At 47.7% G+C, this 72,089-nt stretch overlaps 1 protein-coding gene across 1 annotated transcript; it reads right to left on the bottom strand.

Moving 5' to 3' along the window:
- Nucleotides 1-27,365: 27,365 nt before the first annotated feature.
- On the bottom strand, nt 27,366-62,933 carry LOC134909036 (uncharacterized). Its single transcript, XM_063915425.1, has 3 exons — nt 62,095-62,933; nt 40,647-40,696; nt 27,366-28,856 (listed from the first exon to the last, which is right to left on the bottom strand). The coding sequence occupies exons 1-3, from the start codon at nt 62,563-62,565 to the stop codon at nt 28,715-28,717; spliced, it is 663 nt and encodes a 220-aa protein (XP_063771495.1). The 5' UTR covers nt 62,566-62,933; the 3' UTR covers nt 27,366-28,714.
- Nucleotides 62,934-72,089: the final 9,156 nt, after the last annotated feature.

The raw sequence follows: 72,089 nt of genomic DNA, 5'->3' as shown, positions 1-72,089 counted from the left end.
TCCAGCATTGGCAAGTGTGTACTGTGTGTACTTGCTGTATGCCAGTTCCCGTTAGTGCCGATGTCGGGTTGGGCACACATTGCTAAATGTGTACCCAGCTTCTGTTATCAGCTGTATCTGTGATAACCATTGAAGCAGCAGGTGCATTACACATGGGCCCCTGAGGACAAAGGGAGCCCCCCACAGACCATTTTGTGTAATGTCAGATAAAAGACCCAGTGCAGAGAGCAGGGTGGGACCCACTGTCTGAGGGACCTGCCCCTTACCTTAGGCATACCCATACTCACCTACCTTTTAAGTCTCCTCACCTGGTAAAGCCAAAGAGGAGACGAAGCAGGCATCTTCCTGGGGCGGGAACCAACTGTGATTACGCCCCACCCAAGTGAAGGAAATGCCTGCAATTTGCTGGTCAGCGGACAAGGCTATATGACGCAATTAGCCAGCCACTTCAGACGGCTGCTGATAGCGTATTCATTTTATCCTTATCCGGCCCGCTTCCCTAGTAAGCGGGCGGGATTATACGGGATGCGGGAGAATCACCTACCCTTCCAGGGCTGCGGGGGACTACCTGAAAAAACGGGAGCCTCCTGCAGCTTCGAGGAGGGGTGGTAAGTATGAGCATATCTCCCAACTGTTTGATTTTCTGATTTTTGCAGGACAGTCCCATTTTTTTGGGACTGTCCCACCTGCGGGCTGCAGTGTCCCGCGGTGGTGGGAGGCAGATTTGGAAGGCTCATGTCACTCGCTGCTCTGCTCTGCTTGGCACGGTAGCAGTGAATAGATGTTGTGTGCATCAGTGGCGTGCGGTGAGGTTAGTGGCTGGTGAGGCACTACAGCCATAATGCCCACCGAATCCTGCCGATGACCCCTACCGCCACCGAGCCAATAGCTGCTACTGCCCCTGAGCCGATGCCCGCTGCCACCGCCAATGGCTTATAAATTTGCCCACAATCAACTGACCCAGCCCTCTGCCACTAATTTGCATCTCAGTCCGATGCCGCCAATGCCCGCTGCCTACCTGCTCATCATACTTGAGATATATTGTACATTTTTATAGAAATTTTTTTTTGTGTTTGGGAAGGGAGTGGGAGGAGAACATAAATGCAATTTTGTTGTCCAGGGCTTCCATTAACTTAATGGAGAAGGGGCTGAATGGGTTAAAAAATGTAAAAAAAAATTGTGTGAGGTCCCCCCTCCTAAGTATAACCAGCCTCGGGCTCTTTGAGCCAGTCCTGGTTGTTTAAATACTGGGAAAAAAATTGGACAGGGGTTCCCCGTATTTAGACAACCAGCACCGGGCTCTTAGTCCGGTCCTGGTTCCAAAAATACGGGGGACAAAAGACATAGGGGTCCCCCGTATTTTTAAAACCAGCACCGGGCTCCACTAGCCAGGGACATAATGCCACAGCCGGGGGACACATTTATGTAGGTCCCTGCGGCCGTGGCATTACCCCCCCAACTAGTCACCCCTGGCCGGGGTTCCCTGGAGGAGTGGGGACCCCTTAGATGAAGGGGTCCCCCCCTCCAAGCACCCAAGGGCCAGGGGTGTAGCCCGAGGCTGTCCCCCCCATCCGTGGGCGGTGGATGGGAGGCTGATAGCTATAAGAGTGTTAAAAAAAGAATATTGTTGTTTGTTGTGGAACTACAAGGCCCAGCAAGCCCCCCCTGCTTGCTGGTACTTGGAGAACCTCAAGTACCAGCATGCAGGGAAATAATGGGCCCGCTGGTACCTGTAGTTCTACAACAAAATACCCAAATAAAAACACAACACACACACCGTGACAGTAAAAATTTATTACATCACGCTTACACACACACATACTTACCTACATCCCACGCCGGTCATGTCCACTTGTCCAGTAGAATCCAATAGGGCCGATACCTGTAAAAATGAGAGACAGATTACTTACCTATATCCCACGCCGGTCACGTCCACTTGTCCAGTAGAATCCAATAAGGCCGGTACCTGTAAAAAAATTAACATTAAACTTCAATCCACAGGAGGGGGGGGAAAGAGGAGAGAGAGAGAGGAGAGAGAGAGAGAAGAGAGAGAGAGAGAGAGACTCTCTGACTAACCTGCTGCTGGCTGTGAGTGGGAGGAGGTTGGGGGTGAGCCGCAAACCACTGCTGACAGCGGGAGGGCGGAGGAGGACGGGGTGGATGGAGGAGGACGAAGGGAGAGACGGGGGGAGGACGGGCGGATGGAGCCAGCCGGAGCCAATGGAGAAGGACGGGGGGAGAACCGTACACCGCTGCTGTCAGCGGGAGGAGGTCGGGGGAGAGCCGCAAACCGCTACTGACAGCGGGAGGGCGGAGGAGGATGAAGGGAGAGATGGGGGGAGGACGGGGCGGATGGAGCCAACAGAGAGAGAACCGCACACCGCTGCTGTCAGCGGGAGGAGGTCGGGGGAGAGCCGCAAACCGCACTGACAGCGGGAGGGCGGTAGAGGACGGGGCGGACGGAGGAGGAGGAAGGGAGAGATGGGCCGGACGGAGCCAGCCGAGGAGGACGGGGGGAGAGCCGCACACCGCTGCTGTCAGCGGGAGGAGGACGGGGAGAGCCGCACACACTCACTGATGGGACCCGCCGCGTCTGGGTGATTGGACAAGCGGATCCAGCACTGGATCCACTGTCCAATCACAGGTGCCTCGCTGACATGGGGGTGGTGTCCCTGTCAGCGAGGCACTTTTTTCAGTGCCGCTTTTACGCTTTTTTTGAATGGGCTTTTAAAGCCCAGTGCTTGGCCCCGCCCCCCGCTCTGTCCCGTCTTCATTGTGTTTGGGAGGCACTGCTATCAGTGCCTCCCAAACACATATAAGCACAGAAAATTATTAGAATTAAATAAAGAACATACTTATGACACAGAATATGTGTTATAAGTATCTTCTTTATATTATTTTAATAATTAATCACAGGGGAGGCACTGCCTCCCCTGCCTCCCCTGACTGCACGTCCCTGGTGTGCATGTGCAGAGCGTCTATTCACGAGACACAGAAGAACTGGGGGCATGCCAGCAGCTCACAGTCCGCTGGGCATACCCCCTCACTGAGGGGCCCTCAGTGATGAAAATGGGGGCGTTGCTTGCGATTGCTGCACTCACATGAAGCCACACCCCATTTTCCATAGGTCACTCCCCTTTTTCGGCCACGTGATAGGGTCCCGCTTTGCCTCCTAAAGATGTTGGGAGGTATGCCTTATGTAGGCAGGGCAGACCTTGTGTGTGCCAGACTGATAGAAGAGCTGATGATCAGTGCTGATGATCACAGCCACATACTGCCTCTAATTAACAGACAGCTAGATGTACATTATTTCTGATTCACTGATGTGAATTAAAGGCAGCTCACACCCAGTGTAACTGGCACTGTCAGAGTCTACCTGACCAAGTGCCAAACGGAAGAAAGCACAAGGGATGGGGGCCCCTGTCACAGACAGAGCAGAGGCTGCTGTGTTCCTGATACCACCTAGGCACATGCCCCTTGTTCTCTGCACCGTGCAGGACATCGTGCTTGTACTCCTGTCACCCACTGTTTCACCCTGTCACCCTCCCCTTGTCACCCTCTGCCTCCCCCTGCCTTCCGCTTTCATGCTCTGCCACTGCCGTGTGGCATATTGTGAACTTGTGTTGGGGTGGAGGAAAGGAGCCCAAATGATGTTTTTGCACAGGGGCCCCTCACTCACAAGTTCAACCACTGTTTTAGAGGCAATCACGTGAAAAATTATATGTTTTTATTGTCCATATTTTCATTTTTTTTTTAAACTCTAAATACATTATTATTCATTGGGAGGGTCGTCCCATGGTTATTGCACTGTTTCTGGTCCAAAAATCCGATGGGTTCTTTCGACCAATCCTCAACCTGAAGTCACTCAACAGGTTCATGAAGGCTCCCAGGTTTCGCATGGAAACACACTGCTCCATTGTTTTGGCTTTGGAGCCTAGAGACTTTATGGTTTCCCTGGATGTCCAGGATGCATGCCTGCATGTGCCTATTACTCACAACCATCTGTGTTTGCTGTCAATCAGTAATTCTTTCAGTTCAGGGCTCTGCCATTTGGACTTTACATGGCCCCTCTAGTTTTTATCAAGATTATGGCAGTTATGGCCGCACATCTCAGGTGTCAGGGAATTTGTATCCTTCCCTACCTAGACTACCTGCTGATTCTAGCACAGTCACCAGAGAAGTTACAGCAACATCACGGTTTGACCATTGCCCTTCAGGGACACGGCTGAATTCTGAACTGGAAAAAGTCCTTCCTGTCTCCCTCTCAGAGGATGTTACTACTAGGAGCCATCCTAGATTCACAGGTAAAGAGGATTTTCCTTCCACCAAGCAAGATATCAACCCTTCACACACGTTTGCGCAGCCCTTTTCAGTGAAGATGAGTGTCCATCCACTCGGCCATGCAGATCTTGGGGTCCATGGACTCCACCTTCGACATGGCGGAATATGCCCAGTTCCAATCCAGGCCTCTTCAGCGCTTGATCTTGCTACCACCAGCTCATCAGGACGCAGATCGTGGTGCTATCACAGGGGTACTGGCTTTCCATGTTATGTTGGCTACACATGTCCCATTTATACAAGGGGCGTCCCCTTTGAGTCTCGGAATGGGTGCTCCTCACCACGGACACCAGTCTTCATGGATAGGGAACAGTAACTTATCATCAGTATTTTCAGGGACGATGGACAATACAGGACAGCCATCTGCCCATCAATATTCTGGAGATTCGGGCAGTGTACAAAGCACTCCTTCAGACACAGGATGTTCTTCACCGCTGACCTGTTCAGGTACAGTCCGATAATGCAACCACGATAGCCTACATAAATCATCTAGGAGGTACTTGCAGTCAGGCTTCCATGAAGGAAGTATCCTGCATTCTCACTTGGGCAGAGCATCACTTTCTGACTATCTTGGCGGTGTTCATTCCAGGAGTTCTCAATTGGGAAGGAGACTTCCTAAGACACTAGGATGTATACTCCGGAGAGTGGTCTCTGCAACGGGAAATATTTAAAATATTGACCGACAAATGGGGCCTTCCCCATACCTCCCAACATGACCCTCTCCAGGAGGGACAGAATGCTCTGCTTCTGCACTTCCCTCTTAATGTATGATTGCCCTCACCTGTGGGGAGACACCTTTCTTATCCATTAACCTGTTCAACACAGGTGCCGGCAATCATAAATTGAGTGGGAAGTCCAGGAGCAGAGCATTCTGTCCCTCCTGGAGAGGGTCATGTTGGGAGGTATGCTTCCCAGATGTGAATCTCATGGCATCACAACACATTTGCAAGGTACCGAGGTATGGGTCCAGAACCAGAGATCCCAGCACAGCTTTTGTGGATGATCAGGCAGTAAATTGGAATTTCAATATGACTTACATCTTTCCTCTTTTGTCTCCAGGTATCACTCCTTCCGAGGGTACTTCGCAAGTTCAAACAGGAAGGAGGCACTGTGATCCTCATAGCTCCACATTGGCTGAGACTTCCTTGGTTTACAGACATTCAGGGTCTCTCAGTAGACAATCCTCTGAGACTTCCTATATGGTCAGATCTGTTGATTTAGGGACCATGTCTACTCCCAAACCTGGCTCGTCTGTCTTTGACGACGTGGCTCTTAAGACATCCCTCTTGAGATCGAGGGGTTTATCACACGCCAGGCAGGGCCGTTTCTTTAGCCGACCGCATAGAATACCAATAGAATGTCCCACACAAAATGGCCACCACCATAGAGGAGACAGATACTAGAGGTCCTACTGGACCTCTAGCATCTGTCAGAGACGAGGACACCAAGACAGAAGTACAGGGAGCCGCATCCACCTGTCTGGGATCCGCTGGGAGATGCTGCAGTACTGCGAGTGCCAAATGGGATGCAGCTCATGGCGTGAAACCCCTAGACAACGAGCACAAAGGTATCCATTATTGGGCAGACCAGGGCATAACTGGGGCCTAATAAATTATAATGTCGCAGTGCTGTGTGGGGCATAATAAATTGTCAGGGGCATTACTGTTTATCATACACAGTAATGCCCCTGACACTTTATTATGCCCCACACAGTACTGCCCAGGACAACATTTTATGCCCCACAGTGTACAGATAATTATGGTGCAGGGGGCATTACTGTGTGGGGCATATTATTGTGCAGGGGGCATTATTGTGTGGGGCATATTATGGTACGGGGGCATTACTGTGTGTGGCATATTATGGTGCAGGGGGCATTATTGTGTGGGACATATTATGGTGCAGGGGGCATTTTTGTGTGGAGCATATAATGGTACAGGGGGAATTACTGTGTGGGACATATTATGGTGCAGGGGACATTACTGTGGGGCATAATTTGGGTATTTTTTTTTATTTCCTGCAAGACCACATCCAGTATAGTGAGACCACACCCACTTTAACGAGGCCCTGCCTCCTCTCTATGGGGCGCGCGCAAAAATATACTTTTTAGAGTGTGTGTATTTGCATATTAAATATGCCTAACTTTTTGACATTTCTGACTCTCTTAACCTTATTATTATTTGATGTGTTTTTGATCCCATGAGCGCTGCTATTCTATATATTTTTTCTTTTTCAAAACCTTTAGGGTGACTAGAGTCCTGGCCTTTATACAAGTAGGATTGGATCTGGGTCTTTGCTTGGCAACTCTTAAAATGCAAGTTCCGTCCCTTTCATATGGTTCCTACGTAAGATTGCTCTTATACCTGATGTCCAGACCTTCCTTCAGGGAGTTCTCAGGACACACCCTCCCTTTACTGTTTGAACCCTTGGACTCTATGGCTCTGAAATGGCTCACGTGGAAGACTCTCTTCCTTCTTGCAATTGCAACAGCACGCAGGGTGTCTGACCTAGGAGCGTTATCATGTCGCTCCCCCTCTTTGGTTTTTCACCAGGATAGGGCTTTCCTCAGAACTAGGTCTGGCTACCTCCTTAATGTTGTCTCCAGATTTCATATCAATCAGAAGAGTGTTGTGCCAGCTTTTCAATACTCCACCATCACGGAAGCCTTGCTGGATGTTATTCGTGCACTTCGAATTTATGTGGATCGAACCAAATCTCTACGAAGATCGGATACTCTTTTTATTCTATACCAATTTCTCAAAAGAGGCTGGCCTGCTAACAAGAAGACACTATCTCAATGGCTTCGAATGACTATTTCTCAGGCATACATTGAGGCAGACCTTTCAGTTCCAAATACCATCAAAGCTCACTCCACTAGATCTGTGGGGCCCTTGTGGGCGGCTATTCATGGGGCGTCTGCTTAACAATTGTGCAAAGCAGCCACCTTCCTCCATTTTTATTCATTCAACACCTTCGCCTTCCAGGATGCTGCCTTTGGGCGACGGGTTCTCCATACCACTCAGGAACATCCCCCCCCCCCCTTAGGCGAAACTGCTTTGGGACATCCCCATGGTAAATTCTGTGGCGCCTATGAACCCTGAATACAAAATCAAGAGTTATGGTAGACTTACCATTGTTAACTCTGTTTCTTCGAGGTCCATAGACTCCACAGGGCACGTACCCTAAAACACCTGGCTTATGGGTAATATTATTACATGGTCACTAGTTCTTCCAATATGAGTGTGTTCTTGTGTGTTCCATTTTTTCCTTCTCCTCTGTACTGCTCCTGCCTTGGCTTGTTCACTAAACAGGAGAGCCTGGGGCTGGGGGTGGGTATATGGGAGGAATGTCCAGTTTAACTGTTTGGTGTCCGGTTCTCTCCTAATCACTTATACCCCATGGTAAATCCTGTGGAGCCTATGAACCTCAAAAAAAATAGGATTTTAATTACCTACCAGTAAATCCTTTTCTCGTAGTCCGTAGAGGATGCTGGCGTCCACATTAGTACCATGGGGTATAGACAGGACCACCAGGAGCCACTGGCACCCCAAGAGTTTGAGAGTGTGAGCTGGCTCCTCCCTCTATGCCCCTCCTACCAGACTCAGTCTAGAAAGTGTGCCCGAGGAGACGAACAACTTCGAGAGAAGGAATTTACACAGATAGTGGAGAGATTCACACCAGCTCACACACAAGGCAAACCAAGCTAACCAGCTTGAAACATCAGCAACGGCTGAACAATATTACTTAACCAAGTAACGAAACAGTACTTAACCAAGAACTAAGCAGTACTGAACTAAGTAACCACTGCAGGGTCACAAAGCTCTGGGCGGGCACCCAGCATCCTCTACGGACTACAAGAAAAGGATTTACCGGTAGGTAATTAAAGTCTTATTTTCTCTTACATCCTAGAGGATGCTGGGGTCCACATTAGTACCATGGGGATGTACCAAAGCTCCCAGAAAGGGAGGGAGAGCGCGGAGGCTCCTGCAGAACTGATTGACCAAACTTCAGGTCCTCAGCGGTCAAGGTATCAAACTTGTAGAACTTTGCAAACGTGTTTGACCCAGACCAAGTAGCCGCTCGGCAAAGCTGTAAAGTCGAGACACCCCGGGCAGCCACCCAGGAAGAACCCACCTTACGAGTAGAGTGGGCCTTAACAGACGTAGGACCCGGCAATCCTGCCGTAGAATATGCATGCTGGATAGTGGACCTGATCCAGCAAGAGATCTTCTGCTTAGAAGCAGGACACTCAAGTTTCTTGGGATCATACAGGACAAACAGAGAGTCCGATTTTCTGTGACGAGCAGTCCTTCTCACATAAATTTTCAGAGCCCTTACAACATCAGTAGCAACTGGCACCACAATAGGTTAGTTGATATGAAATGCTGACACAACCTTCGGAAGAAACTGCTGACGTGTCCGGAGCTCAGCTCTATCTTCATGGAAGATCAAGTAGGGGCTCTTACAAGACAAAGCCCCCAACTCCGACACATGTCTACCAGAAGCTAAGGCCAACAAAGTGACAGACTCCCATGTGAGAAATTTGATCTCAACCTCCGGTAGAGGCTCGAACCAATCCGATTAGAGGAACTGTAACACCACGTTAAGATCCCAGGGCACCGTAGGCGGCATAAAGAGAGGCTGGATGTGCAGAACCCCTTTCAAGAAAGTCTGAACCTCAGGGAGGGAAGCCAACTGTTTCTGGAAGAAAATGGATAGGGCCGAAATCTGGAACTTTACGGATCCCAAACGCAGGCCCATATCCACACCTGCTTGCAGGAAGAGGAGAAACCATCCCAGTTGAAACTCCACTGTAGGAAACTTCTTGGACTCACACCAAGATACATATTTTTTTCCAAATACGATGGTAATGTTTAGACGTTACTTCTTTCCTAGCCTGTATCAGGGTAGGAATAACCTTGTTCGGAATGCCCTTCCGAGCTAATATCTGGCGGTCAACCTCCATGCCGTCAAACTTAGCCGCGGTAAGTCTTGATAAGCGAATGGCCCCTGCTGCAGCAGGTCCTCCCGAAGAGGAAGAGGCCTCGGCTCTTCTAGCAGTAGATCCAGAAGATCCGCGTACCAAGCCCTTCTTGGCCAGTCCGGAGCAATGAGGATTGCTTGAACTCTTGTCCTCCTTATGAGTTTTAGAACTCTTGGAATGAGTGGAAGTGGAGGAAACACGTACACCCACTGGAACACCCACGGAGTCATTAGGGCGTCCACCGCCACGGCTTGTGGGTCCCTCAACCTGGAACAGTACTGCCAAAGCTTCTTGTTGAGACGAGAGGCCAACATGTCTGTTTGAGGTACACCCCAAAGATCTGTCACCTCCATGAACACCTCCGGATTGAGTCCCCACTCTCCTGGATGGAGATCGTGTCTGCAGAGGAAGTCTGCTTCCCAGTTGTCTACTCCCGGAATGAAGATTGCTGACAGCGCCAACGCGTGTTTTTCCGTCCAGAGGATGATTCTTTTTACCTCTGACTTTGCAGCTCTGTTCTTCGTTCTGCCCTGTCGGTTTATGTAAGCCACTTTCGTTACATTGTCCGACTGCACTTGATTGGCTCGATCTTGCAGAAGATGGGCCCGCTTGGAGTAGACCGTTATAGACGGCCCTTAGCTCCAGAATGTTTATTGGCAGGCCGGATTCCAGACTTGACCACCTTCCTTGGAAGGTTTCCCCTTGAGAGACTGCGACCCAGCCCTGGAGACTTGCATCCATGGTTAGAAGGACCCAGTCCTGAATCTGGAACCTGCGGCCCTCCAGAAGGTGAGGCATTTGTAGCCACCAGAGGAGTGAAATCCTGGCTTTCGGCGACAGACGTATTCTCTGGTGCATGTGTAGATGAAATCCCGACCACTTGTCCAGGAGATCCAGTTGGAAGGGCCGAGCATGAAACCTCCCATACTGCAGAGCCTCGTAAGAGGCCACCATCTTCCCCAGAAGGCAAATGCACTGATGAACCGAAACCCGGGCTGGCTTCAGGACATCCCGGACCATTGTTTGTATCACCAACGCTCTCTCCTCCGGAAGAAACACCCTCTGCACGTCTGTGTCGAGGATCATTCCCAGAAAAGACAACCTCCTAGTTGGCTCCAAATGTGACTTTGGAAGATTCAGGATCCAACCGTGTTCTCTGAGCAGATGAGTCATGAGAACAATGGCCTGCAACAACTTCTCCTTTGACGATGCCTTTATTAGCAGATCGTCCAGATACGGGATTAAATTCACCCCCTGTCTGCGGAGGAGAACCATCATCTCCGCCATCACCTTGGTGAACACCCTCGGTGCTGTGGAGATGCCGAATGGCAGTGCCTGTAACTGAAAATTACTGTCCAACAGTGCGGATCGGAGAAAAGCCTGATGTGGCGGCCAAATCGGAATGTGAAGGTACGCATCCTTTATATCTAGGGATACAAGGAATTCCCCCTCCTCCAGACCTGATATCACCGCCCTCAGGGACTCCATCCTGAACTTGAACTCCCTTAGAAAGGGGATTAGCGATTTTAAGTTCAGAATGGGCCTGACCGAACCATCCGGTTTTGGTACCACAAAAAGGTTCGAATAGTAACCCTTGTTTTGCAGATGAGGTGAAACTGGTACAATGACCTGTGACTCTTCCAATTTTTGAATGGCTTCCTGTAGGATAGCCCTCTCTGCCAGCAAAACTGGCAAGCCTGATTTGAAGAATAGGTAAGGTGGGAGATCTTGAAACTCCAGTCTGTACCCCTGGGACACAATATCCTGCACCCAGTAGTCAAGGCCGGACGACACCCAGATGTGGCTGAATCATCTGAGCCTCACCCCCACCGGCCCTACTTACAGGCCACGCGGTCCACCGTCATGCTGAGGACTTTGACATACTGGAAGCAGGCTTCTCTTCCTGGGAACCTGCAGCAGCAGGTTTATTGGATTTTGCCCGACCTCCTCTAAAGAAGGTGTTAGACGGCTTGGTCTTTCGTGATTTGACAGCCAAAAGGACTGTGACGTAGCTGCAGAAAAAGTTTTCTTCGTAGCAGGCGCAGCTGAGGGAAGAAAAGGTGACTTACCTGCGGTTGCCGTGGAAATCCACGCATTCAACTCTTCCCCAAAGAGAGCCTGACCTGTGTAGGGTAGGGTCTCCACACTTCTCCTGGATTCCGCATCGGCAGACCACTGGTGCAGCCAAAGTCCTCTGTGAGCCGAGACAGACATGGAAGATATCCCTGCAGCCATCGAACCCAGGTCCTTCATGGATTCCACCATAAATTCTGCAGAATCCTGAATGTCATGTAAAAACAATTCAACGTCACTTTTATCTAATGTATTTTAATCTTCAAGTAACGTGTCTGATCACTTTACTATAGCTTTAGAAATCCACGCACATGCAATAGTAGGACGTAAGATCGCCCCTGAAGCCGTGTATATGGATTTGAGCGTAGTGTCAATTTTGCGATCAGCCGGTTCTTTTAACGCGGTAGATCCTGGAACGGATAAAACCACCTTTTTAGACAGTCTGGAGACAGACGCGTCAACTATGGGCGGGTTTTCCCATTTTTTCCTATCCTCCTCAGGAAAAGGAAAAGCATCCAGAACCTTCCTAGGGATCTGAAATTTGTTCTCTGGGTTTTCCCAGGATTTCTCAAATATAGCGCTTAATTCCTTAGACTCAAGGAAGGTTAGCGAGGTCTTCTTATTGTCAGTGAAGTAAGCCTCCTCCATCTGCTCAGGTGTTATATCTGTAATATTCAACACATCTCTAATAGTCTCAATCATCAGCTGCACCCCTTTTGCAAGAGATGCCGCCCACCCCAGGCCCTCCCCATCACCGTCTGCTGTGTCAGAATCGGTATCCGTGTCATCCTGCATAATTTGGGCAAGAGCACGTTTTTGAGAGCGTACGCTACAGGGCCCTGAGGGAACAGAACTGGACCAAACTGCCATAGAGTTCTGTAAGACCTGAGCTGCAGTTTCATTTTGTGCAACCCTAGTAGAAATCTGAGAAATCATACTTTTAATAGTGGCTAACCACTCAGGCTCCCTTGCAGGGACCTGTGCTAAAACAGTACAATCCTGATTACTTGGAATGGGCTCATCCTGAGAGGAATTATCCTCTGCAGCATATGACACAGATTCCCTGGACATAGTCTTTTGGAGACAACACACACACACACACACACACACACACACACACACACACACACACACACACACACACACACACACACACACACACACACACACACACACACACACACACACACACCAGACAGAGTTTCCCCCCTAAGAATGCCAAGAGAGACACAGAGATTGGAGCCAACCCACACACAACGCTTCAGGATAAAGGGAAACCCCTACCCAGCGCTTACTGTGCACCTTAATAGGATACACAGTATAGCTATACAGTCTCCCCCCCTTCTACAACCCCCTGGTACTGTACAAGGCAGCCGGAGTTGATCTGGAGGGACAGCTCTCCCTGTTAGCGTTGCTGCAGGCAGGAAAATGTCGCTGAACGCTGCTGGGTCCGCTCTGAGGAGAAGCTCCGCCCCCTTTCATGGCGCTGCTTCCCGCTCTTCTAATGAGTATAATGGCCTGAGGAATTGTGCTGGCAGCGATCCTGGGACCCTGATCTTTCTGAACAGTGTAGGGTTTAGGCGCTGGCTCAGGGCGCCCCTCACAGCGCCGCACTATGTACCGCTGAGCCCCGGAGCGCAGTTAGTACTGCGCTCCCTACCCTATTGTCGCCATCTTCACACCGGCTCCCTGCTTGGCCGAGGGGGGGGGGGGGGTGATTAACTCGCCACTGATCTTCTGGCTCTGTAAGGGGGTGGCGGCATGCTGCTGGGATGAACGATCCCCTGTGGCGGTGAACGTTCGATCCCCTCAGGAGCTCAGTGTCCTGTCAGCGGAGATAGTGGTTCAGACCCCGCAGGGCGGACACTACTCCCCCCCTTAGTTCCTCGAAGCAGAGAGGCTGTTGCCAGCAGTCTCCCTGTGCCTAAACTCTAATAAAAATAATAAAACTAAAAGAACTCCTATGGAGCTCCCCTAGCTGTGACCGGCTCCTCCGGGCACATTTTCTAAACTGAGTCTGGTAGGAGGGGCATGGAGGGAGGAGCCAGCCCACACTCTCAAATTCTTGGGGTGCCAGTGGCTCCTGGTGGACCCGTCTATACCCCATGGTACTAATGTGGACCCCAGCATCCTCTAGGACATTAGAGAAACAAAGTTAACAATGGTAAGTCTGCCATAACTCTTGATTTTTTTATTTTGTATTTTGTGAGGAAACAAGACTACTCAGGGGAAAACTATGCAAACATGGGGAAAACATACAAACTTCACATAAATGTGCACTGGCTGGAATTGAATCCATGATCTCAGTGCTGTGAAAAAGCAATACTTATCATTGCACCACATATTCTATAATATATACTAGCCTTAATACAGTATATTAAATATACTGTATACTATGTGCACTCCATATTACATACCTCCCAACTTTTCGGAAGTAGAAAGAGGGACTCCCTGTGCAGTGCAGCCGTGCCTACCGGGGAAAGGGGGCGTGACTTCAGAAAAGAGGGTGTGGTCTCACGGTAAAGCTGCGACCATGAGGCATTTCACGTCACTATGGGGGCATGGCCAACACTGTGAGCTGCTGGCATGCCCCTGTCCCTCGTGTCTCTGTGAATAGACTCTGTGCGCATGCAGCCTCCCAACTCCCCCCCCCCCCAAAAAAAAAAAAACACACAAAAAAAAAAAACAGGACTGTCCCGCGAAAATCGGGACAGTTGGGAGGTATGATATTATATTTTATCCAGTTCTCCCTTAAAACTACTGGGGGATCAACTGAAAACACTCTATGGGCGGGATGTATTAACATACATCGCCGCCCCTCGCCGGTTACCGCAGCGATGTTGATCGCATATGTACTAACATATGCGATCAACATCGCGATGCGGTGACGGAGGCCCCCCGCGATACCTGTTAGGTGGTCTGCGGGGGGTCTCCGTCACCTCCCCGGGGTCCCCACACTGGCTAGATGCCGGGAAGCAGCAGCAGGCTGTCCCCGGCACCTCCTCCTCCCCCCTGCAGCCGGAAGGACGTCCGGCTGCGTTGCTAGGGGGAGAAGGACACTACCTTCCGGGTCCAGGGCAGCCTGGAGGAAGGTAAGCCAGGGGGAAGGGGGGTCGGCGTCTGCGGCGGGGGTCGACGGTGTCGGCGGGTTGCGGCGGTCGGCGAAAAGAAGCCCATAGGCTTCTATAGGGTTTCGCCATCCAGAGATGGCGAAACCCTGGACGCCGAAAACGCTGCGGTAGGGTCTTAGTAAATATGAAAATGCGGTAAAACCCCCGTTTTCGGGGGTTTTACCGCATTTTTGCTTTAGTACATCCCGCCCTATATGTCTCCAATACTAATATACACTCAGACAGGTACATTATTGATAGAGTCAGATTTCTGCATACTTGCAGTCTCTAGGCATCCCGTCCGCCGGTATATCATCCCTATTCCTTCAGCTGTGCTCATCAGCAATTTATCATGTACATTGGGGGTAATTCTGAGTTGATCGCAACAGCAAGTTTGTTAGCAATTGGGCAAAACCATGTGCACTGCAGGAGGGACAGATATAACATTTGCAGAGAGAGTTAGAATTGGGTGGGTTATTTCGTTTCTGTGCAGGGTAAATACTGGCTGCTTCATTTTTACACTGCAATTTAGATTTCAGTTTGAATACACCCCACCCAAATCTAACTCTCTGTGCACAAGTTATATCTGTCCCCCCTGCAGTGCACATGGTTTTGCCCAACTGCTAACAAATTTGATGCTGCGATCAACTCAGAATTAGGGGGTAATTCCAAGTTGATCGCAGCAGGATTTTTGATAGCAACTGGGCAAAACCATGTGCACTGCAGGGGAGGCAGATATAACATGTGCAGAGAGAGTTAGATTTGGGTGTGGTGTGTTCAATCTGCAATCTAATTTGCAGTGTAAAAATAAAGCAGCCAGTATTTACCCTGCACAGAAACAATATAACCCACCCAAATCTAGCTCTTTCTGCACATGTTATATCTGCCTCCCCTGCAGTGCACATGGTTTTGCCCAGTTGCTATCAAAAATCCTGCTGCAATCAACTTGGAATTACCCCCATAGGCCCATCGTACAAGGCAAAACTTGTCAGGTTGATGGCCATGATGTACATTCACTATCCCGTCGCGTCTAAATTCCCACTTCCATTACTAATCATATCCTAGCAAAGTATATGTTTTTGTACACTCTATATTATGGGATAGCCTAGCATTATACATTCTATCATGAACACTCTATATCAAACAATATGCCATTTTATATAAAATTACTATTACATATTATGAACACAGTTGACAATATTATATCCTTGCTGTTTACTGTATGTTGCAAACACTTTATCCATAATATTATATTACCAGCCTAAGCGTCTGTCTATCAGGAAAATGTCGCTGAACGCTGCTGGGCCCGATCTGAGGAGAAGCTCCGCCCCCTTTCATGGCGCTGCTTCCCGCTGTTCTAATGAGTATAGGTGCTAGGTATGTGCTGGAGGGAAGGATATTGGTGGTCATTCCGAGTTGATCGCTCTCTAGCAGTTTAGCAGCTGTGCAAACGCTATGCCGCCTCTCACTGGGCGTGTATTTTAGCTTAGCAGAAGTGCGAACGAAAGGATCGCAGAGCGGCTACAAAGTTTTTTTGTGCAGTTTCAGAGTAGCTCAAAACCTACTCAGCGCTTGCGATCACTTCAGACTGTTCAGTTCCTGTTTTGACGTCACAAACACGCCCTGCGTTAACCCAGCCACTCCTGCGTTTTCCCTGGCACGCCTGCGTTTTTCCGAACACTGACAGAAAACGGTCAGTTGACACCCAGAAACGCCCACTTCAAGTCAATCACTCTACAGTCAGCAGTGCGACTGAAAAGCTTCGCTAGACCCTGTGTGAAACGACATAGTTCGTTGTAATAGTACGTCGCGCGTGTGCATTGCGCCGCATATGCACATGCAGAAGTGCCGGTTTTTTGCCTCAACGCTGCACAGCGAATGAATGCAGCTAGCGATCAACTCGGAATGACCACCATTATGTACACCTTATATTATATCATATCCTAGTAACATTATATATTATGTAGCTGGAATTCATCATTATCAGAACTGATTACGCTAAATAATTTGTAAGATTTCTAATTAGGGTAATAGAGTTAAACAGTGTTTTCATATATACAGTATACCCCATATGTGTATATGTGTGAGTTTATATTTATTTATATATATATATATATATATATATATATATATAAAAATACACAGAAGTATCTTTATCTTGCGCCAACTCAGAAGCGGCACACTGGGAGAGGTCTTTGTTGGAAAACCTCAAACACATGCAGAGAGAACATAAATTCCCAAGTGCGCTAATAGTGAAATGTAGTTACACAAATCTTCCAGCGGTTAATTCGTCGGAAAATGTAGACTGGAGGATATTTAGATCTGGGGACCTGTAACAGACACCCCTCACCAAAAAGTCACCCAAACAAGAGGCCAACAGGCCAATTAATAAAAAGTTTTTTTTAATAACATATATTTGAACATATGAATTTTGGTACACAATTCAAGATAAAATTGTATCAATAAAACATTGGTTACGATCTGCCATAGAAATTATCAAGTGCAATTCATCCTTTTCCCTATATGTGTTACCCCTGATGAAGTCGATCAGACGAAACGCGTTGGGTTTGTCAGTCAGAAAATCACACCCTAGTTTGTGAAGATACTCCCTTCGAGCTCGCACCTTGAAAAAGGTGAGGGAGTATCTAGAATCCATCCTACAAACATGTTGGCTGTGGCTGTGTTTTATTGATACAATTTTATCTTGAATTGTGTACCAAAATTCATATGTTCAAATATATGTTATTAAAAAAAACTTTTTATTAATTGGCCTGTTGGCCTCTTGTTTGGGTGACTTTTTGGTGAGGGGTGTCTGTTACAGGTCCCCAGATCTAAATATCCTCCAGTCTACATTTTCCGACGAATTAACCGCTGGAAGATTTGTGTAACTACATTTCACTATTAGCGCACTTGGGAATTTATGTTCTCTCTATATATATATATATATATATATTTATATATAATCATTTTTATATGCGCAGAGGTTAGTTGTTTTTAAATACATTTGTTACTGCTATAAAATCAGCTTGCCTTAGACCTGACAGATATGGGCAGAGGGGTACACAGTGGTCATACACAGCCCTGACTGCAGCTCAGTGACATCACAGACTTTTTGATATAGCGGTGACAGCATCACCAGTTACAGCCAGCAGCAGATTCTACCTATGGGCTGAAGCAGGACTGCAGCCTCCTAGTCAGAGCCGGCGGAACCCGCTCAGTAGAGGTATGCAAAGGCACTCTCCCTGCTCTGCATCCCTGCTGCTGTCCAGGCCGCTGTTGCTACCGGCTGCAGCTGCAACTGTATGACACTGTGTAATCCCAGGAGCCACTGTCATGTGGTGCTGAGAGGGTCCATCAGGGGCGTCACTACCCTGTGATGCAGGTTGCTGCATCATGGGGGCATGGCCTCATTGGAGGGACGTAGTTTAGTGGAGGGGCGTGGCCTCATGTCCCAAACCCACGTTTTCAGTATCCTAGGGGTTTGGGATATGCGGGTTGCCCCCGGGGAGTGCTGTGGCTCCTACAAGGTGACAGGAGCCAGGTGCTGCACATAATGCCTCTCACCCTCTCTCCCCATGCCGTCTCTCTCCTGCATGCCTCTCTCTCTCTGTCTCTCCCCATGCCCCCTCTCTCCACCATACCCCCTCTAAGGGACACTGCTGTGTCGTGTAACGTGTATAAGGGGCACTGCTGTGTCGCGTAATGTGTATATGGGGCACTGCTGTGTGACTTAATGTGTATAAGGGGTACTACTGTGTGGTGTGATATGAATCGGGCACTACATGCAGTATAATGTGAATAATATTGTGCCAGTGTGGCGTAATTTAAAATGGGAATACTATTGTATGGCCATGTCTCTTCCTTGTAAGACTCTATCTTTGCGGTGCGCACCGACTCTTTATACTGTATGGGAGGTAGAGAGCAAATTTATAGTTTGCAGGGGGGGGGGGAGGGAGGAGCCGACACCCTAGCACCGGCCGTGCTACCAGTTAAAATCCATCACTCAGTTCAGTGTCAGTGAAGCCAGATGCAGTCTGTAACTGCACTGGCTTCACTGTGACTGGCAGTGACTTCCTATTGGAAGTCCTAGCTATCAGTCACAGACACACAAGACACACATCTTCACTTATATGAGCAGGGCCGGTTCCGGGGCTTCCTGTGCCCCGGGCGGCATTAGGGGCGTGGCTTCATACAGGGGGCATGGTCAGCTACGCCCCCTGTACTGTAGTAGGATGTGCGGTGCGCTATGACGTCATCGCGCACCGCACAGCAAAGGTCCTCTCCACGAAGGAAAACTAGACGCTAAGCGTCTAGTTCCCTTCGTGGAGAGGACCTTTGCTGTGCGGTGCGCGATGACGTCAATGCGCACCGCACATCATTACCGTTAAGGTTCTCTCCAGGAAAGGAAACTAGACGCGTATGTTAGGGTCTCCTGCCCTGTGCTGCCACGTCGTCATGGCAACCGGGAGACAAGTGCTAGCGGAGTAACCTGAGCGCAGCTGATACTCCGGTTCGGGTCTTTTGCTGTGCAGTGGTTACAGGCTCTGTGCACGGCAGGGGATCCGGTGCTGGTTTTTGTGCCCACAGTCTGTGAGGTCTGAGTGGGGCGTGGACAGCACCTGCTTTATAAGGCCTCTTCTCAGGTTAAGCAGATGCTGCTGAATCTTTGTTGGTTAGTCAGTTCCTGAAAGTTAGCCAGTACTGTGTAGCTTTGTATTTGTTGTTGCCTACTGCAAATAGGCCTGGGGATTTGGTACTACACTCTGCCAATCCAGACCTAGCAGTAAGACTGGAGTCAGTCGTTTAGCTTGCTGGGGTTCTTTTACTACTCTGTGAACTTAGCAAGTTTGCGGCTGTATTCTAAGACTTGCCTGCCTAAATCCTGTCTCACTGTGCAAGGTGTCAGGTGTCAGTTTAGTGGCAGTAAGCTGAACCTGTGCACTGCAAGTGAGAATTAGGATTGTGGAGACTCTCCTTGTGTCTATTATTCCATCTCTGACCAAGGAGTTTACTGCCACACCCGTTGGTAACCCTTTAGGGTTTTGCTGTTGCCCTTAGCAACAGCATTTCGGGTTCTCTACGTATTAAAACACAACATCTTGCTTTTCCCATCTGAGCATTACTAATACTAGGGAGACACCCAGTTCCTTAGCCTCTGGGCTTCTCTGTTCACTTTGTGTGTATTTTGTTACCCTATCACCTTCTGTGTCTGTCTGTGATTTTATTTGCTTTGCATACCTATCCGTTCAGACACCAGTACATTCCTGCAGGCACTGGTGTGCATAACAGTTCAAACACCAGTACATTCCTGCAGGCACTGGAGTGCATAACAGTTCTGACACCAGTACATTCCTGCAGGCACTGGTGTGCATAACATATTCAGCAGCCTAATACTCCTGTTAAAATTTTGTGGGAATATGGAGCATACCCCTCAAAATACGTTGCAACAGGTGGTCGATCAGGTGCAGGTCCTGACTCGACAATTTAATGATTTGTCCATTAAAATGCACACCTCCCAGGCCGCTGGCGGAGCTCCCGCAGCAGCAGCACCTTCAGGGGATAAGGAGCCGAAAGTAAATCTCCCGGATCGTTTTTCTGGAGATCGCTCGCAGTTCTTTTGTTTCAAGGAGAGCTGCAAGCTATACTTCCGGCTTAGGCCTCAGTCTTCTGGGTCGGAGATTCAGCGGGTGGGCATAGTGATTTCCTTGCTACAAGGAGACCCACAGGTCTGGGCATATGGGTTGCAGCCTGACTGTCCGTCGCTTAAAAGTGTTGATGCTTTTTTTACGGCACTGGGCATGTTGTATGATGACCCTGACAAGACGGCCTCAGCCGAGGCTCAGATTTCGATCCTTAAGCAAGGGCGAAGGCCAGTTGAGGTTTACTGTACGGAGTTTCGGAGGTTGGCCCATGATACCCAGTGGAATGACCCAGCCCTGAGACACCAGTACCGAAGAGGTCTTTCTAACCAGATAAAGGACCAACTGGTACAATATCCCTTGCCTGATAGCTTGGATCAGCTCATGCAGTTATCCATCCGGGTGGATAGACGGCTGAGAGAGCGTAGGCTTGAAAGGGAGACTGAGGTTTCCTTCTTTCCCAAGGGAACCTCAGACTCTGAGGAATTTTCCGAGGAGCCTATGCAGATTGGGGCTACCCGCCTCTCCTCGCGTGAGAAGACGCGGAGGAGACAGCAGGGGTTGTGTTTGTACTGTGGGAATAAAGGTCATGTGGTAGTATCATGCCCAGAAAAGCCGGAAAACTTCAGGGCCTGAGGGTGATGGGAAATATCCTGTCAGGCCAGAAGTCAGAATTTCCCAAGAAGACTTTTATCATTCCGGTGACCTTGAAGATCCTCGGTCAAACTGTCAAGACTGAGGCCTTTGTGGACAGTGGGGCCGACGGGGTTTTTATGGACCGCCAATTCGCCCTGAAACACTCTGTTCCCTTAGTACCCTTGGCATCGGAAATTGAGATTTGTGGGTTAAACGGGGAACCATTATCCCAAGGTAAAATTACCTCTTGCACTAGCCAGATTTCTTTGTTTATTGGAGCCACACACTCTGAAAAATTGTCCTTTTATGTGACTGTCTGTACTTTTGCCCCATTGGTGTTGGGGTTACCCTGGTTAAGGGCCCACAATCCTCAATTTGACTGGGTCTCTGGGGAGATTCTTAGTTGGGGTACTGATTGTTTCAGGAGTTGCTTGAGCCTTCCAGTCAGGCTCTCGCAGCTAAGTTTGCCAGGATTGCCAGGGTGTTATGCAGATTTTGCGGACGTGTTCTCCAAAAAAGTTGCAGAGGTACTACCTCCCCATCGCCCCTATGACTGTGCCATTGATTTGTTGCCAAATGCTAAGCTTCCCAAGAGCAGGTTGTACTCCCTGTCACGTCCTGAGACTCAGGTTATGGCAGAGTACATTCAGGAGAACTTGGCTAAGGGATTTATCAGACCTTCACAGTCTCCAGTTGGGTCGGGGTTCTTCTTCGTGGGTAAAAAGGACGGTTCGTTGCGACCCTGCATCGACTTCAGGGAATTGAACCGTATCACGATTAAAAACTCATACCCACTGCCTCTCATTTCGGTCTTGTTTGACCAGCTTCGTACTGCCACCATTTTTTCTAAGATTGACCTACGCGGTGCGTACAATCTAATCCGAATAAGAGAGGGGGATGAATGGAAGACTGCCTTTAATACCCACTCAGGGCATTATGAATATTTGGTGATGCCTTTTGGGCTCTGTAGTGCCCCGGCAGTCTTCCAGGATTTCATGAATGATGTGCTCAGGGAATATTTGGATAGATTCTTAGTTGTATACTTAGATGACATCCTAATCTTCTCCCATTCCCTGGAGGAACATCGGAAGCATGTACGCTTAGTCCTCCAGAAACTCAGAGACCACCGGCTTGGGGCGAAGCTGGAGAAGTGCGAATTTGAAGTTCAGCAAATCGCATTTCTAGGATATATTATCTCCCCAGAAGGTTTCCAAATGGAGGGTTCCAAGGTACAGGCAGTCCTGGATTGGGTGCAGCCCACTAGTTTGAAGGCGCTTCAGCGTTTCCTGGGCTTTGCGAATTTTTATAGACGATTTATCGCTGGATTTTCGTCTATAGTGGCGCCCTTGGTGGCACTCACTAAGAAAGGGGCGGATGTTGCTCACTGGTCTTGTGAGGCTAAAGCGGCTTTTGCCCGTCTCAAAAGGGCATTTGTTTCGGCCAAGGTGCTGCGACACCCAGATCCAGAGCGTCCTTTTGTGGTGGAGGTGGATGCCTCTGAGATGGGTATTGGGGCAGTGCTTTCTCAGATGGGAGTGTCTGATAATCGCCTTCATCCCTGTGCTTACTTTTCCCGTAAATTTTCGCCTGCCGAGATGAATTATGACGTGGGTAACCGGGAATTGTTGGCTATTAAGGATGCACTCGAGGAGTGGAGCCACTGGCTTGAGGGGGCTAAGTTTGTGGTCTCAATTCTCACTGACCATAAGAATCTGGCATATTTAGAGTCAGCGAAGCGTCTCAATGCCAGGCAGGCACGATGGGCTTTGTTTTTTGCTCGCTTTAATTTTTTGATAACATATCGCCCTGGGTCAAAAAACATCAAGGCTGATGCGCTCTCGCTGAGTTTTGCTCCAATCCAGGAGACCACCGAGGAGCCGTTGCCCATTGTTTCCCCATCATGTATTAAAGTGGGCATTACCCAGGACCTCTTATCATTAGTCCTTAGAGCACAGGAGCAGGCTCCTCCAGACCTTCCGGTAGGTCTTTTGTTTGTGCCTCCTAGGTTAAGACAGCGAGTGTTCCTGGAATTCCATGCCAAGAAGTCGGCAGGTCACCCGGGTATTGCCAGAACTCGGGAGTTGCTATCTAGGGCGGTGTGGTGGCCCTCGGTGGCTAAGGATGTGGATCAGTGGGTTCGGGCATGTGACATCTGTGCCCGAAATAAGACTCCTAGAGGGGTTCCTGTTGGCCCATTACATCCACTCTCTATCCCATCTAAGCCATGGACCCACATTTCAATGGATTTTGTGGTGGACTTGCCCAAATCCTCGGGGATGACAGCCATCTGGGTTGTCGTTGACAGGTTTTCGAAGATGGCGCACTTCGTTCCACTGGTTGGGCTGCCATCGGCCAGACGCCTGTCTGAATTATTTATGCTGCATGTTGTGCGTCTCCACGGGTTGCCACTTGATGTGGTCTCTGACCGCGGATCCCAGTTTGTGGCCAAATTCTGGAGGGCATTTTGTTCCGATCTCCAGATTTCTGTCAGCTTGTCGTCAGGCTACCATCCGCAGTCTAATGGGCAGACTGAAAGGGTGAACCAGTCCTTGGAGCAGTTCCTCAGGTGTTATGTCTCCAAGTGTCAGACTGACTGGGTTGCTCATCTGTCCATGGCGGAGTTTGCCTATAACAACGCGGCTCACTCTGCTACAGGGATCTCTCCCTTCCTTTGTGTGTATGGGCATCATCCTAAGGCCAATTCTTTTGACCCCCTGGACTCCACGCCTGGTGGTTCCTCTGTGGTTTCGGTCCTTAGAGGTATTTGGCGGAAAGTGAAGAAAGCCCTTGTGTCTGTGTCATTAGTGACCAAAAGGGTTTTTGATAAGCGGAAAAGACCCTGCAGCTTCAAATTAGGAGACTTCGTCTGGTTGTCTACCAAGAATTTGAAGTTGAGACAGCCATCTCATAAGTTAGGCCCCCGGTTCATCGGCCCTTATAAGATCACCAGGGTAATCAATCCGGTGGCATTTCAGTTAGATCTGCCCCGTTCTTTGGGTATCAATAAAACATTTCATTGTTCCCTTTTAAAACGGGCTATTAGTAATCCTTCTTCCAGTGGAAGACCTTCCCCTCTTCTGATACGTGGCCAGAGGGAGTTTGTGGTTGAAAGGGTTCTTGACTCCAAGATGGTTCGGGGTCGGCTGTCATTTTTGGTGCACTGGAAGGGGTATGGCCCGGAGGAGCGGTCGTGGGTGCGCAGTTGTGATCTTCATGCCCCCAGACTGATACGCTCTTTCTTCTCGCAGTTCCCCGATAAACCCGGTGGTAGGGGTTCTTTGACCCCTCGTCAGAGGGGGGGTACTGTTAGGGTCTCCTGCCCTGTGCTGCCACGTCGTCATGGCAACCGGGAGACAAGTGCTAGCGGAGTAACCTGAGCGCAGCTGATACTCCGGTTCGGGTCTTTTGCTGTGCAGTGGTTACAGGCTCTGTGCACGGCAGGGGATCCGGTGCTGGTTTTTGTGCCCACAGTCTGTGAGGTCTGAGTGGGGCGTGGACAGCACCTGCTTTATAAGGCCTCTTCTCAGGTTAAGCAGATGCTGCTGAATCTTTGTTGGTTAGTCAGTTCCTGAAAGTTAGCCAGTACTGTGTAGCTTTGTATTTGTTGTTGCTTACTGCAAATAGGCCTGGGGATTTGGTACTACACTCTGCCAATCCAGACCTAGCAGTAAGACTGGAGTCAGTCGTTTAGCTTGCTGGGGTTCTTTTACTACTCTGTGAACTTAGCAAGTTTGCGGCTGTATTCTAAGACTTGCCTGCCTAAATCCTGTCTCACTGTGCAAGGTGTCAGGTGTCAGTTTAGTGGCAGTAAGCTGAACCTGTGCACTGCAAGTGAGAATTAGGATTGTGGAGACTCTCCTTGTGTCTATCATTCCATCTCTGACCAAGGAGTTTACTGCCACACCCGTTGGTAACCCTTTAGGGTTTTGCTGTTGCCCTTAGCAACAGCATTTCGGGTTCTCGACGTATTAAAACACAACATCTTGCTTTTCCCATCTGAGCATTACTAATACTAGGGAGACACCCAGTTCCTTAGCCTCTGGGCTTCTCTGTTCACTTTGTGTGTATTTTGTTACCCTATCACCTTCTGTGTCTGTCTGTGAGTTCATTTGCTTTGCATACCTATCCGTTCAGACACCAGTACATTCCTGCAGGCACTGGTGTGCATAACAGTTCAAACACCAGTACATTCCTGCAGGCACTGGAGTGCATAACAGTTCTGACACCAGTACATTCCTGCAGGCACTGGTGTGCATAACAGCGTAGCGTCTAGTTTCCCTTCACAGCGGACAGCGGCAGCGGGGGGCACCATAGCAGCAGCGGATCTTGCCATGGTGCGGCGCCTTCCGGATGACGCCGGCGCCCTCCGGAAGGCGGTGCCCCGGGCAAAAGTCCTGCTTGCCCGTGGCAAGATCCGCTACTGTATATGAGATAGCGGTATCATACCTCCCAATTTTTGAAGTTACAAATGCTAGGCGCTTGCATATACCTGGAAAATAGCAGAGAGGCTGGCATAGGCAGGAAAAGAGCAGGGTGCTGGCATAGGCAAGAAAAGAGCAGGGGGCTGGCATACTCAGGCAAACTGCGGAGGGTATAGCATAGGCTGGAAAAGGGTAGAGGGGCTGTTGCAGAAAGGAAAACATAGAAAAGGGGAAGGAAGCTGCAGATATACTTACCTTTACCTTGTTCCATGTGCAGGGGATAGTGTCCTTAGATGATGTGGGCCAGTGGAGGAGGAAAGGAGATGGGGTCATTCAGACCCCTGCAGGCCACTCCCTCAGCTGAAGATGCTGGAAATATAGTGGGTGGGTGGCAGGCGCCAATGTGGATCATGACAAAAGTGCACCGGTGCCTGGTTTACTTTCATTTTCAACCTAAAATAAATAAAATAAATCTCTGGTGCCTGTCAGGTGCTCTGCCAGCTAATACAGGCTAATACAGGGCTGCCTGCTTACACACACTGTACTGTATGTGGGTAAGGTACGCGTCACTGCTGCTGCGTATCCCGGCGGTCAGCATTCCGACCACAGGATCCTTCTGACTGAATGCTGGCGGGCGGCAAGCGCAACAAGCCCTTTGCGGGCTCGCTGCGCTTGCCACGTAGCGCAGGTTCTATTCCCACTCTATGGGTGTCGTTAACACCCACAAGTGGGAATAGTCCCTGTTGGCATGACGACCGTAGGGATATTGAGGGGGCGTGATGTAACCGTTGCTAATGTTACCGGCGGTCTCCTGCTGCCGGTCACATAACTACATCCCCTGTATGTATGGAACATAGCAGATGATTGGCCAAATGCTGCAAGTGAATGAAGCAGCATGTGGTCGCATCAAAGACATCTTAATTGCTGTATACCATCCCAGGCACCCGGCCCAGCCTGCTGCTATGTCTGAGCCTATTTCATGGGAGCGCAGGGAGCTGCAGCTCCACTTGCACTATTGTTAATCCTGCCCTGGATCTAGATCCCTATAACAGCCAGACCTGGTACACAGAAACATATTTGGTAGTGATTACATTTTTGGGTGAAAATCTGGAGTTGGAATTATGTTAAAATCTGTCTAGAAATTATCATGCAAAAGTTGGTTCCCCCCCCCCCCCCCCATATATTTAAAAACAAAAACTTGTGTCGGCGACTGTCATGTTGATCTTTTGAACTTGTCCACCTAGTGAACCTGTTGAACTTAAGCAGTGTCAGTCAGCTTGAAGTTGCAACACTTTGCATTTAGGGCTGCTTGCGAGCCTGTCACTCTTTGTAATGCTCAGGACAGTTAGGAGGAACTACAGCAAACAAATCACTTACATCTAGCAGCCACATAGTAACATGCTTCTTGCTGGTATATGTTATATTGCTAATGCTCCATATGTATTGGTCCTGATATATCTTAATAAATTATATGCAATTGTAAGGAAATTAGTGGGTTGACCACATGGTCCAGATGGTCCGTCTCCAATCCTCTCATCACAGATGTGCACTGTACAGAGGAGGTCACATCATATGGAAGGCCACAGCTTCCAGGAAAGAATAGGGTCATCTTTAGTTTTATCCTCTGATTTATGATCTGTTGACCTTCACTCTTATTGAATTAGAACTTGCGTCATGGATGAAGCTCATGGTTGGGCCAGGTGGGCATAATGCAAGAAGGCGCTGGTGCATAAAGATGAACCCTTGGAGTGCCACTTGTTGCCTTGTGGCCAACTTTTGCCCATCAGCCTTATTTGGCTGCTGTTTATTTATTTTTTTCACTAGTTTTCATAAATGTCCCCCAATGTATTTTGTTTATGGTCCATTTAATGTGATTGTGGCCAAAGACACTTAGCGAGTATAAGCGTGGGCTTGATTGGCGTCTTTCAGCATCTACGGCAAGGTACGTTTAAGCAGCAATTAGACATTAGAGAAACACAGTTCAGATGGGAAGTTGACTCAACATTAACTGCAACAAAATGCACAATAGACAGCAGTGAGTCCTTACGGACCCTCTGACAAGCTCCTTCACAGATGATCTGTAATTAACCTGTAACATGTATATTTAATAGAACAGCATCTTGCTTTCCAATACATGTGTACAGTATTTCTGCAATAAAAAGATCTATGAGTGGAAGGGTTTTATTACACACTATTGTCCCTATTCACATAAATACATTGTAATTAACAGCATCAGACTAACAAATTAAATAAACAACACAGAACAAATGTAAACATGAATCTATATACATATAGGACCCTATTCAGTAAGGATTGCAAATTCTGTTTTTTTAGCAGAATTTGCATTCCTTTTGCTCACATGCTGGGGGCCGCCCATCACAAGGCAAGGCCACCCAGCATGCTAACCGCCTCCGCCCCCCTCTGCGACCATGCTGAAATTGCGGTCGCACAACAATTTCAGCATGTTTGCAGAAATTGTGGATGCCTCCTGCCGGCACAGCATACGTACATACTGTATATATTTATATACACACACACACTCTCTCTCTCTCTGTACTACACTGCAGGTTCCATGCAGTTCTGGAATCTTTGTCTATTACTTTATATGAATTATTTTCGGAAATTACAATTATTGCTGCATAAGGAATAGGAAACGTATACACGTTACAAATGCGCCCACCGAATGTTTTTAACAAAACGTATGACATGTTAAATCGATGGTGCTTTGGTTATTTTACGTTGACTTATTACATGGTTCATCCATGGGACTATGGCAATTCTAAACTGTGTCATTGATCAATATTTCACAAACTATTGGAATGTAAATGTAACATTTTAAATATTTATATGTTCAAAACTTCTAGCATGTATCTCTGCCTAAACAGTCGTAACCTGCCATAAGTATTGCTAAAGCCACATACACAATGCAAACAATGCAACTGTCAAATTGATCATAAAAACAATGGCATTCTCTACGTCATAGTTAAGTAGCATCTGAGCGTTAACACTGGTGGAATGATTGTTATGAGCATGAAGCTGTAGCTATCAGATGCCCAGGTTAGACATCATATATAACTGGCATGGTCATTAACAGACTGGAACTAACAAGACCCCAGGCGGGAAATTCTAGACTAGAACAACCCTTGTCATTTTTTTTATTAAATAAAACAAAACTATTCCTCATTTACTTTCTTTTCCAAGCAAGCATAAAAAAACATGCAGAACTGCACATTGTGGCTGCTCGGGAAATAAAGTGGTTGAAATAATCCCAGTTTAGGAGATAGTTCTAGTTTCTAGTGTAAAGGGTTCTGAAAAATATAACATATATCAATTATCAACATTAGCTTTAGTGCACATAAAAGGAGAGGCCACTAGTATTAGCACAGTGGGAGAATCTTGCATTTGGCAAAATAACTTGAATGACCACAAAGCAAAAAAACAAAAAAAAAGTAGGTGTACAGTAGGTAGTTCCGTTCAGGAGTAGGGCATCTCTCCATGGTCTTTTGGTCGTCCTTTTCATATGTTTAAACAACATACAGGGGTGTTGGGCTGTAATTGTGAAAACTCTTGTTCAATGCTGTCCATCAAGGTTTCTTCTGTGTCATCATACATGACAAGGGCTGGTGTGTCCGTGTCGGCAGGACATGTGTGTGGACACCTGAAAGATCATAGAAGACACAGAGAAATATATGAAGTACATCAGCTACTTTTAATGTTCTCAACATACTGGAACAATCCATGTATTAGTTAGGCTTCATTCAGCCAATTATAGTAGCTTTAAGGCAGCCTTTAGAGATGGAAGTTTGCTCTTCATAGGAAAAATGTTTCCCCTTAATTTAACATAAATACGTTCTGATAAGATGATAAACTCTGTGTGAGGTCTTGGTTAGTATTATTTATAAGGCATATTGTTTTTAGGTTTATTGATAATGTGATTGCAATTAGCTTAGGGTTCCCATGAGTTCTGGTTTTCATCACTAGACAAATTAAGTCCAAGTAATCCAATCCAAGGATGCAAAAGAACAGAAAACCAGGGGAGAAGAGAGCTATGTCTGTCCCTGGCAATGAATAGGCAGCATGACCTATAAAGTAGGCATTTAAGTGTCCCATAAAAATAAGCTCATTAAAAATATAATAAACGCGGGGCCGCATACTCCACAGGGGGCACCATTCTCATTCAGGGGGTGCGGCGGAGGGTACGCACTTCCTACCATGCTTGCTCCGGGAAGTGGGTTTCTCCACCTTGGCCCCCCGCAGCATCTTCCCAGTGATGGAGCGGGAATATGGCACATGTGCACTAGTGAGCAGAGACTCTGGCACATTGGGGGTAATTCTGAGTTGATCGCAGCAGCAAGTTTGTTAGCAATTGGGCAAAACCATGTGCACTGCAGGGGGGGCAGATATAACATTTGCAGAGAGAGTTAGATTTGGGTGGTTATTTTGTTTCTGTGCAGGGTAAATACTGGCTGCTTTATTTTTACACTGCAATTTAGATTTCAGTTTGAATACACCCCACCCAAATCTATCTCTCTCTGCACATGTTACATCTGCCCCCCCTGCAGTGCACATGGTTTTGTCCAACTGCTAACATATTTGCTGCTGCGATCAACTCAGAATTAGGCCCAATGTCTTTGCTTTCAATGTTCAGCGGCCATCTTCCTGAAGATGTCATTGGGAAGATAGCAATAAGAGTAAGTATCTTGAGGGGTGGCAGCGGACCTGTTTCATTACTTTCAGCACTTCCTGGAAAACAAAAGGCGACCTCCATTGGTTGAACAAACTTTATGATCAATATGTGTTTCCCTATTTTCTGTTTCAAATTATTGTGAACCCTAGACTAAGGTGAAGGACAAGGCTTCCAAAGCATATACTGAACAGTCCGTACTACAGTATGTATATACATATTCTAGGCTGCATCTGTCACCTGATAAATTCTTTGATACAGCTCTTCTTAAAAAAAAAAAAAATTCCCAGTCATCATGGGCCTGATTTAGAGATGTACGCACAGGCCGTCATAGCTGTGAATTTGCACCCAATGGCTGTGCAATAATATGCAGATGTGGCAGTCGCCGGGTTTTGTATTGATACGCCCAGTGGAGGCATCGCTGATCCACCACTTGTATACACAGACACAGCCATCGGATGCACATCAGGCGAACATCGACCATCGGAATAATCCTATCATCACGCAGCACGGACGCTGGAAGTGAGACGCCGGAGCCATTGTAACTGCATATGGGATCGCGGTCACAAGCTGTGACATGAACCAGGAACGGTCGCAACACGCCTGCGTTTGAGTTGCTACTCCCCTGTTACCTCCCACAAATTCCCCCGCTAGTCACTCACTTTGCACATACATCCTTACTGCAGCCACAGTTGCAAGACCATCGCAGCACATGTGCAGCGCAACTTAGATGTGTAAGAGAAAATTACCAAAAACTTTGCTCCACAGCATAAATCATTGACTTTGTCCCATATCGTGGCTGATGTGACACTGTACTGAGCACTACTTCATTAGAGGAAACCAGTACTGTGGGTCTCTTCTTACTTATTATAGTTTCAAACTAGGAGAAACATACAGTATTTCTGAACACTCTTGCTGACTTAAGATTTTTATAAGAGATATTTCAGGTAGGGATGGCCAATCGGTAGTCCTGTATAAATATTTCAAATTGATATATGTTCGGCATATGTGTAGTGATACAGGGGAATTTTTTCACTATTGAGAATTATATTGATATTCTTGGAAAGCAATATTCAATACTGCACATGCTCAGTTACAGTATTCACCACGTATGGGGCTGCTGCTCTGAGAATCTGAGAGGCTGAGAGAGCCTCTCACAGAGAGGGCGAGAGAGCCTCTCACAGAGAGGGGAGAGAGCCTATCACAGAGAGGGCGAGAGAGCCTCTCACAGAGAGGGCGAGAGAGCCTCTCACAGAGAGGGCGAGAGAGCCTCTCACAGAGAGGGCGAGAGAGCCTCTCACAGAGAGGGCGAGAGAGCCTATCACAGCGAGGGCGAGAGAGCCTATCACAGCGAGGGCGAGAGAGCCTATCACAGAGAGGGCGAGAGAGCCTCTCACAGAGAGGGCGAGAGAGCCTCTCACAGAGAGGGCGAGAGAGCCTATCATAGCGAGGGTGAGAGAGCCTATCACAGAGAGGGCGAGAGAGCCTATCATAGCGAGGGTGAGAGAGCCTATCACAGAGAGGGCCAGAGAACCTATCATGGAGAAGGACAAGAGAGCCTATCATAGAGAGGGCAAGAGAGCTTATCTTAGGGAGGGAAAGACAGCCGATCATAGGGAGGATGAGAGAGCCTATCACAGAGAGTATAAAAGAGTCTATCATAGAGAGAGCGAGAGAGCCTATGATAGAGAGTGCAAGAGAACCTATGATAGAAAGGGAGACAGAGCCTATCACAGAGAGGGCGAGAGAGCCTATCACAGAGAGGGCGGGAGATCCGATCACAGAGAGGGCGGGAGATCCGATCACAGAGAGGGCGGGAGATCCGATCACAGAGAGGGCGGGAGATCCGATCACAGAGAGGGCGGGAGATCCGATCACAGAGAGGGCGGGAGATCCGATCACAGAGAGGGTGAAAGATCCGATCACAGAGAGGGCGGGAGATCCGATCACAGAGAGGGCGGGAGATCCGATCACAGAGAGGGCGGGAGATCCGACCACAGAGAGGGCGGGAGATCCGATCACAGAGAGGGCGGGAGATCCGATCACAATGAGGGCGGGAGATCCGATCACAATGAGGGCGGGAGATCCGATCACAATGAGGGCGAGAGATCCTATCACAATGAGGGCGAGAGATCCTATCACAAAGAGGGCGAGAGATCCTATCACAAAGAGGGCGAGAGATCCTATCACAAAGAGGGCGAGAGATCCTATCACAAAGAGGGCGAGAGAGCCTATCACAAAGAGGGCAAGACAGCCTATCACAGAGAGGGCGAGAGAGCCTATCACAGAAAGGGAGAGAGAGACTAACATAGAGAGGGAGATAGAGCCTATCATAGAGGGGGCGAGAAAACCCTCTCTTTATGTTAATCTCTTTCTTTCTATGATAGGCTCTCTCTCCCTCTCTGTGATACGCTCTATCTCTATGATAGACGAGAGAGCCTAACAGAGAGAGAGAGAGAAAGAGAGAGAGAGAGAGAGAGAGCATATAATAGAAAGGTGAGAAAATGAATAGAGAGGTGAGAGAATGTATCATAGAGATGGAGCGAGAGCCTATCAGAGATGGAGAGAGAGCCTATCAGAAAGAAAGAGAGAGCGAGACTGACATAAAGAGGAAGATAGGTTCTCTCTCCCGCTCTATGATAGGCTCTATCTTCCTCTTTATGTTAGTCTTTCTCTTTCTATAATAGGCTCTCTCTCCATCTCTTATAGGTTCTCTTTCCATCTCTATGATAGGTTCTCTCACCCTTCTATTATATGCTCTCTCTCCCTCTCTATGTTACTCTCTCTCTCTCTATGTTAGGCTCTCTCGCCCCCTTTAATAGGCTCCCTCAATCTCTTTGTGATATGTTCTCTTGCCCCCTTTTATAGGCTCCCTTGCCCACTCTACGATAGGCTCTCTCTCCCTCTCTATAATAGTCTCCCTATCATACAGATGGAGAGAAACCATCATACAGATGGAGAGAGGGCCTAACATAGAGAGGGTGAAAAGATCCTATCATGGAGAAGGTGAGAGAGCCTAACATAGGGAGGGCAAGAAAGCATATCATAGAGGGGTGAGAAATGTTATCATACAGAGGGCGAGAGAGAGTTAGATTTGGGTGGGTTATTTTGTTTCTGTGCAGGGTAAATACTGGCTGCTTTATTTCTACACTGCAATTTAGATTTCAGTTTGAACACACCCCACCCAAATCTAACTCTCTCTGCACATGTTACATCTGCCCACCCTGCAGTGCACATGGTTTTGCCCAACTGCTAACAAATTTGCTGCTGCGATCAACTCTGAATTAGGCCCTATGTTAGGCTCTCTAGCTCTATCTTTGTTAGGCTCTCTCGCCCTCTGTATGATAAGATTTCTCACCCATCCATGATATGCTTAATCGCCCTCTCTATGATAGGATTTCTCACCCTCTGAATTAGGCCCATGGAGAGGATGAGAGCCATACATAGAGAAGGTGAGAGAGCCTAACAGAGAGGAAGAGAGCCTATCATAGAGGGGTGAGATAAACTATCATAGTGATGAAGACTGCTTTCACCTATTTCTGCATTCACCTCTCCAGAGATGGCTGTATCATACCTGAACCAGACTCTAGAAATAGCCCTTCATGAAGTGGCTCCAGCTACCGATCACACTCCACGTAGGCTTAGATGTCAATCATGGCACTCTAAATTAACAAGACAATTACAAAAACTCACACGTAAACTTGAATGTCAGTAGCGTAAATCTTGTATTTCAAGCGACTTCCTCACATAGAAGACCACTCTTATCAAAATGCCCTGGACACTGCCAAACAAACATATTTCCAAACTCTCATCTCTGTTCAAGCCTCTAACCCCATACGACTCTTTAATACATTTAAATCACTTCTTAATTCTACCTCACCTACCCCACCAACCACTATCACAGCACGAGATCTTTCTTCCTACTTCAAGTAGAAGATTGATAAGATCCGAAATTAAATGGTGTGCTCTTCGTCAGCCAGTGACCTGTCTGTTCTTTATCTGAATCTTCTGGCACTCTCTCTTCATTTGATCCCACAAATGAAGATGAAGTATCATCACTCTTTTCATCCTTCTTCTTTACTACCTCTCCTGTTGATCCTTTACCCTCACAAATAAGTAAAGCTCTGTCTCTGGGGCTCAGTGTCGGACTGGGGCAAGAATGGCCCACCGGGGAAATGCAGTAATAGGGCCCATGCTTAAGGATGTGGCCAGGCAATGAGTGGAGGTGTGGCCAACCACCAGAGGCCCACCTAACCGTAAGAGAGTGCATGGGCTGTGCCCATAGTCCTGTGCAGTATAAGGTAACATGTGTATAATGTATAATTAAAGCGCACTAGGATACAGCCTGGAACCTAATCCCTAGAGGAGGAGGTGGGCCCACAGGCAGTGGGGCCCACCGGTGGTTTCCCCTGTTCCCATGTGGGCCAGTCCGACCCTGCTGGGGCTCATCCCTACCTTAACTAACATCTGTAATCTCTCTACTGGTATTTTTCCTTCACTGTTCAAGCATGCAGTGATTACTCCCATTTTGAAAAAAAAAATTCTGACCCTAACTCTCTCTCAAACTACCGCCCCATCTCTCAGCTCCCTTGCCTCTCTAAGCTACTTGAGAGACTTGCCTACACTCGACTCACACACTTTCTTAACTCACATTACTTATTGGACCCACTTCAGTCAGGCTTCCGTTCCCAACACTCCACAGAGTCAGCACTGACAAAGTGGTTAATGATTTGGTCACTGTGAAGTCTAAAGCCATTACTCACTTCTTATTCTTCTAGATCTATCTGCTGCTTTTGACACTGTTGAGCACTCTCTTCTCATTCAAACACTACAATCTCTAAGTCTTAAAGACACAGCCCTTTCTTGGTTCCTACCTACCTATCTAATCGCTGCTTCAGTGTTTGCTTCTCTGAATCTACCTCCTCTTCTCTACCTCTTTCAGTTGGAGTACCACAAGGCTCAGTCTTGGGTCCTCTCCTTTTCTCAATCTATACCTCATCTCTTGGTAAACTAATCAGCTCTTTTGGATTTCAGTATTCTCTGTATGCAGATGATACTCAAATCTACCTATCCTCCCCTGATTTGTCTCTATCTGTACTGGGCCGTGTCACTGAATGCCTTTCTGCCATTTCATCTTGGATGACATCTCGCCACCTCAAACTTAATATTTAAAAAACAGAGTTAATTATATTTCCACCGGCCAATAGTCGTTAGTTACCAACCTCTAGGCTCGCTGCCTAGGAGTCAGTTTTGACTGTGATCTGTCCTTTGTTCCCCACATTCTATCTGTCTCAAAATCATGTTACATGCATGTAAAAAAACATATCCAAAATACGACCATTCCTTACACAAGACACTGTTAAAACTCTAATCCATGCTCTTATCATCTCCCACATTGATTATTGCAATAGTCTCCTAATTGGTCTTCCCAAAACTGGACTCTCCACTACAATCCATTCTGAATGCAGCTGCGAGACTAATGTATCCATGCTTATTTCCCTATAGATTGTAAGCTTGCAAGCAGGGCCTTCCTACCTCTATGACAGTTTGTAATTACCCTGTTTTGTTATATCATTGTTATTTCCAATTGTACAGCAAAACGGAATTTGCTGCACTATATAAGAAACTGTTAATAAATAATAAAATAAATAATGGAGAACCTAACAGAGGGAGAGAGCCTAACATAGAGAGGGCGTGAGAGCCTATCATAGAGGGGGCGAGAGAATCTATCATAGAAAGGGAGAGAGAGCCTAACATAGAGAGGAACAGAGAGTCTATCATAAAGAGGGCGAGGGAGTCTATTAGAGAAGACGAGAGAACATATCATAGAGATGGCGAAAGAGCCTAACATAGGGAGAGAGTGACATAGAGAGGGAGAGAGCACCTATCATAAAGAGTGCGAGAAAGCATATCATAGAGGGGTGAGAGAACCTATCACAGAGATGGAGAGAGAGCCTAACATAGAGATGGTGAGAGAGCCTAACATAGCGAGGGTGAGAGATCCTATCATAGAGAGGGCGAGAGAGACTAACATAGAGAGGGCCTTACATAGAGAGGACGAGAGAGCCTAACATAGAGAGGGTGAGAGATCCTATCATAGAGAGGGCAAGGGAGCCTATCAGAGGGGGAGAGAGGACCTAGCATAGAAAGGGAGAGAGAGAGACTATTATAGAGGAGGTGAGAGATCCTATCATACAGAGGAAAAAATTAACATAGGGAGAAAGAGCCTATCATAGAGAGGGCTAGAAAGCCTATCATAGAGGAGGTGAGAGAGCCTATCATAGAGAGGGAGAGAGTAACATAGAAAGGAAGACAGAACCTATCATAGAGAGGACAAGAGAGCCGATCAGAGGGGGCGAGGGAACTTATCATAGAGAGAGTGAGGGAACCTATCAGAGGGGGAGAGAGAACATATCATAGGGAGAGAGAGATGCAATCATAGAGAGGGCAAGAGAGCCTACAATAGAGATGGAGAGAGAGACTATCATAGAAAGGGCGAGAGAGCCTATCATAGAGGAGGCAAGAGCAATCATAGAAAGGGAGAGAGTAACAGAGAGGGAGACAGTGCCTATCATAGAGGAGTGAGAGAACCTATCATAGACATGGAGAGAGAGCCTAACAGAGAGGGTGAGAGATCCTATCACAGAGAGGGCGAGAGATCCTATCATAGAGAGGGTGAGAAAGCCTACCATAGAGACTACGAGAGAGCCTTTCGTAGAGATGGTGAGACAGCCTATCAGAGGGGGCAAGAGAACATATCATAGAGAAAGCAAGGGAGCCTATCAGAGGGGGAGAGAGAACCTATCATAGAGTGGGATAGAGCCTAACATAGAGAGGGCGAGAGAGCATATCATAGAGGAGGCGGAGAGCCTATAACAGAGAGAGAGAGAGAGCCTATCATAGGGAGCCCGAGAAAGCCTACCATAGAGAGGGCGAGAGAGCCTAACATAGCGAGGGTGAGAGATCATATCATAGAGAAGGCGAGGGAGCCTATCATAGAGAGGGAGAGAGTAACAGAGAGGGTGAGAGAACCTAACATAGAGAGGGTGAGAGATCCTATCATAGAGAAGGCGAGGGAGCCTGTCATAGAGAGGGAGAGAGTAACATAGAGAGGGTGAGAGAACCTAACATAGAGAGGGTGAGAGATCCTATCACAGAGAAGGAGAGAGTAACATAGAGAGGGTGAGAGAGCCTATCATACAATAACAGGAAGTTCTTTAGCCTGTCAGAGAACCTGAGAACAGCCTCATACAGATGCTGAGATGGGAAAAGCAGCTATGTGACTTGGAAAAACATATCATAATGGCAGACTGATTGGAATGATACACCATGTGAATCGCGCCAAGTAAATGTTACAGCTAGCGACGGTTCTCCTACCAAGGAGGGCGGGGCTCATGGAGGTCTTCTGGGCAGTGAACCTTGTACACCCCGGTTAACACTCGCAGAACTCACCAGGAGGTCTTCTTGCCTATAATAGCCGCTTTTCCCTTAAGGCGTGATCTGCCTACTGGTACTGGGATGCCACCAGGACTTACACCACTGGTGGTAGTGTGAGCTTAACCTCGGAGTGACCCGGGTCAATGCCGATGGAGCGATAGACCAAAAGAGGATAGGAGCTGCTCTAAGACAAGAGACTGGAGAACAAACAATACACACTTAAACACAGAACTCAGGGCCTAAGTCAGACCCTGTCGCTGATGTACAAAAATCGTTATGAAGTGATTTTTGCACATCCTCACACACACATATACCGGTACGCGCATGTGCAAGGTCTTAAACTGCGTTCTCTTCATAATGCAGTTTAAGACCTGGAGGGAAGCAGGAACGGGGCGTTGATGCTTTGTTTAAGGGGCGCGGTCCAGAAAATGGAGGCGTGACCGGGCCATTGCTGGGGCAGTTCGCAGTGGCTGCATGATGTCACACACAGCCGCTGTGACCCTCAACATGGCGGATAGCCGTCTGCCTTTGCAAAACTCAAATTGCTGCCGTGCGAATCTCTCGCATATCTGCAGGGGGTAGTCGGGGTGGATCCGTCATGTGGGGCGGACTTGCCCTGTGCTGGGCGTCTTCCTGCATGTCAAAGAATTTGATTGTAGATGTGTGTTTTTGCGCACATCTACGATCAGGTCTGAATTACCCCCAAGGAGGATAGGAGCTGCTCTAAGACAAGAGACTGGAGAACAAGCAATACACACTTCAAAACACAGAACTATCCCAAACTCTGGACAGCTTTCGGGTGAGGAGAGTACATAAAGTATGTAAACAGAAAATACACTATAGAAAGAAATTAGACAAAACAACGACGAGACAGAGCCATTGACAGTGAGAGTACTGAAAGTATGCAGGAGAGATTGATGACTGAGGAAACACAAGACTGTGTAGCAAGAAGACGAGGAGTACTATAAGCAGAAATAACAAAAGCAACAAGACAGATAATACAACTTACACACAGTAGGATGCTGATAATTATGCAACAGACACAGTACTGGACACAGGAATGCTGTAGAGGACGGTAGAAGAATAACAAGACAAAGGAATCCACGGCTAGTTCTATAACCTAGACACAAGGACTACCGCTGCAACCAGGAACTATGGGGGTAATTCTGAGTTGATCGCAGCAGCAAGTTTGTTAGCAATTGGGCAAAACCATGTGCACTGCAGGGTGGGCAATTATAACATTTGCAGAGAGAGTACGTATGTATGTATGCACGTCTATGTGTGATAGATAGATGTTATCCCAGTAAAAAAAGCCAGGGACCCTTAGATTTTTTTTTTTTTTTTAAACTAGAATAACGCAAGTTCACAGCATACCAGTGTTTCGGGGCTACAGTTTCCTGTCTTTTTTACTGGGATTACAATTAAATACATCCGAGTATAATTTTGTATGTCAAATGGAGTGCCAGACCGCCATACACACATTAGCATATTTACACACACAGTATACATACACAAATACACACACACACACACACACACACACACACACACACACACACACACACAGTATACATGCATACAGCACACAGGTTACATGCACGCAGCACACAATCACATACATGCCATACATACATAGTATACATGCCATACATACACAGTATACATGCACACAGCATACATACATACATGCCATACATACACAGTATACATGCACACAGCATACATACATGCCATATATACACAGTATACATAAACACAGCATACATACATGCCATATATACACAGTATACATGCACACAGCATACATACATACATGCCATATATACACAGTATACATGTACACAGCATACATACATACATACATACATACACAGTATACATGCACACATACATGCCATACATACACACACAGCATACATACATACATACACAGCATACAGTACATACACAGCATACATGCACACAGCAAACATACATGCCATACATACACATTACACATGCACACAGCATACATACATACATACATACATGCCATACATACATACATACATACATACTGTACATGCACACAGCATACAAACATGCCATACTGTACATACACAGCATACATACATGCCATACATACTTACATGCTATACATACACACACACCATTAACAGGAAGCACATTCCCCCATCCCACATGCTACTCACACAAACGGCACAGCACGTAGACTAGTGGCCCCTCCTTCACCCCCATTCTTCCTTTACCTGGCTGCTGCAGAGTGCTCAGTGCAGAGTCACTGAGTAAGAATACTGAACTGGAGACAGCCACTGCCTGCCTGCCCTCACCCAGGTCGTCATAAAACCCCAGGTACTGCCTGAGAGGAGCTGCACACTTTTGCTGCAGCTCCCCCTACAGTCAGCCAGCAGTCGCATGATGACAGTGAAAGGACTTGGAAGGAGCTGCTGCAGCCACGTTACAGGGGCAGCTCCTCCGTACACAAACAAACAAAAAATAACCGGTCAGCAGTGCCGATAGATTGGCGGCCTGGGGGTTACTAGGTACTCGGACCCCCCCCCCCCCCCCCCCTGCGTGCGTGTATGTGTGCTGCTGCACGTCCATCTGCCTCCTGACTTTCACAAGAGACAACAGGCTGGAGTCAGGTAACTTAGCATTCCTAACAGGTGTGCTGCTACACACAGTAGCCAGCTTACAGGTTGCTAGGAGACAGCCAGAAACACAAACAGCAATGAGTCGCAGCAGCAACTCATAAACACTAAAACTGTGTCAGCCTAAACGACTAGAAAAATTTTAATCAAATATCGATGCCCATCCGTAATTTCATGTGCCAAACACACAGGGCCTAATTTTGAGTCAGACACAATATCGATGTCAGACACAGCTGAGCGTTTTTTCCTTCTATGCAGGTGTCTAAGCCGCACTGCGCATGTCCGTGAGCACAGAGTCGCAGGTTTGATTGATATGCATGGTCTCAGAAAAGTATTAAAAATGTACTGGGCTTCCTGGATAGTGACTGGGCAATGAGAGGGAGCTGGCTATGTGGTTGCACGGAGTTGGTCCGTCTTAAATGTAGCAAGTGTGTCGCTGAAAGTGGTTGCAAACTCGGAAGCATAATCATTGACATCGGAGACTATACTTGATGTTGCAACCGATGGTTGCGTCTAAAGGCACACCAAGTGGTATTTCATCATGGGCGTCTCAGTTCTTGCACATGCAAATGCATAGCTGTACACCAAGGACCAGCAAAAGACGCACACTCAGACGATGCACCATCAGGCCCATAGTGATAATTATATGATGGAGCAATGTTTTCTCTATACTTACTTGAGGAGGTTGTTGTTTTCCGTATCTAAGATGCTTTTGCTTACGTCAGCCTGAAATGAAAAAAGTTGGTTAATTAATTTGTTGGCGCTTACCAAAGAATTATCACAGCGTTATGAATTAAGAAGAAAGACTCTTATAAACAGAGCATGTTGTTAGCTCCCTCCAGCGAAATTATTATTATTATTATTATCCTTTATTTATATGGCGCCACAAGGGTTCCGCAGTGCCCAATTACAGAGTACATTAACAAATAATCAAACAGGAAAACAGCAACTTACAGTTGATGACAGTATAGGACAAGTGCAGGGTAAATAAACATAGTTACATCAGCAGATGACACTGGAATAAGTATCAGGTGGCAGAAGACTGATGGAATTGGTGCAGTTGAAGATTATTAAAGTAAGAAAGGATAAGTACATGAGGGAAGAGGGCCCTGCTCGTGAGAGCTTACATTCTAAAGGGGAGGGGTAGACAGACAGGGGTGACACAGTTGGGGTACATAGAGAGCATAGAACAGAGGGTTAGGATGAGATTTGGCTGGGTTTGGTGAAGAAGTGGGTCTTGAGAGCCCGTTTGAAGTTTTGTAGAGAGGTGGAGAGTCTGAGGGGGAGAGGTAGGGAATTCCAAAGAAGTGGTGCAGCACGTGAAAAATCTTGGAGGTAGGAGTGGGAGGAAGTAATCCGTACGCAGGAGAGTCGGCGTGCATTAGCAGAGCGAAGAGGACGGGTGGGAGTGTAAAGGGAGATAAGGTCAGAGATGTAGATGGGAGAGGAGTGGGTGAGGGCTTTGTAAGCGAGTGTGAGAAGCTTGAAATGGATTCTGAAAGGGAGGGGAGCCAGTGAAGGTCTAGTAAGAGAGGAGAGGTGGACGTAGTGCGTTTGGTGAGGAAGATGAGCCGGGCAGCAGCATTGAGGATAAATTGGAGTGGAGAGAGGTATTTGTCAGGAATGCCAGTCAGGAGCAGATTACAGTAGTCCAGTCTAGAGATGACCAGTGAGTGGATAAGAGTCTTAGTAGCATCCTGGGTCAGAAAGGGTCTGATCCTGGAAATATTTTTTAGATGAAAATGGCAGGTTTGTGAGAGGTGCTGAATGTGTGGTTTGAAGGAGAGGGAGGAGTCAAGGATTACTCCAAGACAGTGCACTTGGGGGCTAGAGGAGATAGTAGTGCCATCAATAGATAATGAGATTGTAGGAGGTGAGGTTATGCGGGAGGGAGGGAAGATGATCAGCTCGGTCTTAGACATGTTAAGTTTAAGAAAGCGCTGGGACATCCAGGAAGAGGTAGCAGAGAGACAGTTGGAGATACGAGTGAGGAGAGCAGGGGAGAGGTCTGGAGAGGAAAGATAGATTTGGGTGTCATCAGCGTAGAGATGATATTGGAAACCAAAAGAACTAATGAGCTTACCTAGTGAGGACGTATAGAGAGAGAAGAGAAGAGGACCAAGGACAGAACCTTGGGGTACCCCTACAGTTAGTGGAAGTGAGGGGGAGGTGGAGTCATGAGAGGAGACAGAGAAAGAACGGTCAGAAAGGTAGGAGGACAGCCAAGAGAGGGCAGTGTCACGTAGACCAATGGAGTGAAGAATTTGCAGTAGGAGAGGATGGTCCACAGTGTCAAAAGCAGCAGAGAGATCAAGTAGACTAAGTATAGAGTAGTGTCCCTTAGATTTAGCAGCATGGAGGTCATTGCATACTTTTGTAAGGGCAGTTTCAGTGGAGTGGAGAGGACGGAAGCCAGACTGGAATGGGTCAAGCAGTGAGTGTGAGGAAAGAAAGGAAGTAAGGCGGTTGTAGACAATACGCTCAAGGAGTTTGGAGGCAAAAGGGAGGAGAGAGATGGGTCGGTAGTTGGAGAGAGTGTTTGGATCAAGTGTAGGTTTTTTAAGAATAGGAGAGATGAGTGCATGCTTGAAGGCAGAGGGGACAGTGCCTGATGAGAGGGATAGATTGAGAAGGTGGGAAAGATGGGAACAAGCAGAAGGAGAGAGGTAGCGGAGGAGGCGGGAGGGGATAGGGTCAAGTGGGGAGGTGGTGAGGGGACAGGAACGAATGAGGGCCATGACTTCCTCTCAAGATGCATGGGAAAAAGATGTCAGAGTAGGTGCGAGGGATGGGGAGGGTTGGTAAGGGATGGGAGAAAGCTGGTTACTGATGGACTGGTGTGATGTGATGTCCTGACGTATGGAGTTACTTTTGGATGTGAAGTAAGTGGCAAAGTCAAGAGCAGAGAGTGAGGAAGGGAGACGAGGTGGAGGTGGGCAGAGGAGTGAGTTGAGAGTGGCAAAGAGGCGCCGGGGGTTGGAAGACTGGGAGGAGATGAGGTTCTTGAAGTATGACTGTTTAGCAAGAGAAAGGGCAGCACTGAAGGATGAGAGCATAAGTTTGAAATGGAGGAAGTCTGCCTTAGAGCGTGATTTCCTCCAGTGTCGCTCAGCAGTACGTGAGCATTTTTGCAGATATCTGGTGCATTTGGTGTGCCAGGGTTGAGGTGTTAATTTGCGAGGGTGAATAGTGGTTGGTGGAGCAACAGAGTCAAGAGCAGAAGTAAGGGATGCATTGTATGTGGAAGTGGCTTGTTCAGGGCATGAGAGAGAGAGAATAGGAGAGAGAAGTGAGTCAAACAGGGAGGAAAGGAATGTGGTGTCAATAGCTTCAATGTTACGCTTAGTGATGGTAGCCTTAGGAGGTAGAGATGGGGAAGTCGAGAGAGATAGGTTAAAGGAGAGCAGGTGGTGGTCAGAGAGGGGAAATGGGGAGTTGGAAAAATCAGAAATATCACAGCGGTGAGTGAAGACCAGATCCAGTGAGCTCCCATTCACATGGGAGGGTGAGGAGGTCCACTGGGAGAGACCAAGTGAAGAGGTGAGGTTAAGGAGTTTAGAGGCAGGGGATTGTGTGGGGATGTCAATAGGGATGTTGAAATCGCCTAGGATAATGGAGGGAATGTCAGAAGAGAGGAAGTGAGGAAGCCAGGAAGCAAAGTTGTCGATGAATTTGGAAGCAGTGCCAGGGGGGCGGTAAATGACAGCTACTCTAAGATGGACTGGTTGGAAGAGGCGTATGGCATGGACCTCAAATGTTGAGAATGTAAGGGATGGTTCTGGTGGTATGAGTTGGTAGGAGTAACTAGAAGGTAAAAGGACCCCAACACCACCCCCATGGCGACCCCCAGGTCGGGGTGTGTGTGAGAATGTGAGTCCCCCAGCAGAGAGAGCAGCAGGAGAAGTAGTGTCAGAGGGCGTAATCCAAGTTTCAGTAATGGCTAGTAGGTGTAGGGAGTTGGAAATGAAAAGGTCATGAGTGGGGACCAGTTTGTTACAAACAGATCTGGCATTCCAGAGGGCACAGGATAGGGGGTATGAGTTTGTGGGAGAGATGTGAATGAGATTATCAGGGTTGCTGTAGCGATGAGGTGAGATTAACTTTGAGGGCAGGGATGATGAGAGAGTAGTGATGGTACGGGTGCCTGAGCTAGGAGGGGAAACTGCAGGAGGTGGGCAGGGAGGGAGGTCAGTGTGATGTGGATGGGGATATGGGGAGGTGACAGGGAAGGGAGAGAGGGAGCAGGGCTGAGTTGTGGGGTAGCAGGACCATGGGGCAGAGGTAAATGAATGTGGGGTAACAGGAAAGGAGGGGGAAGGAAACAGAGGGATGGAGGGGAGACAGAGGAGGAGGTGTAGGAGACTAGGGGGGGAAGGATAAAGATACATTATTAGGTAGACACTGAGTGATGTGGGGAGTATAAGAAAGCCTTGACATAGTGTTAAGTAGGTAAATAGGTTGTGGGAAAGTGGAAGTAGGAGTGGAGACTGTAAGGGAATCAGAGCAGAAGAATTGCAGAAATGCAGGTGAGAAAAGCAGTGTAGTCTCAATGGGTGTAGATTTAGTATGGAATGAGTCAAAAGCGTAGCTAAAGTGGGTGCAGAAATGTATTTGGCCTGTAAGAAATGAAAGGATTGTGAGAGGGTTAAGAAGCAATGGTAATTCTGTTAGATTTTTCAAGTGTTTGTAGATGAGAAGATGAACTCACAATTGTCCCAAAGAAGATCTTTGTAATCCTGATTATGGATGGAAACCAGATCTTACTAATGTTCTTTTCTGCAAATGGGTTGCATAGTGTTCACAGAGTGAAAGTTGGAGGGTGATAAATTTGCATATGCAGTTGATATTGATAAGTAGTTCATCTGTTGTTGTTTGAGGTTTTCTTTCAGTTTTTCGTCCAGTTGAAGTCCAGGCTAAGTCCAGGCTTTGATATTAAAATTATATATCTGCTCCCTTTGAGCCTCCTCCCTTAGAGTCCTACACCCTGGATCAATCAGCCAGGCATAATCAGCCAAGTATACTCTAATATGAACTAACATTAACATGTGTGTGGTATAGGTTCACTGATTAAAACCCCACCCATTGCCCAACACCCACTGGTGGGCAATAAAGCTAAAACAAACAAATAATGATATGGGAGGAGGACATTCCAAATTCCCCAAATATCTAACAATTAAGCAGGCTAAATTCTGCACAAAACAATAACTCCAGATTACCTATGCAAACAGACACTGCAGAGTATAGTATCCTAGATCACTGTGCAGCTGCTGAGAGTTGTAATAATTGTTTTGAATACCTATGCAAACTAGTGTTTGCATAGGTATTCAAACTAGAAATGACAAACTAGTGTTTAATTAGTGATGTTAAATCATACATCCAAGTTTATGTCATGCTTACTGTTTGTTTCAGAGATAACCTGTCTCCAGTTTCCTCTTGGCTTTTCATACCTCAAGTCTCCGGTAGCCAAATGGACAGTACAGACCAAACAATTAAACATTTTAAATAGCCATGCGTCCTCTCCTCCAGTGCTGGTTACACTGCTAATTACCTTCATCAGTACCTATTTACTGGCTCTTATACCGTCACCAAACACTACACTATTAGGCCCTACACACTGGCCGACATCAGTCAAAGATATGAACGATCTCGTTCATAAATGAATGAGATACCGTTCATATCTTTGAGTGTGGAGGCTCCAGCAATGAACGATGCACGGCCCCGCGCTCGTTCATCGCTGGTCCCCCGTCGGCTGTACATGCAGGCCAATATGGACGATCTCATCCATATTTGCCTACACTTCAATGCAGCCAGGATACGGGGGGGAGTGAAGAAACTTCACTCCCCCCGTCACCGGGTCGCCCGTCGGCCGTATCCGCCGTCGGGCAGCTCGGACAATGTGTAGGGCCCTTAACACTGTAATCCGTGACCTATAAAAATTCAGGGTATAACATCAACAGATCAAAGTCGAAGGCGCTTCACCTTCTCTCTTCAGTTAACAAATTATTGGAACTTAATTTTGATTATCTTTGGCATCTGAAATTATTATTATTATTACCAGTTACTTATATAGCGCACACATATTCCGCAGCACTTTACAGAGAATATACATCAGTGCCTGCCCCAGTGGAGCTAACAATCTATATTCCCTATCACATGTACACACAGACACATTCACACTAGGGTTAATTATGTTGGGAGCCAATTAACCTACCAGTATATTTGTGGGAGGAAACCAGAGTACCCAGAGGAAACCCACGCAAATACGGGGAGAATATACAAACTCCACACCGTTAGGGCCATGGTGGGAATCGAACCCGTGACCTCACTGCTGTGAGGCAGTAATGCTAACCATTACACCATCCGTACTGCCCATCCTTTACATATCTTGGTATTCGTATGACAAAATTGTATGACCAATTATATGCTGCCAACTATGCCTTTTTTGCTGCCCTGCGATCAGATAGTCGCCGCCAACAGGGGGAAGGGAAATGTGCTGTGCAAGTGTGCGATCGCTTCATTAGCAGAGCTGCACCAAAATCAGTTTGTGCAGTCTCTGTGCACCCAGGACTTACTCAGCCACTGCGATTGAATCCTCCTGATCGGGGTCGGAGCTGATGTCAGACACCCTCCCTCAAAACGCCTGAGCCCACCTGCGTTTTTCCGGACACTCCAGAAAATCAGTTGCCACCCAGAAACGGCCTCTTCCTGTCAATCTCCTTGTGAACACCCGTGCGAATGGATCCTTCACACCATCCCGTCACAGGGCGCCGATCCCCGTAGCAGCCGCCCGTCGCGCCGGCGCAGTGCAGCTCAGATGCATGCACAGTTCGGATCTGATTGCACGGTGTGCGAAAACGCACAGCAGCGATTAGATCTGAATTAGGCCCAATGTTCCGTTTTTGCAATCCATCAAAACAGATCTGGCTAGATGGGCTCTGCTCTGTATCTCCCAGATTGGTCACATAAATTCTGTCAAAATGAGTATTTTACCAATCCTGCTATACTTTTTTTAAACAATTACTGTCCCGACAAAGGGCCCGATTCAGACCTGATCGCTGCTGTGTGTTTTTTCGCACAGCGGGCAATTATCGATAGACTGTGCATGCGTATGCACCGCAATTCACATGCGCGTCACCAAACAACAACAGGCATCACCGAACAGCGACAGGCTGGTGCGGAAATTTCAATCGCACAGCTATTCACATGCTGAGTGACAGGAAGAGGCCGTTTGTGGGTGGCAACTGACTGGTTTCTGGGAGTGTCAGGGAAAACGCAGGCATTCCCAAGCGGTTTCAGGGAGGGGGGTGTGACGTCAGCTCCGGTCCCGATCATCCTGTTCTCACCGCACTGTAGGAGTAAGTCCTGGGCTGCACACAGACTGCACACACTGGTAAAAACATTCAATGGTGAGTGTGGTGCGAACGGATTTGCAGCTGTCCGTTTACTGAGGGATGTTTTTAGCACAACGTACACATGCGATCGCAGACTTGCACGGGCGAATATACACTCCCCTTGGGCGGCGACTTTCTGACCGCAGGACAACAACTTTAGCAGCCCAGCGATCAGGTCTGAATTAGGCCCAATATGCATACGTACTATTCAATCGATTTGTGGTACCTTTATTTGGCAGGGTAAAAAGCCTTGTACTCAATGAAACGGTTTAGCACAATCTTCCATTAATGGGGGTCTAGGCCTTCCAATGTCCTTACTATTTCGCTGCACAACCATATCATGTCCAGGACACAAGAAATGGGTGGATAGTTAGAGCGATTTGATTGGGGACCGGAGGGTGGGGTTTCTCCAATATTTCCATCCACACATTAGACCAGCCTTGGTACATTTGGTTCCTAGCATTAAAGTTACTTTAGATGTTTGTGATAGATGGAATAAACGTCTAGATTTAGCTCCATATTTGTGTCCACTGACACCTCTATGGAGACATCACCATTTCCCTTTGGGTTGTATGGGACCATAGATGCGCCCCTGTGTTCTTGCAGGTATCACTAGAGTTCTGCATATCTATGGGGATTTCACCCTTCTGACTTGTGGCGATCGCAGGTCTGAGACGGCCGTCGGCTGTCCAGCATGCGCTGGCTCCGGTGCATGCGCAGTTCAGACCTGATCGGCTGCTGTGCGAAAACGCACAGCAGCGATCAGGTCTGAGTTAGACCCTTGATCTCTGGGAAGCTTTGCTTTATTTAACCATTAACTTCAGACCTTTGTTGGAGTCAGTGTGGGCAAAAGGGCTTGCACTTTGCTATATACTGTAGTGGTGATGCCCAGTGAGCTGTACATACCGGAACAAAATTTTTCCATTACTAGGCAGATTGTTTAGCAACCTTATAAGAATCCGCTGCATGTTTTGTTGCGCAAGAGACCCACAAGCCATATAATAAATTGTGGTCATATACTTAATGCTGCTAAACTCTTGATAGCCATTAACTGAAAGCCGTCTCCTGCACCTTCTATTACTGCTCTCCTCAATAGTGTTTAGTGTACTGCTTCAGTGGAATATAGTACCGCTCTACTTGATGATAATATTTAAAAATTCCATGAAGTGTGGACCCCCTGATATTCTCATTGCAATAGAACCTTTCATGGCTTGGATCAAACTTTACTATCGATAACAGGTGTTAACGCTCATGGGTGGCCCATTGGGACTTGTCATTCTTTATATATGTTCAGCGCTTTCATGACTGGTGTCATGACAGGAGAGCTGCTCTAATAAGCATCTGTCACAGCCAAGAGTAAAACCTTCTGGGGTATATTTACTAAAGTGCTGGTTTATAGAAGTGGACATGTTACCCATAGCAACCAATCAGATTCTACTTATTTATCTAGCACCTTCTAGAAGATATTAGCTAGAATCTAATTTAATAAATATACTCCTCTCTTTTACTGCTCACCGCAGCAATGAAAGACAATCATGTGGAAGCACCTGTTTCCACATGATTATTGGAAAAAAAAAGTTTTAATAACTAGGCACCAATATCTTTCAGGGCAGCCAAAGGCAGGACCGGTGCCAACCTAAGCACTCTGCCTAATGGTAGCACCCCTGCGGACAGGGGCATAGCTATGTCAGACAGGGCCCCATAGCTTACTTCCATGCCGCCGCCCCCAATGCCGCTGCAGCCGCGCGTGCCCCCTCTTCCCTGGTGGATTACTCCAAAGAACTCCTTCCCCGCAGCACTCACCATTGGGGCTGCACTGCCGTCTCATCCACTCTCCCGACCGGTCCGGCTCCACCTTGTGTCTCCTCACAGACGCTGGGAGGAGGCGTGGCCGTGGTCCAGGGATGTCCCTACAGACTCAGCCACGCCTCCTTCCAGCATTAGTTAGTACTCAGGAGAGGCGGAGCTGGTGGCTGGGTGAGCAGGTGTGGCTGCAGTGCAGCAGCACACCTAAAGGTAAAAGATGCCAGCGCCGGGGCTCACTCAGCAACTAGGTGAAGGGGAAGGCTCGGGCTCCGGAGACAACTTGGGCCCCATAGCAGTCGCATCACCTGCACCTATGGTAGCTACGCCCATGCCTGTGGAGCCCCAACACGGAATGCCAGCTGCTGACATAAAGGTGAAGCAGTCAACTTCTTACATGTGAAGCCGTCAGGAAATGTTACAGAATGTCAATGGTAACACTGGGAGTAGGCTCAGATGTCTCAGCAAAGCATCACATTCCCAGTACTAGAAGGCAAAGCAGAAAGCTCCGCCCCCTCCAATAGGAGTGTGTTTATGATGTTTATCATTTAATTTGGAAGAGTGTACAAAATAAACAGGATTTTAATACCTACCGGTAAATCCTTTTCTCGTAGTCCGTAGAGGATACTGGGGTTCACATTAGTACCATGGAGTATAGACGGGTCCACTAGGAGCCATGGGCACTTTAAGAAATTGATAGTGTGGGCTGGCTCCTCCCTCTATGCCCCTCCTACAGTCTGGGAAACTGTGCCCGAGGAGACGGACATACTTTGAGAGGATAGTTAAGGATAGTGGTGAAATTCCGAACCAGCACACACAAACTAGAGGACAGCCAAGCTAACCAAACATAAAACCAGGAACAGCAACTGCTGAACCAACAATACTTAACCAAGTAACAGTGCAGGCGCCCACGCCTACGGACTACGAGAAAAGGATTTACCGGTAGGTAATTAAAATCCTATTTTCTCTTACGTCCTAGAGGATATTGGGGTCCACATTAGTACCATGGGGATGTACCAAAGCTCACAAACCGGGTGGGAAAGTGCTGACGTTCCTGCAGAACAGGTTGACCGAACTGAAGGTCCTCAGAGGCCAAAGTATCGAACTTGTAGAACTTAGCAAACGTGTTCGAACCTGACCAAGTAGCTGCTCGGCAGAGATGTAAAGCCGAGACACCCTGGGCAGCCGCCCAGGAAGAACCCACTGACAAAGTAGAGTGGGCCTGTACAGATTTTGGACACGTCAAACCTGACGTGGAATAAGCATACTGGATAGTAAGCCTGATCAAGCGTGCAATAGTCTGCTTTGAAGCAGGACACCCAATTTTATTGGGATCATAGAGAACAAACAGCTAGTCAGATTTTCTGTGACGAGCTGTCCGCTTCACGTAGATCTTCAAAGCCCTCACAACATCCAAGGACTTTGAAGTAGCAGAGGTGTCGGTAAACACCGGAACCACAATAGGTTGGTTGATATGATACGCAGACACCACCTTTGGAAGAAATTGCTTACGAGTTCTGAGTTCAGCCCTATCTTCATGAAAAATCAAATAAGGGCTTTTGTGAGACAACGCCCCCAGCTCCGACACACGTCTCGCAGAAGCCAAGGCCAACAGTGTGACGGCCTTCCACGTAAGAAACTTAACGTCAACGTCCTGTAAAGGCCCAAACCAATCCGATTGCAGGAACTGCAAGACCACGTTGAGATCCCAAGGTGCCGTAGGAGGCACAAAGGGCGGTTGGATGTGCAGAACCCCCTTCAAAAATGTCTGAACTCAGGGAGAGAAGCCAATTGTTTCTGGAAGAAAATGGATAAGGCCGAAATCTGGACTTATATGGAGCCCAAACGTACAGTAGGCCCACATCCACACCTGACTGCAGAAAAAGGAGAAAACGTCCCAATTGAAATTCCACCACAGGAAATTTCCTGTTCTCACACCAACAGACATATTTTTTCCAAATACAGTGGTAATATTTAGACGTTACCCCCTTTCTGGCTTGGATCAGGGTTGGAATAACCCTATCCGGGATCCCTTTCTGGGCTAGAATTTGATGCTCAACCTCCATGCCGTCAAATGTAGCCGTGGCGTGTCTTGATAGACGAACGGCCCCTGTTGGAGAAGGTCCTCGCGAAGTGGTAGAGGCCACGGGTCCTCTAGGAGCATCTCCAGTAGATCCGCATACCAGGGTCTTCTTGGCCAGTCTGGTGCAATGAGAATTGCTTGAACCTTTTCCCTTTTTATTCTTTTGAGAATCTTTGGGATCAGTGGGAGTGGTGGAAACACATACACCATCTGGTAGACCCATGGAGTCACCAGAGCGTCCACCGCACTGCTTGCGAGTCCCTCGACCTGGAACAATACCGCTTGAGCTTCTTGTTGAGATGAGAGGCCATCATATTGATTTGTGGCATTTTACCCACCAACGTGTCAAGCACCCGAACACCTCCGGGTGAAGGCCCCACTCTCCTGGGTAGAGGTCATGTCTGCTGAGGAAGTCTGCCTCCCAGTTGTCTACTCCCGGAATGAAGATCGCGGACAACGCCACAGTGTGTATTTCTGCCCAGAGGAGAATTCTTGTTACCTCTGCCATTGCTGCCCTGCTCTTCGTTCCACCCTGTCAGATTATGTACGTTACTGCCATCACATTGTCCGACTGAACCTGAATGGCTTGAACTTGAAGAAGATGCGATGCCTGTAGAAGGGCGTTTTATGTGGCCCTTAGTTCCAGAATGTTGATTGAAAGAATGGCTTCCTGACTTGACCATTTTCCTTGGAACTGTTCCCCTTGGGTGACTGCTCCCAAACCTCTGAGGCTTGCGTCTGTGGTTAGCAGAATCCAATTTTGAATCCCGAACCGTCGGCCCTCGGTTAGGTGAGAAGTCTGAAGCCACCACAGAAGAGAAATCCTGGCTTTTGGTGACAGACGGATCCTCTGGTGCATGTGAAGATGCGATCCGGACCATTTGTCCAACAGATCCAGCTGAAAGGGCCTTGCGTGAAACCTTCCGTACTGCAGTGCCTCGTAAGCGGCTACCATCTTTCCCAAAAAACGAATGCATAGATGCACGAAGTCCGGGTTTGTCTTAGAACATCCCGCACCATCGACTGGATCACCAATGCCTTTTCCAACAGAAGGATATCATCCCTAGGAACGGAAGCCTCCATGTTGGTACCAGATGAGATTTTGGTAGGTTCAAAATCCACCTGTGATTCTGGAGTAGCCGAGTTGAGAGGGCAATGTTGACTAACAACCTCTCCCTGGATGGTGCCTTTATCTGCAGATCGTCCAGGTACGGTATTAAGTTCACTCCCTGTTTGCGGAGGAGAAACATAATTTCTGCCATTACCTTGGTGAACACCCACGGTGCCATAGAGAGGCCAAATGGCAGGGCCTGGAACTGGTAGTGACAGTCATGTAATGCAAACCTTAGATAAGCCTGATGAGGCGGCCAAATCGGAATATGAAGGTACGTATCCTTGATATCCAGAGACACCAAGAATTCCCCCTCCTCCAGACCTGAGATCACCACTCTCAGAGACTCCATCTTGAACTTGAACACCCGTAAGTACAGGTTCAATGACTAGGGTCATTGCTTCCTGTAAAGTCATACTTGCTTCTTGAGAAGCTGGTAAGCCTTATTTGAAGAATCTGTGAGGTGGGAGTTCCTGAAACTCCAGTCTGTAGACCTGGGCTATAAGATCTTTCACCCATGGATCCTGGCATGACGTTGCCCATATGTGCCTGAAGAATTTCAAACGGGCTCCCACCTGCCTGTCTTCAAGGCAGTGCGAACCACCGTCATGCTGAAGGCTTAGAGGAAGCAGAACCAGGGTTCTGTTGCCATGAACCTGCAGTTGCAGTCTTCACAGTTTTTTTATACTGGCTGAGGTCATTTCTTTTCTACAGTGGGTTAAAACCCCTGTAGAATTGCTGCCATTGTGGGGATATGTTTGCTGTGGCCTGAGCTCGCCCCTCACAGTGGAACACATAGCACCCTGCATGCCTCTGAAGCCTGGAGCCGCAGCTGGCTTATCAGCGCTGCGCTCCTACCCCTTGTGCCGCCATTAAAGCCGGCAACCGCCAACCAGGACACCGGCCACCTACTCACCACTCTTCTTACTTCTGGCTCTGTTAGGGGTGGCGGCGTGCTGCGGGTCTGTACGCTCGCCGTGGTGGGGCTTGCGAATAGGACACTCAGGAGCTCAGTGTCCTGTCAGCGGGAAACGGGACCATTAACCCTATGGAGGTTGCCCCCCCCCCCCCTAAGTCCCACAGAGCAGGCAGCCTGGTGCCAGCCAGACCTGCCTAAATACAATAAAAAAGAAAATAAATGCAGAAAACTCTTCAGGAGCTTCCCAAGCGTGACCGGCTCCTCCGGGCACATTTTCTAAACTGAGTCTGGTAGGAGGGACATAGAGGGAGGAGCCAGCCCACAGTATCAATTTCTTAAAGTGCCCATGGCTCCTAGTGGACCCATCTATACCCCATGGTACTAATGTGGACCCCAGTATCCTCTAGGATATAAGAGAAAATATATTAAAATGGCCAATACTGTATGTTATGCTTATATAGCTGATAGTTTAGAAAGATAGAATAGGTTACTGTTTTATTCACTATACAGTACTTCCAGCTTCTGACTTTGGTATGCGGTTAAAATACCGCCCGTCGGCATCCGGGTGTCTCCTTACCGACGCCGGGATCCTAACAGGGGTCCTATACCGCCGCTGGAATACTGGCAAAGTAGGTGATTCCACTTCTGTGGGTATCCACGACACGCATAGAGGGAGAATAGAACCTGTGGCGAGCAATGCTCGCCCTTGAGCCCATAGTGTGGCGAGCGCAGCGAGCCCACAAAGGGGCTTCATTGCGCTTGCCACCCGGCCGGCATACTGGCGCTTGCGATGCCGATGTCAGTATACTGGCATTCGGCATTCCGTGTGCCAGCATACCATACCGGCACACAGTGTACTCGGAACCACCTGCTCTACCATGGCCAATGTCATCCCATATACACAGGAGATATGAGCACGTTACATTCCCTTGTACATTAAATGCAAAATACTGGGGGGAATTCAATTGTGTGAAATGCCAGTTGGGTGTCTGTTTTCTAATAGACAGGAAAAAAACAGACACCCAACCGACTTTTCAAACAATTTAATTCCACCCACTGGACGTGACACGCCTGGGACTTGAACTCTTGGGGGGTATATTTTCTAAATGTCGATTTTGTGTTTTTCACCAATTTTTGGTCGATTTTGCATATTGGAGATTTACTAAAGGTATAAATCGTCCAAATCAACCAATAATCGACAAATAAATAAATAAATATAATAATAATAATAATAATAATAATAATAATAATAAAGCATTGGGAAAACATTGATGTTTTAAAAGGACCAAATTAGTTAGGTTTACTAACTGTTGATTTGTTAAATTGATCAAACATCGACACCGAAAGTTGGCCAAAAATCAAACAATCAGAATACTAAATAAATAAATTATAGGTTTTTCAGCTCTAAAACACATTCTATTGCCTGAACCTTCTTTATGATACCTATGAAAGTAGGGATAACAGAGGCTATGCTGATGTTTTTGCAATTAAGCGATTACCTGTAAATTACACCTGCATATGTTTCACACTGGCATACACGAAAGTCTAATAGTGATGCCGCTCGCATCGCTTACCATCACGCAGAGTGATTGACGCTGCCATGTTTGGATGTTCAGGCTGCCATGCTGCGTGGCTGTTGATTTACCCGAGCTGATGATTATTAAAGGACGTGCATGTGCACTGTGAGTGTGTATGCTGTTGCTGTGCCGTTGCGATGGCTCCGGTTGGAGTCTCTGCACTCGTCAGGGCTGCTGGGCTTTTGGTCTACTTTCGCACATCCTCAGCTTGCAATCCCCATAGTGTCTGTCAATGAATCAAACAGTTCAGAGGGCACTGTGCTGGCACCCCAACATGCAAGGTATTTGCAAACCATTGTAGGCAGCCCACCATCTGAGATGTTCCCAAACCAGAATAAGAGGAATCACAGCAGCTTCTTGCATGTGGTATATTTTGTCCAATAGAAAATCAGCAAGAAGTGGCAGTCAATTTTTGGACAATTTGTTTGATCAATTTTTATGTCTATGACCTAAACATCGACCAACATCAACATAAAAAATAACAAATATTTTTTATGGGGTAAATATGAAATTTTGTCCATGGAACATCCTGACGATTTTTTCTTTTTTAGATCAATTTTAGATTGATGTTTTTAGTAGATATACCCCTCAATCTCATTCACTACAGACGCACATCTAACACATGGAGCTATTTGTTCCTGCTTATGATGCTGGGTAATTGTAACTATATGAAGCTACATTTGTATACCCCCCCCCCCCCCTCTTTTTTTTTGGACTGTCCCGCTGTCCCACCTGTGGGCCGCAGTGTCCTGCTGCAGGGGTGGGGGCAGTTAGGAGGCTCCTGTCACTCGCTGCCCTGCTTGGCAGAGCAGCGGTGAATAGATGCTGTGCGTGTGTCGTGCACATAGTGTCTATTCATGGGAGACAGATGGACTGGGGGCATGACCAGCAGCTCACAGAGCGCTGACCAGGCCCCCTCAGGCCCAGATTTATCAAGCCTTCGAGAATGATAAATTGCCAAGTGACAAAGTACCAGCGACTCTGCTCCTAACTGCCATGTTACAGGCTGTGTTGGAAAAATGACAGTTAGGAGCTGATTAGTTGATACTTTATCACTGTGCATTTATCACTCTCCAAGGCTTGATAAATCTGGGCCTCAGTGACCAAAACGGGGGCATGGCTCATGATAGCGGTACTCCCGCAAAACCATGCCTCCTTTACAATAGGCTACACCCCTTTTTTTGGCCATGCACACTTTCGCAGCGTGAGGTAGTCTCAGGTTTTCTTCAGGTGGGAGGTATGCATTAGTTGTTAATTTTCAGCTAAAACCATTGCAGCTAAGCAGATCTATGTAGCGTATGGCTGTGTGTAGTATGTGTGCATACACATACCTCCCAACTGTCCCTATTTTTGCGGGACAGTCCCTTTTTTGGGGACTGTCCCGCTGTCCCACCCGCAAGCTGCAGTGTCCCACGGTGGCGGTGGTGGTGGTGGTGGGGGGGGGGGGCAGTTGGGAGGCTCCTGTCTTTGCTGCATTGCTGTAGAGCAGCGTTGAATAGACGCGGTGCGCATGCGCACCGCGTCTAATCACAGGAGGCAGAGGGGCGTGCCAACAACTCACAGCAAAAACTGGCGTGGCAGGCGGTCGCGGCATTGTCGCAAAGCCATGCTCCCTTCCAGCGAGGCCACACCCCTTTTTCAGACGGCCGCAGCTATGCCACGCAGAAGTGTCCCTCTGCTCATCTGATAGAAGTTGGGAGGTATGCATACATCTGATTTTTCTACTTTGTGAAATGTACTTAATGTCACTAGAAGTTTTTACAAAGTTTAATAAATTGCACACAAAGGTGATTGTTATATTATAGAGATAGTAGTAGCCAGGTGCTATACCCCAGGCAGATCTGTAAGAATAATTTATGGTGGATAGCTCGTTATCAGCATGTCTGTGGTATTTCTTTCACCACAAGGTGATGCTGTTAGGCTGTAATCAAACATAGAATAGCTTCAATCCTGTGCTCTGTGTAACCTAATGGAGCGTACTACACACGGGGCGATTTTTACCTATTTTCTAAGCGATCTGACTAAAACGCTTAGAAATTAATCACACATCGCTCCGTGTGTATACCCCACAGTGATAGCGATGTGCGGCCCCGTGCGTCGCTATCGCCGGTACAGATCATTCAAGCATGCGGGCAAGATCCAGTTAGATCGCCTAGCATGTGCATAAAGAACACTGGTTAGCACAGATCGCTCAGCACACATCGCAGTGTGTATAGCGGTGTACAGCCATGCGTGCTGAGAGATCTGTGCTGACCTACATCGCTTACCACACAGCCACAAGTCGCCCCGTGTGTACCCAGCATTAGGTCTAAGCTTTGGAATGAAGCCAATTCTATAAGAAGCATATTTATTGTTCTGATGCCTAAATTTAACGTCACTTGCTGCATATCTCTGACCAGTTGTAATGGCCAAAGAGACACATGTATGTACTAAGATACACATGTGCCATACTTACCTACTCTCCCGGAAGCTGCGGGAGGCTCCCATTTTTTGGGGTAGCCCCCCGCACCCCCGGAAGAGTGTGCAGGTCTCCCGCATCCTGCTCGCACCCTAGTGATGCGAGCAGGATGAAGAGATTACCTCCAGCATTCGCGGGTCCGTCGGGTGGAGAAGGGGTTAAAATGACGCAAATTGCGTCATTTTAGCCACGCCCCCTTCCCGTGGACCCGCGAATCGCGCCATTTCCCGATGCTGGGGGTGGGGCTTAGTGATGTCACAGTCCGCCCCCGCCCTCCGAAGACACTTGCAGCGTCTCCTCTCCGGGCTTCTTCCGGAGAGGAGAAATGAAATGTAGGTAAGTATGCCATGTGCTAGCTATTGTGGAGACATAAGATCTATCTATACGCTGGAAAGCCGTTACTGCTTATATTGCTTCACTATGAACATACAGCACTTGTGCACTGGACAGTGGTGCTACGTTCATGACTGCATCTCATTGTGAGAGATGGGTATATACATGGAGCGTATGGAGACAGGATGGCGGTCATTAGGTCGACATACATTGGGTCGACCACGTTTGGTCGACGTGCATTAGGTCGACGTGGTCATGTGCAGAGAGAGATAGATTTGAGTGTGGTGAGTTCAATCTGCAATCTAAATTGCAGTGTAAAAATAAAGCAGCCAGTATTTACCCTGCACAGAAACAAAATAACCCACCCAAATCTAACTCTCTCTGCACACGTTATATATGCCTCCCCTGCAGTGCACATGGGGGGTCATTCCGAGTTGTTCGCTCGGTAAAAATCTTCGCATCGCAGCGATTTTCCGCTTAATGCGCATGCGCAATGTCCGCACTGCGACTGCGCCAAGTAAATTTGCTATGCACTTAGAAATTTTACTCACGGCATTTTCATCGTTCTGGCGATCGTAATGTGATTGACAGGAAATGGGTGTTACTGGGCGGAAACAGGCCGTTTTATGGGCGTGTGGGGAAAAAACGCTACCGTTTCCGGAAAAAACGCAGGAGTGGCCGGAGAAACGGGGGAGTGTCTGGGCGAACGCTGGGTGTGTTTGTGACGTCAAGCCAGGAACGACAAGCAGTGAAATAATCGCAGATGCCGAGTAAGTCTGGAGCTACTCAGAAACTGCTACGAGGTGTGTAATCGCAATATTGCGAATACATCGTTCGCAATTTTAAGATGCTAAGATTCACTCCCAGTAGGCGGCGGCTTAGCATGAGCAAATCTGCTAAAATCCACTTGCGAGCGAACAACTCGGAATGACCCCCCATGGTTTTGCCCAACTGCTAAAAAATTTCCTGCTGCTATCAACTTGGAATTACCCCCAAAGCCGCCGCCCTCTGGGAGTGTATCTTAGCATAGCAGAATTGCTAACGAAAGCAATTTCCTTGCAGTTTCTGAGTAGCTCCAGACCTACTCCTAGATTGCGATCACCTCAGTCCGTTTAGTTCCTGGTTTGACGTCACAAACACGCCCTGCGTTCGGCCAGCCACTCCTCCGTTTCTCCAGCCACTCCTGCGTTTTTACCTGGCACGCCTGCGTTTTTTAGCACACTCCCTGAAAACGGCCAGTTTCCGCCCAGAAACACCCACTTCCTGTCAATCACACTACGATCAGTTAGAGAGAGTGATTGAAAAGCTTTGTTCGCCCATGAGTAAAATAGCATAGTTTTGTGTAAAATTGCTTAGCACGTGCGCCCTGCTGTGCATACGCATGCGCAGAACTGCCGGATTTTAGCATATTAGCAATTCTGCTAAAATTAGCAGCGAGCGAACAACTCGGAATGAGGGCGGAAGGAAACCTTTCTGTGGATATGTTGTGGACGTTTAGCCAGTCCTGCATATGCATCAGATGGATCTCCTGCACCCGGTATAGGCAGGGTCCGGCTCCAGGCATGTTCCAATAGAGCGGCCAAACAGGGCGGCGCACTTTATGGGCGCCGCTAGCTCTGGCCGCCATATTGGAGCCTGGAGCCGTCCCTACAGCAGCAGCACTGCAGTGTCCGTCTCCTAGCAGAGACGTGCACTGCATGCAAAGCCCGGCCCCTGTGTAAACCACCCTCCCTCCCCGCTAACCGGCGCCGGCCCGTGAGCCAACCAGAGCTCGCGGTCCGGCAGCTGAGGCTCCTGATTGGCTGCCGGACCGCGAGCTTTGATTGGCTTGCGGACCGGCACCTAGTTGAAGCTGTACACCGCCACGGCCGCCGGAGATTGAGGGCTAGGAGAGGCGCACGCTGAGCTCTCCTCCCCGCCCTCAGCTAAAGAGCAGCAGCAGCAGCAGACTCAACAGAAGCGCGGTGAGCAGCATGGGGGCAGGTTGGAGGGGGGGATATCTGGCACTGGGGGACATGTCTGGCACTGGGGGGGGGGGCATATCTGGCACTATGGAGACGTGTATCTGGCATTGGGGGCATATCTGGCACTGTGGGGACAAGTGTATCTGGCATTAGGGGCATATCTGGCACTGTGGGGCATTTATGTATCTGGCACTGTGGGGGCATATCTGCACTGTGGGGGCATTTATGTATTTGGCACTGTGGGGGCATTTATGTATCTGGCACTGTGGGGGCATTTATGTATCTGGCACTGTGGGGGCATTTATGTATCTGGCACTGTGGAGGCATATCTGCACTGTGGGGGCATTTATGTATCTGGCACTATGGGGGCATATCTGCACTGTGGGGGCATTTATGTATCTGGCACTGGGGGGGGCATTTATGTATCTGGCACTGTGGGGGCATATCTGCACTGTGGGGGCATTTATGTATCTGGCACTGTGGGGGCATATCTGCACTGCGGGGGCATTTATGTATCTGGCACTGTGGGGGGCATATCTGCACTGTGGGGGCATTTATGTATCTGGCACTGTGGGAGCATTTATGTATCTGGCACTGTGGGGGCATATCTGCACTGTGGGGGCATTTATGTATCTGGAACTGTGGGGTAATTTATGTATCTGGCACTGGGGGCATTTATGTATCTGGCACTGTGGGGGCATATCTGCACTGTGGGGGCATTTATGTATCTGGAACTGTGGGGTAATTTATGTATCTGGCACTGGGGGCTTTTATGTATCTGGCACTGTGGGGGCATTTATGTATCTGGAACTGTGGGTCCATATCTGCACTGTGGGGGCAGTTATGTATCTGGAACTGTGGGGACATATCTGGCACTGTGTGACCATTTATGTATCTGGCACTGCTGGGGGGCATGTCACGTGTAGCTGGCACTGCTGGGGGGCATATCATGTGTAGCTGGCACTGCTGGGGGGCATGTCACGTGTAGCTGGCACTGCTGGGGGGCATGTCACGTGTAGCTGGCACTGCTGTGGGGCATATCATGTCTATCTGGCACTGTACATTATGTGTATCTGGCACTATACTGGAGACATTATGTGTATCTGACACTATACTGGAGACACTGTGTGTAAGGAACACTACTGTGGCTGTTATGTGTAAGGCTGCTAATTGTGTGCGTAGAGTGGGTGTGAAAATATATTTATTTATAGTTTGATGATATGAAGTTATGAGGCCACGCCCACTTTTCCATGATGCCACACCCACTTTTCCAGGAGTGGGGGGGTGGTACTTTTACATTTTCTCGCTCAGGGTGCTAGTAGGCCTGGAGCCGGCCCTGGGTATAGGTGTAAGTGAGAGTGAGTCATGACGGATGCTCTCGCATACAGAGCAATGGCGCAGTGTATTTGGAAAGACGCGGACAGAGCACAATATGGGCACATAGCCGCATTAGCATTCCATTATACAATACATCAAAAAATGTACTTACTTAGCAAAATACAAAAAAATCACTTTCAAAAGCTGGGTACAGACTGGAGGTTATCCGGATGATAGATAGACAGTGTCTAGTTAGACAGTCAACAGATAGACACCATCTGTTAGACAGACATTAGGTCGACAGGGCAAAAGATCGATATAAAAAAGGATGACAGTACAAAATGTCAACAGGGTCAAAAGGTCAACATGAAAATGGTAGACACAGGGTTTTTTAATTTTTTTCCTGTATTTGAACTTTTTCATACCTTCTCTATCCATGTCTGCATAGAGTTGGATCAACGTGGCGAGGGGATGCCTTTCTACAATTGGGGGTCCAGGATGAGAAAACTATCCACACAAACCCCAGAAATGCAAAAAAAAAATGTTGTCTACCTTTTTTATGTTGACCTTTTGACCTTGTCTACCTTTTGACCCTGACAACCTTTTGTACTGTCTACTTTTTTCATGTCTAACTTTTGACCCTGTTTTGCAGGTAACCCAGCAGGTGCACAGGTGTATTAATTACTCACTGACACATTTTAAAAGGTATACAGGTGGAGTTAATTATTTCACTTGTGATTTTGTGAGGAGACTTGCAAAACATGCACCGTGTGGGATCCTGAGGACCGAGTTTGAGAACCTGTGGTCTAAGATGTGGTGTCTATCTATTGACTGTCTAACTAGACACTGTCTGTTATACCACACCTGACTGGACTTACCACTAATCATTCGAACTTTACTAACGATTTCCTTTGAGCCCAGAAAAAGCGATATTGAGCATACACACATTATAATCTTACTAACAACTGAACGATATATGGCATTGTTTGGCCGCTAGCGATTTATTGTTGGTCCTGTACACATTGGAACAACCTTCATGCCTACATGCGCTGAGCGATGTAGGCGATATGTCGTTACGAAACAGCATATTGGCCCAACATCGCTCCAGTTTGTACCCAGCTTAAGAGAAGTGGCATTCCCCACTGCTTGCACTCAGGTTCATACTTACTCTTTTGCTGTCACTCGTCGTTTGATGCCTGTTCTGAAACTCTCCCCCCTCAGGAGACGGTGTTTCCAGCTCTGGTGTGTCGTGTAGCATCCTGAGGACCGCTTCATCCTGGCTGTGATTTTCCTGGACTTGTGACAATGATCCTGGGTTACAGTTAGTGCGAGGTGACTTCCTCATCGTCTGCCTTTCACGCGTGGACTCCTGCCAAGACAGGCAGCTCTCAGACTCAGCCAGGACATCATCTAGTAACTGCAGATCTGTATCAATGGGAGTGAGTCTCGCTCCCTCACTATCCATAGTAGGAACATTACTCTTAGCAGGGATTCCTTTATCCTTCTGTCTTTCTTCCTGGTCACAGGCGACTCTCCCCTCTATAATACAGTTTCCTCTGGATAACTGTGTAGCGTCCAGTGGCTGGTGGCTGCAAGCCTTGGTGGCCCGTCTCCTGCTCTTACTGCTGCCACTTCCCATAACAGCAGCACACAGCAGGACTTTGCAAACTTATTATTTAATTTTTTATATCCTGTATCTTTGCTTCTTCCCAATTTCCATGTATGTTTTCCAACTCCATACACATCACTTGTAATCCATCGAATGCGTCCCAATAACAAGGTCTCACATGTTGAACACCTCTTTGTAAATTGCTGTCACTTTTACTGATGAAGTCGTTATAATGCCCATAAATGCATTTCTCCGTTTGTTTGTGATGCCCCAACACCTCTCTCTCTCTCTCTCTCTCTCTCTCTCTCTCTCTCTCTCTCTCTCTTCTCCTCCTCCTCCTCCTCCTCCTCCCTGGCCAGCTTCTTCCTGACACCAGCTCCCCACAGTTAAATATTAAAGTCAGCCTGAAAGAAAAGCACTTTGCACTGGAGCCAGAAGCTGCAGTAAAAAGTTAACTCAGACAGAGGAGTGTCAGCCAACAGGCGGGGCAGGGAAAAGAGCCTAAAATAATACAGCATGGAAAATGTGAAACCTAGGACGGTTTAGGAAGCTAAACTTAAAAAGAGGAACAAGGAAAGAATGGAAATGTGGAGTTTGCACCACCGCTTTGGAAAAGCAAAAATAGGACTTTAACGTCAAACATGAAAGTGTTGCGAAATTTTTGAAATTCTTTTTCGATCAGGATATTTATTAATTAACATTTATTATTAGGTTTGTCCTTTACAGTTGGGATGTTGGATTTCATTTGCCTCGGATGAAGCCTTGAAAATGGGGCAGTGTATCAAAGGGGTGTGGTTCATCAAATCGACAGTGTCTAGGTCGACAATGTTTAGGTCGACCACTATAGGTCGACAGTCACTAGGTCGACATGGATGGAAGGTCGACAGGGTTTCTAGGTCGACATGTGCTAGGTCGACAGGTCTAAAGGTCGACATGAGGATTTTTTTTTTTTTTGTGTCGTTTTCTTCGTAGAGTGACCGGGATCCCAAATTAGTGCACCGCGTCCCCTCGCATGGCTCGCTTCGCTCGCCATGCTTCAGGCATGGTGCCTTCGCGCCGCTACCGCTTCGCTTGGCACACTTTACCGTTCCAATCGTAGTCCACGTGGATCATTAAGTATGAAAAAATAAAAATAAAAAAATGTGAAAAACTCATGTCGACCTTTAGACCTGTCGACCTAGCACATGTCGACCTAGAAACCCTGTCGACCTTCCATCCATGTCGACCTAGTGACTGTCGACCTAAACATTGTCGACCTAGACACTGTCGATCTTCAGACCGGATCCCGTATCAAAGGCATGCAGGAGTCTACCTCTGATTTTTGCACCTTGAGCTTAATAATGCCCCTTTCACCCAAATATCCTGGGTCCAACTTGGGTTAATGAACATGGCTTCAACCCGTGTCACAGCTGCTCAGACCCCTTTCACATTGCACCTTGGACCTAGGTTCAGTGCCGTAACTAGACATTTTAGCGCTGTGTGCAAGAAACAGCATCAGCGCCCCCCCCCCTATACAAATAAGGGCCAGTGTGCTCTGCAGGCGCTCGTAAAAAATATAGGGGTGTGGCTTCATGGGGAAGGGGCGTGACAAAAAAGCTCCTTTTTATACATTACGGAAGGCATAGCTCCCTTTTATACATTATGGCAGGCAGAGCCCCCTTTTACACAGTACAGCAGGCAGGGCTCACTTTTACACATTAGGCAGGTAGAGCCCCCTTTTACAAATTGTGGCAGGCAGAGCTCACTTTTACACATTATGGCAGACAGAGTCCTCCCCTTTTTTTTTTTTTACACATTGGGCAGGCAGAGTCCCCTTTTTTTACACATTAGGCAGGCAGAGTCCCTTATTTTACACATTATGGCTGGCAGACTCCCCTATTTACACATTATGGCAGGCAGTCCCCATTTAAAAAGAACAAAAAAAAACATTATGGTAGGCAGTCCTGTTTTAAAAAAACACCCATTATGGCAAAAACCCATTATGGCATCAGCAGGTCAGTCCCCATTTATTTTTTTATTTTTTTACTTTTTACACATTATGGCAGGCAGGCCCCCTTTTATGGGGGAGAGAGAGAGACCTGTGACCTGCGATACGGCATCCATCTGCTGTGTTAATTCGGCAGGCTGAGTTTCAAGGCAGGCTGCAGAGAGAGGCAGAAACCCGGGAGCTGGCTGCAGCGCTCCCGCGTCCCCTGCAGAGGCGGCAGGAGACAGGCTCCGGTGGGACACGGAGCCCGGCGCTCAGGGTCCCTTCAGAGGCGGCTCCAGTGGGAGACAGGCGGCAGTGCTGGGGGGAATGTGGAGCTCACAGTCCTTCAGAGGCAGCGGCTCTGGCGGGTGGCGGAAGAGAGGCAGCAGCGCTGGACTGGACTCTAGTAGGGAGTAGTGACAGTGGGTGCGACCGTGTTGGGGAGGCAGGGTGGGTTTGAGTGCTGCCGATGGTGTGCCTTTAGTGCATGTGCACCATCGGCACACACCTAGTTACGACCCTGCCTAGGTTATTCACTTTGCACCTGTGTCTACCATGCATGTTACTCCCTTGAGGCGAGCCTCAAGATAAACAGCCAATCGGCAGCTTTAAAACGTAACCCAGGTCAAATCACATAGGTCATCCTCTTTACACTGTGGCTTATCCGGATATGTCCTGGTTTCAACTCTGGTTGCGACCAGGGTCGAAGACCCAAGACACACTAAGGGGGGGGGGGGGACCCAAGCCAGGACTCGGGTTGCCCCGGCAATATACCGGTTCAGAGACAAAGCCACCAGGGTAGCTCTCTGTAAAACGTCAATGGTGCAGGCTCTTTATATTTGTATTGTCATATACACTTATGAACAGTTTCACCATAATGATTCTTGAACCCTAGTGTGACCACTGCTTGGTGCCCCCTTGCTCACGCTATGTGCACGGTTTTGGAAAAAGCAGGTGTAGCTTATAGTATGTGTGACTGTGTGGATGCCCCTAAGCTGCGTGAGCACCCTTGTAGTGACGTGACTGTGTGGGCGTTTAGGAAGCTATTGGTTTCTTTTTTTGCTTTCCCCAATATTACGGCTTAGAAGGGAACGTGGGGAGCAAGATGGGGCCGCAGTCACACTGCCCCACACAATAATTGTATTATACGCTCAAAGATGCATCATGGGTGTTTTTCAGACTCATTGTCCAACGTCTTGATCTATAATGTGTATGTTTATATCTGTAAGCTATTATGACTTTATTTTGTTCACTGTTTTAGTTGTACAGTTTTGCATAAATGCTTACTACCTCTGATGCTCATGTTGTATATTTGCTATTTGTACATGGATAGGTAATTGGCTGGATAACAGAGTACAACGAGTAGTGGTCAACAGAATGTTCTCCAGCTGGTCCCCAGTAGTTAGCGGAATACCACAAGGTTCCGTACTTGGCCCGCTACTGTTCAATATATTTATCAATGATCTAGGAATAGGCCTGGAAAACACAGTGTCAATCTTTGCAGATGATACTAAACTGTGTAGGGTAATTAATTCAGAAAGCGATGTGGAGTCTCTACAGAATTACTTATTTAAACTTGAAACCTGGGCGTCTAAATGGGCAATAAGGTTCAATATAGAAAAATGCAAAGTTATGCATTTTGGGACAAAAAACACACATACATCCTACACTCTAAATGGGGAAAATATAGGGGTAACTGTGGTGGAAAAAGATTTGGGGGTGCTCATAGATAATAGGCTTAATAACAGTGCACAATGTCAAAATGCAGCAAAAAAGGCAAATAAAGTGCTTGCGTGCATAAAATGGGGCAAGGGACGAGGATGTAATTCTGCCGCTGTACAAATCATTGCTACGTCCGCACCTGGAATATTGTATTCAATTTTGGGCACCATATTATAAAAAAAGATATCGGGGAACTAGAAAGAGTTCAAAGGCGAGCTACTAAATTGATTAAAGGGTTAGAGACACTGGAGTACGAGGAAAGGCTTACTAGGTTAAATATGTATACACTAGAAAAAGAGGCGTCTAAGAGGAGACATTATTAATATCTTCAAATATGTAAAGGGACATCACAAGGAGTTAGCAGGGGATTTGTTATTTAAAATAACTCTGTATAGGACACGTGGGCACTCGCTGAGGCTTGAGGAGAGAAAATTCCGTACACAACATAGGAAAGGGTTCTTCATGGTAAGGGCAATAAAGATTTGGAACTCCCTGCCGGAGAAGGTAATAATGGCACACTCTGTAAATGCATTTAAAAACGGATTGGACAAATTTGTAACTGGAAAAAGTATCCAGGGTTATAGCATTTAACATAGTGACATTGGGAGTGGTAAGAATCATAGTTGTCAATTGGTACTAAACCATTACTTCAGCAGGTGCATTACAGTGGCGGAACTAGCGAGCGGTGGGCCCAGGTGCGAGAAAATGCTTTGCCCCCCCATCCCATCCAAGTCCACCCCCTCACCCCTGGAGAGGATCTGGTGAGGGGGACCTGCTCAGGGCCAGGGAAATGGATACCTAGCAACAGTGCCATAACTAGACATTTTAGCGCTGCGTGCAACAAACCGCATCGGAGCCCCCCTCTATGTAAAACAGGGGCAGTGCGCACCTTAGGCGCACGCATAAAATATAGGAGCATGGCCATAAAATAAAATAATACAAATTCATATAACCAGGTAGAGCCCCTTTTACACATTATGGCTGACATATTCCCCTTTTTACACATTACGGCAGACAGCGTCCCCTTTTTACACATTATGGCAGACAGCGTCCCCCTTTATAACACATTACGGCAGACAGCGTCCCCTTTTTTACACATAGCAACAGACAGCGTCCCCTTTCTACACATTACGGCAGACAGCGTCCCCTTTTTACACATTACGGCAGACAGAGTCCCCTTTTTTACACATTACAGCAGACAGTCCCCCTTTTTTTACACATTACGGCAGACAGGGTCCCGTTTTTACACATTACGGAAGACAGCGTCCCCCTTTTTACGCATTAAGGCAGCCAGTCCCGCTTTTTACACATTGCGGCAGACAGCGTCCCCTTTTTACAAATTAAGGCAGCCAGTCCCCCCTTTTTACACATTGTGGCAGACAGCGTCCTCTTTTTACACATTAAGGCAGCCAGTCCCCCTTTTTACACATTTTGGCAGACAGACAGAATAGATAGATAGATAGATAGATAGATAGATAGATAGATAGATAGATAGACAGAAAGACAGAATAGATTATACTTACTGTGTCCGCTAGAAGCCAGGCTCCTCGGTGTAGCTTGATGGTGGATGATGATCCTGGGACGGGCAGGGGAGAAGGAGGAGGAGGGAGAGGGAGAAGGTAGCCGCAGCAGCGCAGTGTAATTGGTGGAGGCACTGCTGCTGCTGTCCCTTTCCTTCCACATAGGCTGTCCTCCGCCGCTTTGAATGCTGGGATGCACTTCCCAGCATTCACAGCGGCGGAGGGCAGCCTATGGTGAAGGAGAGGGACAGCAGCAGCAGCGCCTCCACCAAGTACACTGCGCTGCTGCGGCTCCCTCCACCCCCTCCCTCCTCCCCCTCCCCCTCCCCCGTGGCGCAGCGCTCCTCTCCTCGGCGGGCGGCGGGCAACGGCATGTAATGAGTCAGTTTGACTCATTACATGCCGCACTGGCTTTGGGTCCCTGGACAGTGGCGGGCCCCAGTGCAAGGCACTGCTTACAATGGCGGTAGTTCCGCCACTGGTGCATTATTATAATATCAACAGCTTAACACAGATCAATCAGGTTAAACCCAATGGGCATTTTTCCTCTTTTCAACCTCACTAACTATGTAACTAACTACATATATTTCTGTACCACAAATTCTTATTGCTATTATTATTCCATAAATAAAACTATTTTAAAAGAAAAAAAAAATATTTGCATGGAAAAATAGCATACAGTATATTATAGCATATATAAGGCATATGTAACACAAAATGGGTGCAGTCCAGTCGCATATGGGCATGGTTTACATCAGGTGTATGTCACATGTTTGTACATGTTTTTGGCCATATGTTTTGCTATAATTTTCACTATTAGTTTTTAATAAAATAAAATTCTCTTGGATTCTCTAACACAGCGGGGCAATTTTCCATCTCGCATAAAGAGAAGAGAATTTCTGAAACATGTACACACAACCTAATTTACACAGGTGCAGCAGAAAAAGTACCTATCAGCTTCACCGATTAATTTGCAATCAGCCAATTGGATGTAGTTACAGTAGGTAGTGCTGGCAGCCATCATTATCACCAGCGTGTATTTGAAATAGCACTCAGGCAACAGTGACTAAAATGGCTACTGACAGGCATATATACACATATATATCTGTGCGGATTGTGCATCTGTTTGCAATTATGCGAGCACCCCTTACTGGACTCAGTCTAAGATAGAATGTTCCTTCCCAGCCACACCATTCCAGTCATAGGCAATCGTGCCAGATTCACATAAGTCTATACCCACATATACACACAGCATGTGATTGTATTGCATTATTATGCCTGTGTGTGCGGCGTGCCATACTTTCTGGTTTCTAATCTTAACTTCCCGCTGTATCCTGGGTGACGAGGGCTCAGCTAGACCTGGATGACAATGCTGAGTGTGAGTATCTTCAGAGGTAGGTGTGAGTGAGTATGTACCCACCATGTACTCCACTCCTTCTGGGTGACCTGTGTGCCCGCTCTCTAGCAATCCTATCAGGGGTTATTTGTTTTCTTATTGACATAGGACCAGTAAGGATTACAATTTCTGCTACAAACCAGTTGCTGCGATCAAATAGTTGCCGCCCATAAATAGAGAAAAAACGCCCATTGCAGAAGTTGCGAATGCTTCGCAATATGGGGCTGATCACAAAACCATACGCAATTCCCAGGACAGCAAAGATTTTTCCTATCTGCACCAGGCAAGGTCACCCACAATTCTTGCGACACAAGAGGCTGGAAGTGGTCATCGCTGATGTCAGAGGCCTCCTTAAAAACGCCTGGGCACACCTGCGTTATTTCAGACACACCCAGAAAAACTGCAGTTTTCCACCCAGAAACGCCGGCTTCCTGTCAGTCAAACAGCGGCTGCATTGCGATCACGATGTGTACGCATTTTCTGTCGCTATTACTCGCACGTGCTGAGTCGTTCAGCTCCATAGTGTAGTGCTTTTCCTCTTATGTGTATCATCCCATGTCAGTCTATTTGGCATTAAAAATTCTCATGAGTTTCTCAATATGACTAAGGCCAAATTTAGCGTTATTGCCCCCATGGCATGCTTTATCTGCCCCTCTCCCTCATCACAGAGCACCAAGGGCCCAAATTCCACCATATCCTGTTTTTACTGGGAAAACAATTAGGAATGAATGTTATGAAGGACAGACGGCCATGCCTGTAATGCTGCCGCTGAAGGCTCAGGGTGGGGTTGTCTTCCGCAAATCTAGGCCTGAGTGCACTATGGCCCTCATTCCAAGTTGTTCGCTCGCAAGCTGCTTTTAGCAGCTTTGCACACGCTAAGCCGCCGCCTACTGGGAGTGAATCTTAGCTTATCAAAATTGCGAACGAAAGATTCGCAATATTGCGAAAAGACTTCTCTGTGTAGTTTCTGAGTAGCTCGAGACTTACTCTGCCACTGCGATCAGTTCAGTGCTTGTCGTTCCTGGTTTGACGTCACAAACACACCCAGCGTTTGCCCAGACACTCCTCCGTTTTTCCAGACACTCCCGCGTTTTTCCCAGAAACGGTAGCGTTTTTTCACACACTCCCATAAAACGGGCAGTTTCCGCCCAGAAACACCCACTTCCTGTCAATCACATTATGATCACCAGAACGAAGAAAAAACCTCGTAATGCCGTGAGTAAAATACCTAACTGCATAGCAAATTTACTTGGCGCAGTCGCAGTGCAAACATTGCGCATGCGCAATAAGCGGAAAATCGCTGCGATGCGAAGAAATTTACAGAGTGAACAACTCGGAATGACCACCTATTCCTCATGCCCCATAGCATTTTAGAGTGTATGCACCTGAGTCTCTCTTCCATTTATTGCAGTGGGTAGAAGTGTGTTTACATGCCATGTTCATAACTGTAGCATCTGTGTGATCTACACATTATGGGCCTAATTTAGAGGTGGGCGGTGTGTCTATTGGCGGTCGCCCATCTGCGACTTCCTGCTAATGCTCCACGAAGCCCTTCCCTGGCATATATCCGTGCGTCTGAATGTACACTGTCAGTGTTCGTAGGCGCTAAAATACCGATGGACACACCATCATAACTAATATCTGCCCTAAGGCAGGTTTTTCAGTCCGAGTCTGTGAGCGGTTGTGCGTCTTTGTGTAACTCACGTGCAGGAGTATGTAGGGATTTTTGTGCACATGCAGTGGCACAAAAAAACAACTCATATACTGAACATCGGCAGTGCGTGAGAATCTGACATGCTGTAGGCCTTGTACGCTGCAGTGACCATGGACAGCAAAACAGATGCGTACTGGCGATAAAAACAGTCTCTTTACCACCTCACAATGACTTTCTTACTGCCTTTGTCCAATGTAACAATTGGTTCAATTAGTATTTCCCTTCTGTGGTTTTATAGTCTTCCCTCTCATGGCTTTCTACCAGTCACAAAGCACCATTGCAGTGTAGGAGTCCGTCGGTCTTGTGGTATTCATCCTAATTTCTCTTACGTCCTAGAGGATACTGGGGTCCACATTAGTACCATGGGGTATAGACGGGTCCACTAGGAGCCATGGGCACTTTAAGAAATTGATAGTGTGGGCTGGCTCCTCCCTCCATGCCCCTCATATCAGACTCGGTTTAGAAAATGTGCCCGGAGAAGCCGGTCACGCTTGGGAAGCTCCTGAAGAGTTTTCTGCATTTATTTTCTATTTGTTGTTTTTAGGCAGGACTGGTTGGCACCAGACTGCCTGCTTCTTGGGACTTAGGGGGGAGGAACGGCCTAACCTCCTAGGGTTAATGGTCCCGTTCCCCGCTGACAGGACACTCAGCTCCTGAGGATCCTATTTGCAAGCCCCACCACAGCAAGCGTACAGACCTGCAACACGCCGCCACCCCTAACAGAGCCAGAAGACTGAAGAGTGGTAAGTAGCCGGCGTCCCGATTAGCGGGTCGCCGGCGGTAATGGCAGCACAAAGGTAGGAGCGCAGCGCTGCATGCACGCTGCGCTCCAGGCACACTGTGAAACCACTGTGAGGGGCGAGCTGAAGACACTTCTATTACTCACACTGGCACTACACTACAGGGGTTTTAACCCACTGTAGACTACATTATTCACCTCAGCCAGTACAAAAAAACGTGAAGACTGCACACCATTAAGGGGGCGGGGTTTCACTATGTGCAGATCCAGCAGCTCACCAGCGCCATTTTCCCTATGCAGCTTCACTCGGGCAGACTGGCAGGGAAGCGCAGCTCCACCACAAGGACTCCAGAGCACCTCAGCGATACCAGGAGGTCATAGCAAGGGGGGGAGCAATATATTGGTGTACTAAACCATACTTAGGGTACTTAGTTTGCGACCCAGCTAAACTTACACTTTAGCTATAGGCGCACTGTGTGGCTAGCTCCATTTTA

The sequence above is a fragment of the Pseudophryne corroboree genome, chromosome 4 (assembly GCF_028390025.1).
Source record: "Pseudophryne corroboree isolate aPseCor3 chromosome 4, aPseCor3.hap2, whole genome shotgun sequence".
NCBI lineage: Eukaryota > Metazoa > Chordata > Amphibia > Anura > Myobatrachidae > Pseudophryne > Pseudophryne corroboree.
Note: the sequence above shows the minus strand (reverse complement) of the source record. Positions and strands in the feature narration are given on the sequence as shown.

Excerpts from the sequence above, each read along its gene's own strand:
- LOC134909036 (XM_063915425.1), bottom strand. The coding sequence starts at position 62,565 with ATGGGAAGTGGCAGCAGTAAGAGCAGGAGACGGGCCACCAAGGCTTGC. Across the intron at positions 40,697-62,094 it reads CGACGAGTGACAGCAAAAGA|GCTGACGTAAGCAAAAGCAT; the intron begins GTAAGTATGAAC and ends TTTTCATTTCAG. Across the intron at positions 28,857-40,646 it reads GAAAACAACAACCTCCTCAA|GTGTCCACACACATGTCCTG; the intron begins GTAAGTATAGAG and ends ATGATCTTTCAG.